The sequence below is a fragment of the Notolepis coatsorum genome (genome assembly GCF_963971535.1).
Source record: "Notolepis coatsorum genome assembly, chromosome: 1".
Classification (NCBI taxonomy): Eukaryota; Metazoa; Chordata; class Actinopteri; order Aulopiformes; family Paralepididae; genus Notolepis; species Notolepis coatsorum.
In genome coordinates, this window is record NC_140165.1 from 34,927,900 (window position 1) to 34,999,988 (window position 72,089).

General features: G+C 44.7%; 3 protein-coding genes across 3 annotated transcripts in view; 1 reads left to right on the top strand and 2 right to left on the bottom strand.

The window, feature by feature from the left end:
- Nucleotides 1–14,349: 14,349 nt before the first annotated feature.
- acadl (acyl-CoA dehydrogenase long chain) lies at nucleotides 14,350–32,989 on the bottom strand. The gene is made up of 11 exons (XM_084324713.1): nucleotides 32,836–32,989; nucleotides 31,077–31,256; nucleotides 28,122–28,259; nucleotides 24,928–25,092; nucleotides 23,843–23,909; nucleotides 23,212–23,376; nucleotides 22,160–22,261; nucleotides 21,594–21,707; nucleotides 18,679–18,806; nucleotides 17,404–17,490; nucleotides 14,350–17,184 (listed from the first exon to the last, which is right to left on the bottom strand). The coding sequence occupies exons 1-11, from the start codon at nucleotides 32,922–32,924 to the stop codon at nucleotides 17,091–17,093; spliced, it is 1,329 nt and encodes a 442-aa protein (XP_084180839.1). The 5' UTR covers nucleotides 32,925–32,989; the 3' UTR covers nucleotides 14,350–17,090.
- Nucleotides 32,990–41,470: 8,481 nt separating this feature from the next.
- On the bottom strand, nucleotides 41,471–46,062 carry mylz3 (myosin, light polypeptide 3, skeletal muscle). Its single transcript, XM_084332369.1, has 6 exons — nucleotides 45,977–46,062; nucleotides 45,183–45,252; nucleotides 43,330–43,473; nucleotides 42,708–42,878; nucleotides 42,493–42,570; nucleotides 41,471–42,064 (listed from the first exon to the last, which is right to left on the bottom strand). The coding sequence occupies exons 1-6, from the start codon at nucleotides 45,977–45,979 to the stop codon at nucleotides 42,036–42,038; spliced, it is 495 nt and encodes a 164-aa protein (XP_084188495.1). The 5' UTR covers nucleotides 45,980–46,062; the 3' UTR covers nucleotides 41,471–42,035.
- A 24,975-nt stretch (nucleotides 46,063–71,037) lies between these two features.
- The window catches only part of LOC311244330 (uncharacterized protein), a 1,473-nt gene continuing 421 nt past the window's right edge, over nucleotides 71,038–72,089 (top strand). Inside the window, exons 1-2 of the mRNA XM_084333791.1 lie at nucleotides 71,038–71,410; nucleotides 71,628–72,089. The exon at nucleotides 71,628–72,089 is cut by the window's right edge and continues 421 nt beyond it. Coding sequence (XP_084189917.1) covers nucleotides 71,149–71,410; nucleotides 71,628–71,989 — 624 coding nt within the window. The 5' untranslated portion in view covers nucleotides 71,038–71,148 and the 3' untranslated portion in view covers nucleotides 71,990–72,089. The remainder of the gene's footprint in view (nucleotides 71,411–71,627) is intronic.

Sequence of the window (72,089 nt, forward strand, 5' to 3'; positions counted from 1 at the left end):
CTCCCCTGTCTTGAACGTTGCTCGCATATGCCCCCCACTGGCCGGTTGTAGGGAGGATAGAAGCCTTGCATCACGTGTCCCCTCCGATAGACGTGGAGGCAGCCTGTCACATCTTTCCACCTGCCAGCGCAGACTCTCATTGGCGAGGTGTAACGTGTGGGAGGCTCACACTACCCCCGCCATTTCCTGTCTCTGCTGTGCAGGCGTCCCCCAACCGACCTGTAGGAGTCGCTGTCCACAACGTCCAGATTACCACCCATCGACTTCCACCCGCTGACTCTGCCAATTGAGCCAGTATGACGGCCGGCCCAAGCCGGAGGCAACGCCGACAGCCGGAGTCGAACCCGGTGTCTCTTGCGTTGGTGACAAGCTATATGATTATATATGATTATATGATTTACTGTGTTTACATCACTGTGATTTGTACCACACCTGTTCCCGAGAGAGAGGGAGAGAGAGAGAGAGAGAGAGAGAGAGAGAGAGAGAGAGAGAGAGAGAGAGAGAGAGAGAGAGAGAGAGAGAGAGAGAGAGAGAGAGAAGAGAGACGGGGAATCACTTCCTGAGTCACATTATGCTTGAGCCAACAAATAGTATACCTTTGAGGTCTATCCGGGTGTGGATATAATATACGAAGAATGTACTGCCATGTAGAACAGTGTCCAAAATACAGTCTCATATTTCCCAGGCCTCAAAACAAGGGTGGAATTCTGGCCTTTCTGAGGGTGTCTGGTTTACTGCAGGCTGCACCTGTTCCAGCCGGGATTGACGTTGCAATTAAGTTGTGCTCGAGCGCACAAACAATACCGTGAAGTGAGTAAAGTAACGGGTACAATTTCCATTTGGCTGAGTCAAAGCTAACGGTGTACTCAACCAAGTGCAGCCCACCCCCTCCCCCCTTTTATCCTCATCAGTGGAGTCTCCTTCTTTTGGCAAACCAATGCAAACCTGCTGCGCGTAAACCGACTGTACTCAAGAAACACAAGAACATTAACCTACGAGGCGAAGAGAGTGTTTTCCTTTCAGCCCAGTGACCATAGCCGGGGTCTTAAGAGATACCGGTCGGAATGTGCAAATCAATGGAGGAATGTCTCTTGTCCGGGGCATTAATTCCTCTTCTCAGCCTTCCCCATCTTTTCAGAAAGGAATGTTTTCACATTCGGACGTGGGAACTCCACAGGCCCTGCCTCTCGTCCAAATAGAAAAGGCTGAGGGGTAAATTGACAAGAAGCCATCTTTCGGAGGGTTACGGGTGGACTCCCTTACCATACCAGTGCAGTGAGGAGGCCTTACATTATAGCTCCCAAAGATGTCATTTCATTTAATTCAACGAGACAAATACAATAATGTATAATTCTCACCACGCCCGGATGAAAGGTAGCCACTAAAATGTTGGGTTTGGAGAATACATTAAACATGAATGATGCTGTTAATATTGCATGGCTTTTTGCAATATGTAGCCTATAAAATATCTTCCTATATAGTCCTTGCAACCTCAGCAATGTTACTTGGGGGATGCGGTGGCAATGTCACCAAGGGCAACTGGTTGTGACAGACAGACAGACAGACAGACAGACAGACAGACAGACAGACAGACAGACAGACAGACAGACAGACAGACAGACAGACAGACAGCCAACCAACCAACCCAATGATCAGATATAGACTACTCCCTGTGTAGATACTAGACAGTGACACATTATATGCGGTCCAGGCATCGATAGGTGAAAACGATCTACATCGAAATCACCGTAAACATTCATCCAGATACGCCACAGAATATTAAGCCTACTAATGGTTCATTTTCATGTACTGCAGTGAAACTGATTTGCTGGGACTGGGAGCCGGTTTCAGCACCGTGCAGGCGTGGACCTGAACAAAGGCACCAGCGCGTCCCATCTTCTCGGGGAAAGAAAAAGAAAAAGCCGACCAATAATAATAAAAAAGCGCATAAACCGCAAGAAGAAAATAATATCCTCCATAGAAGATTGACAAAAGTGATGAGAAATAAATATTGAAAATAAGGTAAAGCGGTTACGTTGTGCGGACTATACTTCTCTTGTGCACATCTGACAAATAAGCAATTATTTCATAAACAAACACTATACATGCGCACACGCAACTAAGGATTAGTGGACAACAGTCCCCACCAACAATATACTTTGAAGGGGCTAGAAGTCTCTGGAAATGCGTTACAAAAACTTTGAACCTACCCACTGCGAAAACTCTAAATCAAACTCTACATAGATCGTATTGCTTGTAAATCATGCATTCGTTATGCGAGAAATAATAAATAATAAACACGAAAGCATCAGTGCTTACCTGGTGCTTGGGTGAACGGCACTAATACCCTACTGACTGTGAAAGAGGCGCTACTGACAATGAAGGAGGCACTGGGGCCTCTGACCCCTCCCACCGCGATTTAGGTACCGTAAAGACACAACTACAGGCGCGTTTTGGATTATAGTCTACTACACTGCTACTACGAGGTTGAAATGGTATGAAAGGCCCTGAATATTGAGTGTATTCACATACACACGCAGGCTACACGAGCGCACAGGCGTGCTGCCTCTTGCTCGCACAGACGCACATATACAGTCGTAATTTTGGTGCAGCAGCACAGAAACAATCAAATGCCCACTCCTCTTTCAAGAGCCTCTAGACTGGGACCCCAGCAGAAACCACACTGTCTGTAGTAAATCATCTACTCTTGAGTGCAACAGCGAAGCAGGGGTGTGGCTGTTGCTGAGGAGAAGGGGGTGATGGTGGGGCTGTGTGGCAGAGGAGAGGGGAGAGGTCTGTGAAGAGAGGCAGGAGGAGGGAGAGCTGAGGGGAGGGCGGGCGAGAGCACGACGCGGGGTTATTGATGGGACTGGAAGCGAGAAAGGGAAGGGGGGTAAACGAGGGATGGAGGGGTGGGAGAGGGATGGGAAGAGAGAGATTGATCGGAGAACAACAGATGCACTTCTCTCCCCCCAGGGGTGTGTGTGTCTGGCTACCCATCCTCTGTGTCTGTAGTGCCCACCTTCTCTGTGCCCAGGGGTGTGTGTGTGTCTGTAGTGCCCACCTTCTCTGTGCCCAGGGGTGTGTGTGTGTCTGTAGTGCCCGCCTTCTCTGTGCCCAGGGGTGTGTGTGTGTCTGTTGTACCCGCCTTCTCTGTGCCCAGGGGTGTGTGTGTGTCTGTAGTGCCCGCCTTCTCTGTGCCCAGGGGTGTGTGTGTGTCTGTAGTACCCGCCTTCTCTGTGCCCAGGGGTGTGTGTGTGTCTGTTGTACCCGCCTTCTCTGTGCCCAGGGGTGTGTGTGTGTCTGTAGTACCCGCCTTCTCTGTGCCCAGGGGTGTGTGTGTGTCTGTAGTGCCCGCCTTCTCTGTGCCCAGGGGTGTGTGTGTGTGTCTGTAGTGCCCGCCTTCTCTGTGCCCAGGGGTGTGTGTGTGTCTGTACTACCTGCCCGGGCCAACGCTGGCACTCTGCCCTCTTTTCTTGATCCTCCAATCACGACTGTTGTCAGAGGGAAGCAACAGCGGTGATTGGAGGATCAAGAAGGCAGAGTTTGAGATAGGTCCATTTGGGAGGGCTCCGAGGAGGGAGGCTGGTATGCCCCGCCCCAAAGAGATATAAAGACTGGGGCCTGTGGGCATCCTAGAGGCCGATTGTGTTGATATTCTGTCCACGTTCAGGGAACGCACGATCTGTTGAAACGCAGACTTCACATTGCCAGATAATGAATGGGCTTCACATCTATCAAGCTCAGAGAGAAGATATACTGTAGGCTACTCTTAAGAACGGGGTGTCAGCAGCCAGTATAGATGCGGGAATACTTGCCTCTTGGAAATGCACTATCCAGCTCTTTTTTATGGACGTGGTCAGCAGCAGTGATAGTCTGTCCACTTCCACTTGGGCTTCATAAATCAGCCGGTGGATTGTGGGACGGCTGGGTCAGATGAGGTAAACTGCACCTATAGTTATGATCTTTGGAACTCCAGCCCTATTTCTCACCGACCAACGATGATGTCGATCGATTAAGAGCCCTTTCTCGCTACAATCCATGCCGTTCCTCCATACTAGCGAACCACAAAGCAATGCAAAGAAAGTCAACGGGGTCAAGCTCCCGGCCTGTGCAAGCCGACCGAAGATCTCAATGAGATCAACCTTGTGTGCACTGTGTGTGTGGAGTACATTTTTGTGAGTCTCTCGTTAAGCTTGTGCAGACAGGCGCTTGACCCCTTGTTGACCTTGACTTTGTGTGGTTTCCGGCTAACTAGCCGAAGCTAGCATGAGGGACAGCATGGATTGTGCTGAGAAAGGACTGTACAGATGGGAGGGCGTGGACCTGTAGGAGAAACAGAAGGCATAAAGCAAGTATGAGCCTCTAGTGAAACTATGTGTGAAAGACGGCATCCCTGAGGCTCTGCAGGAAAAGGCACATACCATACACATCTTGTGACTTTGAGTTCTACTTTTGCTTTGGGGATCATAGAACATATCATAGAACATATCATAGTACACAATAACAACAGACTCCAGGGGATGTCACAAGAAAGTATAAAAAAAAAAAAACTTTTAACCCTTTCACTGCCACACGACAGAAGGTTAACCCTTTACTATCACACAACCGACGGTCGCCGGAAACGGTTAACTGGCTGTCGTGTGGCAGTGAAAGGGTTAACCTTCTGTGAATTGTCGCAGTGAAAGGGTTAACCGTTTTGGTAGTGCGGCAGTGAAAGGGTTAATTGAATTGTCATTTGCCCACTGACTCTCTCTACCCCATCTTTTGACTATATACAAATCAAATTAAATCAAATCAAATGTATTTGTAAGGTCCGACAACACACGTTAATGTCCCCACGGGCCGGACACGTCTTCTATAAACAAGTCAAGAAGAGACATCACAATGAAACAAGAACAAAACAAAAACACCATGCAATCCAAAATAAAATGTAAAATAAATAAATTAATGCAACACTCCCAGACATACCCAACGCGAAGGTAAGGAAAAACTCACAAAAAAACGAGCAATAGGAAAAAAGCACCACAGGCAATGTGGAGGAGAGAAACCTTAGAAGGGCCGTTCAAGGGGGGATCTCCCTTCTTAGATGTCGGTGATAGTAGTGTTGCTGTAAAACAGGCGAAACAGTTGGTAAGTATGTGAGTCATTCCACCAATCCGGTCCGATTTGAGTCCCTTTTATCTAATCAGTTACCAAAATGTGCTTTGAAATGCTATTTATTTCAGTTGCAATGTCCTCTTTAATAAAGTGTAAAAACATTGCATGAATTTTTTTTATTATGCATTATGTTGTTATTTCAGTTGACACCATGTATTTTCACATGTCCCTCGTGGCATTTCATGAAAATGTATTTGGGATATGACCAAGAAAATTTGTAAAAAGTCCATACTTTTTTCCATGAACATACACATCCATCTGTGCTGTTAATGCTGGTAATGATTTATTTCTAAATAAATGAATAATTATTCATTAAAATAACATTATTCAGTCTGTCCCTCAGTAATCCTCAACCCTGTTACACTGAGCATTCTCCCCCCCACAAAAATAATGGTTCAATCCATAGAAGCATGTGAAACAGGAAGTGACAACTTTGAAGTCTTTTGGAAAACACAACACCAGGAACAGGCAAGTAGCTACCTCATTGTACTATGTTTTCAGTCATTTATCATGTAATATTATGGTAGTCAAGCATAATTACTCAACACCGTTACTTGAAAAAAATATAGCAAACTATTACTTGTGAATATGATCTTTGTTATTAATTTTTTTTAGATGCTTTCTTAATATCATGCATGCCATGTGCTCTCCTGGTATTCACCACATGTGGAGTAGCAACCATTTTGTGCAAAAAATCACAACCCTGTTACACTCAACCCCGTTACGTTTGAATGTAACGTTTGAATGTAACGGGGTTGTGAGATTGTAATGGGGTTGTGATTTTAACACTGATTTTGAAGTTATACAATAATAGTTCAATTAATTATTGAGCTTTTTCAACATGCTTCAACATATTAATTGTAATGTGCATGTTGCTGTGTGTGTGTGCTCACACGTTACCCTAGACTCAACCCTGTTACAGCTACATGTTTATTAATTATTTCTTTAAGTTTATGAAAAACAAATTCAACTTTTTAATAATTTTGTCTGAAACGTTTAGAGAAAACATAAGAATATCGATTTTAGTTCAAAATCTGAGGTCAAATCACATTTCTGATTAAAAAGCTTGCGGCCGCTGTCAAAAAAAGGCACATTTCAGGGTTCAGAATAGCAAAACTGTAGGATTTTACGTAATTTTTAGACGAGCAATTCTAGAAATGGTGTGAAGGACATCTAATTATTATAGAAATGTTGACTTTAGCACAAATACATGTTTTAATCTTATTCAGAGAGCTTCCAGACTGTCCGTAACGGGGTTGAAGAATAATGGTGTCCATATCATACAATAATCACCAAAAATAATAGAGATTTCATGCCTGAGATGGGAAATATATTTTTCTGGAAGTTAAATATGTCATTCATCTTGAGGGGTGTTCAGAAAAGTAATACCTCTTGGTAAAAAAAAATCCCAAAGTCCAAATCGGACTGGATTGGTGGAATGACTCATGTACATATACGTGTAATGAGTACATGCATTGCAATAGCAACTGGGGTACATAAGAACATTTTGAAAGATTGAAAATAGAGCTGATGACGGATCATTTGAGGTATGGGGGCGGCATAGAGAGGATCGCATCCTCCCGGCTATCACCACGGGACGTCCAACACTCCAGTCATCACCACAAGACATCCACTCACAGGGAGACAGGGACAGTTTGCGTGTTTGTGATGGGCGGACATAGCAGTGGCGTCATTTCAGTAAAAGGCAAAGTATGGCGAGGAGGGGGGGGGGGTGAAGGAAACCCCCTTGGTGGATTTTTTTTGTCAAATCAGTTGTGCAATAGTCACTTTTGGTGAGTTGTTTCTATACAATTCAGTTATATGACATTTAGGTATATATGACACAGGACTACACAAGCATTTTTAGTATAGAAATGTGTCAACAGACTAAAGCAGGGAACCACAATATTTTGCATACGAATTATGCAGAATGTAATATCATAACTGTCTATTACTTTTCTTGCAATTGAGCCAATTTTCCTTAGGTACGGTTTTGAGGTGTGTGTTCAACAGAATGTAGTATCAAAAACACATTCACAAAAAGTATGGGTTACTGAATGCTGAACTGCACTATTATAATCACTAAGCCAGACCTTACCTGTGTCCCTGTATCACTTGTCTCTGCTGCCCTTTGATTAAAAAACTTCCCTATGTCCATTTTCCTTTTTTTTGGGCATATTTCAGTTAGTCACAGTAAAAGTGAGATAATTGACAATATCAAAACATGCTAGGGCTGTACCGAATAGTTCGAAGCTTCGTTCATAATGTTGACATTCGAATTCTAAATCAACATAAAAAAATTTAATACTTTTTTTCTTTTCTTTTTATTTACATTTTTATTTGCCAAGGTATGGCGAGTGCCATACCTTGCCATACCAAAATGACGCCCCTGGGACATAGCAATAGATACATATAGTAAGCATACATGTGAATAGATAGATACATGTAGTAAGCATATATGTGAATAGAATAGAATAGAAGTACTTAACCCAGCAATGAACTAGAACAGGCATAGTTTAGACATTGTAGGTTGGACAGAAGACGGTATGAAGCTGATCCATGACCTCAATGGTGCACATAACCAATGTGGGGGTAGAACAGTCACTGCAATCTTGGCCATCACCCCGAGACATCCACCACCTTGGTCAACATTACAAGACAACCACTCGGAGAGATGGGGAGATGGGGGCAGGGGTTATAGAGTTCCCATGTTTGTAGTGGGCGGAGTTGGAGCAATACATACATGTAGTGGGTATATATATGCATACTATTTCTATTTTACTCTACTCTTATCTTAGGCAACTTGATTTGATTCGTTTTATTATTCCTATTCGTGACCTGTTCTGTCTAAATGTTTAAATGTTGAGCGATTTGCAGTGTCAAATTTCCCACGGGATAATAAAAGTATTTCTATTCTATTCTATTCTATTCTATTCTATTCTATTCTATTCTATTCTATTCTACATGGTGACAATAGAATCAAAGTATATAAGATAATTGTGAAATTAAGTAATGAGTAGAACTAAGAACTACTGCAAGCATATGTAAACAGGATGAGATACTAGACCAGTGGTTCCCAACCTTTTTCCCCCCAGGGACCCCCAAACATCTCTGATGAAATTCGCGGACCCCCTCCTAATAAGATACCATAAAATACTTTTTTTTTTTCATTTTAATAACAAACTGCTTATACACAGGCATATGCATCACAATTAGACCCACTATGCTTCTTTGACTTGTGCCTTCAATCAACAAATCTCATCTTGCACCATATGCATTTCAAAATGTTTGGCCAATATTCAAATGCTGTATTCATCCTCTCAAATCAGGCCCTAATGGTGAACGGTTTGCATTTATGGAACAAATCAATGCAACAAATTAAACTAAATATGAGACAGGAAATTCCAATCAGTAGCAGAGAGAATCTGTCCTAGCTGGGTTTAATACCTTTTTTTTGTCATTTTAATAACAAACTGCTTATACACAGGCATATGCATCACAATTAGACCCACTATGCTTCTTTAACTTGTGCCTTCAATCAACAAATCTCATCTTGCACCATATGCATTTCAAAATGTTTGGCCAATATTCAAATCCTGTATTCATCCTCTCAAATCAGTCCCTAATGGTGAACGGTTTGCATTTATGGAACAAATCAATGCAACAAATTAAACTAAATATGAGACAGGAAATTCCAATCAGTAGCAGAGAGAATCTGTCCTAGCTGGGTTTAATACCTTTTTTTTGTCATTTTAATAACAAACTGCTTATACACAGGCATATGCATCATAATTAGACCCACTATGCTTCTTTGACTTGTGCCTTCAATCAACAAATCTAATCTTGCACCTTATGTATTTCAAAATTTTGGCCAATATTCAAATCCTGTATTCATCCTCTCAAATCAGGTCCTAATGGTGAACGGTTTGCATTTATGTTGAATGAAGTAAGAATCCACTGCAGTAAAAATATCCTCACCTCGAGTGGTGGTAGTAAGGTTGACTGACATGAGAATGTCCTGCTTCAGATCCTCATTTTCAATATATTGCACATAAACGATGAGCACAGCCTCGTCTGCGACAGTTGTAGTTTCATCAAGTTGTATGGCAAATGGACCCTTTCTAAGCTTTTCTGACAGCTGCTGCTCGCAATCACTTGACATCTTATCAATTCGGTATTTCACTACATTGTTCGAGAGTGGTACTGATTTTAGTTTATCCGCCACCTGTGGGCCGCACAGTTTCTAAACCATTTTGATGCAGGCTGGTTTGATGAGCTGCTCGCCAATATTGTGCGGTTTCTTTGCTTTTGCAATTAAAAGCGAACACTCAAAGGAGGCTTCGGTAGCCTTCTGTAAATCACTGCCACCCCTGCTCCACGCTACTCTAACATCAACAGGCTTGTTCGCCTTGAGAGACTGTTCTTTCCTCCGAAAAAAGTCTGGATCCTTCCCAACGGTTTCTGGGTGCTTAGACGCCTGATGTCTCTTCAGCTTGCTGGGCTTCAGGCTCGAGTTTGCCAACTTTTCTCCACAAATCACACACTCAGGTCGTTTGTCTGGTCCCTCAGTGAAGCCCATGGTGATGTAATTTTCGCGATTGCTGTAGGTCCTAACTTTTTTTGCAGATGAGCTGCCATCATCTCCTTTTCGTTTGTCACACATTTTCGCCTCTGGCGGCTGACTGCAGACGAGCCGAGAAAGTTAACTAGCGTGCTAGGCTAGCTACAGAAAGTGATACAGTCAACTGATTCGCGTTTTAGCGGCTACCCGGTAGCCTACTGTTAACATTCAAAAATCATGTCTAGATGTTTATTTATTTATCTTTATTTTTTATTGTAGTGGAGAGACTATTCATGCTTCTGATGATAAAAAAAAATTAAAAAAAAAAAAAAAAAAATCATCTGTGGTCTGGCGGACCCCCTGCGCCCCCTGGCGGACCCTCAGGGGTCCGCGGACCCCAGGTTGGGAATCACTGTACTAGACGATGGCTCAGGGCCATATGCTCCAGGGGCAGGAGAAACCACTCGAATAGGTCAAGGCAGAGCAGGTATGGTTCAACGCTGCAGGCCAGACAGAAGGCGGTATGAAACTGTTCCATGGGACCGGTGGTGCTCATGTCCAGTATGAGGTAGAAGGTCACTGGAATGTCTATATTGATAAATTCACCCAGAGAGACAGAGACAGGGGTTAAAAAATTTGCAGATAACAGACATCCTAACTAAACTAGACAGATTAAGCCAAGGGTCAGTCCCCGACCAGGTGAGATCCGGGTAGGTTGAAGGAGAGAGAGAAAAGATGGGTCTTAAGCAGGGATTTAAAGGCTTCGAGAGAGCAGGCGCCCCTGACCGATGACGGCAGGTCATTGGTTCCACAGGTAGGGAGCGAGGTAGTCAAAGGCTCTGTAGCCGGCGGATTTCTTTTTAACCCTAGGAATCGATAGAAGCCCCGCATTTTGTGACCGCAGAGCACGAGCTGGCGAGTATCGTGAGATGAGATTGGATAGATAGAGCGGTGCGAGCCAATAAAAAAATTTGTAAGTGAGGAGTAGCACTTTAAAGTCAGATCTGGCTTGAATAGGAAGCCAGTGTATAGGGTGGACAAGACTGGTGTGATGTGATCACATTTTCTAGTTTGTTAGAATCCGTGCAGCCGCATTTTGCACAAGTTGAATATTTTTGATGCTTGAATTAGGTAGGCCTGAAAAAAGTGTGTGCTTTAAATGTGCTTTAACCTCTTCTGCCGACGGACCGCAAATGACATCTGGTCATAAATCAATATTTCAAGACTTTTTCTATAAAAGCAGTGATTTTTATTTCAAACGTATTCAAGTATAAACATCATAACCATGTCACAACAGCATTTAGAACAGGCACGTGCACACATAGAGGCCAAGGGGTGCTTGAGCACCTGCCTTTTTGAGCCTCATCAAAAAAGTGCCCGTTTGAAAAAATTAAAATTAAAAGATTTTTTTTTAACCGTTACGCATACAGACTGCCCTTCCAACTGAAAAATTTCAGGATAGAGTCAAAATATTAGGTAAAGAGAGAGAGATGCCCCATATTCCATTGCAGTTTGCACAGCCTCCTCAGCGTGCCTCTCCGCGGACCTATATATTTTATGCATAGCGTGGGTGGTGATGATGATGATGATGATAGAAACCGCTGTGGCGCATACAGTTGAATGCTGGTATTACACTAATTGAGGGACACGAAGAAGTCAAGTCCGATGGGATTTGGGAATCTCAAATACAAATCGGGATTGGAATAAAAAATGCATTTATATTAAACAATACAGAATATACAGCACTTCTTGGGGTCTGTAGGGTAAGCACTTATTCCCCCCTGAACATTTATGGAGATGTATGGGCCTTTTAAGTCAGTGATAAAAGTGTCTTTCAAGGATAAGTGAGCTCCTGCACTGATTATTATAGTTCAATATTCAATATTTTATCACCAAAACCCCCCAAAAAGCATAAAAAGGGGGCCCCCCGCCTGAAAAGGGCCCTTAAAAATCTTGCTTGCGCGCTACGCGTGCTCGGTTAATATATACACACAAGTGTAGTGCCCTTTTCAGCCTTTGAGCACCTGCCCCTCTAAAGTCCTGTGCACGTCCCTGATTTAGAATATATATTATCATCAATATGTTAGTTTAGGAATAGGTTCAAGTGTTATTAGATAGATTTTCCTCCTCGAAATGTCTGTATATTCCGCGAGAGGCGACCATTTTGTAAAACCTTGAATCATGGGAATTGTAGGTTTTTTGCAGCGGACATCCAGAGCTCTGGATCTGCGTTGGAATCTTTCAAAACTACACTTCCTGTAAGGTTCTATGAGGTTCAAGGTTCATAGTTCTGTATGAATTATTTCAATAACTCTTATTATTCGGGATAATTCTACCACAAAAGGTAACGTTTGACAAATATTGAAACGCAGTTAGTTTCTCTTCCCTATTGTTAGTATGCAGCAACAATTAGATCTGAAATTAGTTTCAAAACGGTTGCACTGTGGTGAAAATAAAAAAGTACAGTAGATTACAGTAGATTTCATTATCTGTTCTTATGCACGCCTGGTGATACCAAATAGAAATTGAACTCAGGCATTTGAAAGATAATATATGTATATATATATATATAAATGTCCGAATTGGCTATAATAAGGTAATTTATAAGCCTGCTATTCTATATTCTATAATATTTCAAATTGCATGGTCCGAATGGGAGAATTCAGTACTGTATCTACAGAACCTTCTGTTTAATCATCTTCCCTTTATTAATTTCCTTAGATTTTTTGTACACGTGATCTCAAGAAGATACTGAACGAGATCAGTGGCAGTTTTTAATGTTTGGTCATTATTAGCATGGTGTTATTCACTGTCAAAGATGCAAAGAAAAATCATAATTCATATTCTCCTTTGTTTCATCACAATTTAAGCAAGCCTAGTAATAGACACAATATTTCTGACACTGGGTGGGAATACATTCACTGAGGTCCATAGATGTCCCTAGATACCAAGAATATGCAAATAGCCTTGTAGAAGTGGAGCAATATTCCATTTACTTAGGTACCGGTATGTATTTTAGGCAGATTTTCAGAAAATAGGCTCCGGGTGGAAGAAGTTAAATGAGAGTGAGGAATAAAATATTACTCAAGGTTTTTTATGGTGGAGCTCTGAGATACATGACAACTTAGTATCAAAGTTGTAGTTGTAGTAATAATGTAGTCTCTGAAGTCTGTACCATGGTGACAGGCCCGCCCACCCCATATGAACTCTGAACTCCATTGCCTATACTGTATAAACTCTGAAGTCTATACTCAGTTTATACACCTAGTGCCTACAACTGTAATCATAACTACCTACCTCAACCTATAGTCTATCCATATAACACTATAGGATATCCATGTACAATAACACTGTATATACCGTATATATATTTATATGGCTTACTATCAGTGTTTATATACATGTATCACTGTACATAATAATTATGTACATACATCAGATAAGCATAATGTTACTCAGTAGCTTTATATTCATTATATATATATATATATCCCATTTAATCACTTGCTTACATTTAATCACACTGTATATTGATAATGCACTTTACTGTTACCTTGCACTCTGGTTAGATGCCAACTTCCCTTTGCTGTACGATGACAAATTGACAATACATATGAATCTATTCTAATAATTTGTTTGTCTTGTGTTCCTCTTGTTTGATGTAGTTTGAACCTGTTTATTATAAATATTATCTTGTTTTGTGTTTGGTTTTGTTCGTTTGTGTTATGTTAAATACAGATTCAGTATGTACTTTATGTATTCTGTAAGCCGAGGACCCCCTTGAAAATGAGATCGTTCATCTCAAGGGGTAATTCCAAATAAAGAATTTCAATATATATATATATAATGCAGAAATACTGTCAAATAGTCAGGAAAGAAAGTGTGGGCCATGCAGCTGGTGACCTCATCGTCGACATAACACGAACAGGGACAGACTTGTTCCTGTATGTACTGCTGAAGAGGCTAACCTGCTGGAAGTCTTGTGGGTATACTTCAAGGCTTTGTTCATTATGCATTCACTGCCACCTACGGGCAAGAATAACACAATACAGTGGACACCCCTCAATTTAGTCTTGGTCTTCTACATTGATTGAAAGGAATGCATTTTGCTGTAAGCATTAAGTCCTACTTAGGCCATCCATAATAGTACATATTGTCAGTGTGTGATTGAAAACTTTATTAACAGATTGCAGAATGGGTACAGTACAGTACAGTACAGCTCAATACATACAATTGTTAAGGGGATGCAGACCAGAGAAAGACTTTCGTCTTGTTTACATCAGGGTCCCCCATTTTCAATTAATCATAACATATATGACACACACGACATACAGATAGACAGTACTGTTACATCTATACATTTATGACATACCAGATTTGCAAATACAGTACTGTTTGTGATACAAAAAGAGTCCAGAAAAGAGAGTATATACATTTGACGTAGAAACTGTACATTGGAGGAGGTTGGGTAGGTGGGGTGGGGGGGACTGTACATTGGAGGTGGTTGGGTAGGAGGGGGACACTGTACAAGCAAAACTGTACATTGGAATATTGACAAAACCATATTCCATGTGTGTGTCTGTGTGCGAGTGTGGAGGTACCACAGAAAGAATCACAGAAGGCATATCGAAATAAATAACAAATGGAATATTTATTTATCCAAGAAGGATTCCAAAGCAACTTTCAAAATGTGTATTAATCAAAGTGGTGGAGTTAATGAGCATGCAACACAATGCACTCAGTTCCGAGTTAATCCTATGCAAAGGTCAGATTAACGGAATCGCTGTAGTGGCGTTTTGTTTGTTCAAATGGACGGTAGTAGTTATGAGTGCATAGGACACCTCAGGGCCGAGTTGTAAACAAAAGGCAAATGGATTTGATCAGTCAGAAAACGTTGATACAAACAATATAAAGATCCCTACAGGGCCTGATTTGAGTGTTACTATACAATAAATACGTTAACTAACCTCATATACACATTAGATACCCTAACAATATTAAGTATGCGTTACAAAAATATACAATCTTGTTCTTATTCCCTAGTCTCGAGAAGTACCGGTATGTCTGTTCCGATTCCATAAGTGATCATACAAGATCAATAATATTGATAATGATAATGTGTTGAGTTTGAACAGGCCTTGGCAAAATACGCTGCAGTTAGGTTGTATATAAAAAATAAAATCACGTCTACCTTTATAAATTCAACCACATCTGATGACAGAGCAGCCTCAAAGTGAGATTTCTCTTTGGTAGAAGCATCTCACGCTCTAGTGGAGATACCGCTGAAAGTGAGAGGACTGTATGAGTGGTTGATCATCAATAGTTTAAGATGATGATGATGATCATGAATACTGCAGTTTGGGCTTCAGTACCTTGCAAAAAAGGCACCTCGGCAGTGATAGTGGGAACTGTAGATATAATACCAATGCAATACCTTCCAGTCACCAGAGCCAGGTCACCCTCCTGTTGGTGCTGGGGGATCAAACCAGCAACCTTTCCGTTACTGGCCAGCCTCTCTCTACCTCCCAACTCTGGGAACCCATTATTAAAAACCTCTTGCTTCATATTCACGTTGAAAACCCATTCCTACAAATTCCACATCTACCACCAAGGCAGACCCTGGAAATGTAGTGTAATTCTGTTTCCAATGGTTGATACTTTGCAAGAAGTACTTTTTTGTAATGATATCGATGATGCAGGTGGCTGTGGCAGACCTCTGGGACAGCAAACATTGGAGCTTGATGCCCCTAAACCCCTGCTATGGGTGTGCATGTCAAAAAGTGACAAATATTCAACCAAAGTGATAACACCACTTTAAAAAGATCATATTAGGTTATGTTGGACCACTAATTCAATTATGTTCACAATTTCATGACAGATTTCAGGGCCAGAACCTTGAGCAATGTCACATGCTGCTGCTGCTACACTGTCTGATGAAGGGACCCATGCATGCCCTTTGACCTACTGCCCTCATCACATGGGAGAGCCTACACGCGACCGCCACCCCGTCCAGGGTCAGCCCACCTGGTGCGTCTGCCAGAGATGCAGGGAGATGCACCCCCAAACACCTGTATTTCTACATTACCACACTTGGGGACTCTACATTCTGGAGGAAGGGGTCCTCAGACTGGCCAGGAGGGTCTAGGAGGATCTGGAAGGATCTCAGGGCTGCGCATGACCTTCCGAACCCTGGGGAGAGCCACCGGCAGTTCCTCTACACATCCTACAGACAGTTTGTTTGTGTATGGAAGATCCCAGAGCATCACCCAGAACCCCAGGACCAGTACGTAGGCTTCATTCCTAGCAGTGCGTAGGCACTTTTACTGTATTACCGTTCGTGTTTTCTACTTGTTGTTTTTTCAGATTCGGTTTGTTTGAAGAATCAGAAACACTTGATAATTCCATAGAAGGCTGATGAGGATCAATGAGGACCCTGACATGCTAGAACTTAGGTCAGAAATTGAATTGATAGAATAGCCATTCCCATCTAATCAACATTCCTTTGTCGTTTTATTTCGTCTGACACACCATAAGATAGCCATAGAATGTTTGTTGGCGTCGCCATGGCAATCCCGTGTTGGTTTGGCGCACGAGACCCAGAAAGGTGATCCTTTATCCTGGCAAAGGCATCGTTTGGATGAACATTCCAAGAGGCAGGTGTGACACACATTCCATCCGTCTGCATCTCATGCGCCCGTCCACAACCAGAACTATTCATTACCAATGGCTCTGGTCCGCACATGAATCTATGTTAATTTCCATGATAACATCATAAGAATATTATGGCAGCAGATACCAAAAGGAGATTACCACGATACTATAGGAAGGGCCCATTCTATCCATTAAATAGACCTCTTAAGTGTTGTCGTCATTTTGGGGGAAAGGAAAATGGGATGCTCCGCTTAGTTTATGATAAATGAATTTCCTTTTTACTTTATTCATTTAGAATTTTATGAACTGTTATTTCTTTGTTTTTAAATCCACTTTTTCCTCCTTTTTCTGTTTTTCTCCCATCCCAATTTAGTAGTGCCAATTTCGGGGGGGGGGGACACACCCGTGTTGCAATTCTAAGCTAGTTTAGGCTTGCAATTTTACTTTATTGATAAATTAAGAATTCCCTGCCCTATCAGAGCGAGAAATTGATAGAAATCGATAAATCGAAGACCTCATTCAAGGTCTTTACCTTTATCCTGTGTGAACCACAGACGAAGCTAGTTATTTTACACATTAATTTTCCCATGGCTGTGGTAGATGAACCTTCCTCCCCTTATTTGGGCAGAAGAATGACGACACACATAAGGGGTCCATTTCTATGACTTCAATATGTAAGGCACGTGCACCCCCCCCCCCCCACCAGAGGTACAACCTCTCATTTCTGACTGACAATGGTGCGAGCTATCAGCTCCTTCATGATCTCATTGGTGCCGCCGTAGATGGGCTGTATCCTGGAGTCGACAAACGCCCTGGGAGGGAGAGGGAGAGAGAGAGAGCGAAGGAGAGAGAGAGAGCGATAAGAGGGAGGGAGGGAGAGAGAGACAGGGATTAGTTTTACTGTTTACTGGACCGGTAAAGTAACACCAAGTCAAAACCAGTTTACCATAATATTAACATCGTCATATTATAATGATCACATTAAGTCACCCAATCCCTTGAGCTTGTGTCCCTGGACGTGTGTCACCTACTTGGCGATGGGGAACTCCCACATGTAGCCCCAGCCTCCGTGCATCTGCAGGCACTCAGTGGCCACCTTGTTCTGGAGGTCCGACGCCCTGGGAACCACAGAGTCACGAGTGGATAAAGATGAGACAGACTGCCGATTAGGGCTGACTTCGACTAATTGATCGAAAGGAGCCGTAGTCGACGACTACAGTCTCAGTCGAATGCGAAAAGAAGAAAAAAATATTATATATATATATATATTCTAGGGCTGACCCCTATTAGTCTATTAGTCGAAAGGAGCCGTAGTCGACTGCCAACCTCTTAATCGAATAAAAGAAAATAATTTTTTTTATCATTCTTTCCAAAAGAAAAGAGGCCTAGAAGCGTGGCTAACGCTAATGACACGCATACCAGAGGCTAACTGCCTACGAAAACAGGCACAGAAAGAGGATTTCACCCATCTAATGAACACACTAGACTAGACATATCAAGATGTATCCATCAGTGGACCAATTGCATGCTTTTGCAGAGGACAAGAAGCCTTCAGTCGACTCCTTCAGACATTAAGCACCCCCACAGCCCAAAATGAATTAGGCTTAGGGAACAGCCGCACTGTTAGCCTAGCTTAGCGTCATTCACTGGAAGTAGGTGTGACAGTGTTTTTCAAAAAACAGGGCTTTTGAGGTGATGAAATCACTGCGCCCAGGCAGAGTATATTTCTGCTTAGAAAATTAAAATGTCCAATTATTTTTTATTATTTCTCCACGTGGTAAATACACAGGTCACAACATGTTAACAGGAAAGTTTTGGAGTTGTATTTGGCGACTGGGAACTAGGCTACACTGGCACACCTACTTCCAGTGAATGGCGCTAAGCTAGGCTAACAGTGCGGCTGTTCCCTAAGCCTAATGCATGCACAGAGAAGAAAAGGGTATGTATCTGCTTGTCTAACTCCAGGGTAGATGGCAAATAAGCTGAATTTCCCCAAAAAGTTGGCGTGTTCCTTTAAAAGGTAAGGGGTGGGTTTACACATGATATACCTGGCTTTTAGGGAATCCATTTTGATCATCAGCTCTGAAAACTGTTCATATGAAAAACAAAACAAAAAAACAGACCTGACTCTACGCTCCCTCGTCTGTAAAGCTGTGTGCTGATTGATTGAAAATGTATTGAAAACTTTATTAACAGATTGCAGAATGGGTACAATACAGTACGGCTCAATACAAACAACTGCTAAGAGGATGCAGACCAGAAAAATACTTTGGTCTTGTTTACACCAGGGTCATCCACATGCTCACCAGTACTTGGCCATGGACGCCGTGGAGGAGTCCAGGCGTTTCTCTGCGTGGAGCTGAAGGCAGCTGTCTACGAAGGCCCGGCCCACGCAGATGTTGGTCTTCAGCTCCGCCAGCTTGTGCTGCACCGTCTGTGAGAGACGAGACAAGAGTGGTGAGATGAGACGGTACGTGCATCGCCTCGCTAAACCGGGTAAGAGTGGGATTAAATCAGAGATGTTATGCGATCAGTGGCGACTTAAAATATATATATATACACACACACACACATCAGGGTTCCCACAGACATTGCAAAATGAAATTCAAGGACTTAAGTACTTTTCTAAGCACTATTTTCCATTTTAAAAAGGGCATTTAAAAAGGATACAATTCACTTTTAAAATGCAGTTTTAAAATCGGATCCAATATTTATGGCTTAAAACTAGGGATGTCCGATATTATCGGCCGATATTGGCATAAAAAAGTGATATCGGAAAATATCGGTATCGGTTTTCAATTTTCTTTATTTTTTTTTACATTTATTTAACCTTTATTTACCCAGGCAAGCAAGTAAGAACAAATTATTATTTTATTTATTGTCAAAGTATGCATAATGTTGTGTTAATTACACGACAAGAGATATGTAATGTTAATTACCTGAAATTATTCCGGTTTTTTGGGGGGGGAAACCCTGCATATATCGGTATCGGTTGATATCGGTATCGGAAATTAAGAGTTGGACAATATCTGTATAGGTAAAAAAGCCAATATCGAGCATCCCTACTTAAAACCAATTTCCAACAATTAGTTACACTTTAGAATTAAAAAAAATTATTTTAAGGACTTTTTAAGCACCTTGTTAAAACAAATGGGCTGTTTAAGGAATTCCAGGCCAAGGAATTTTAAGCACCTTGTTAACACTTTCTCTGCCAAGGACGCCTAAACTCATCATTCCCCGCCATGCTAATTCTGCCAATGACGCCGTAACAATTCATTGAGATCAATATTTCAAAAATCTGTGATCGCAATCATATTTCTCCCCCGGAGACTTGAGATCTACTGTTGATCCCCGCTCAACTCTCCAACGGTTCAAGAGCGGCATCTGGTGGCCGATCGGCGGATCGCCCAAACCGGAAACCGGAAACGGAAGCTGGTGCTCATTCCAATTCGGTCCGATCACTCGCTAATAGTCCCGGGACTCGAGCTAGACACAATGGATAGCAATCAGTTACCAATAACTCGATAAACAACATGATTTGGACGTATATACTATTATACAACCTGGAGATGGATCGCATATTTCAACATCCCATAATAGGAATATTTTTGCTCCACGCTCATCGCCCAACGCTACGAGGAAGCTACGGTGAGTTTCAGCGGTTTTTTTAACGTGTTCGATATAAACTGCTCTAATGATCATATCACCCACACTAGATGAATCATCTAACGTTGGCCACGGAATTATAAACGACCCCCCCCCCCCCCCCCCCATCCGGTCAACATCAGATGATAAGTAGTAACTTCTAGAAGCACGTCCATTTGAATTTTTTTATCTCGCGCAGATCGCTATCAAACTGTATTTGATCATCAATATAATGCATTTAGGGCTATAAATCATGTTCTGGAGAAAGCTGCAGAAAACGATAAAAACATATTTATACTTTAGACCGTATTTTAGTATGAATATGTGAATGAAAAAGTATAACGTTCCCATGTCCTGAACGATAGATAATTGACGTTGAATGGGCCATAGTAATGTCAATTTAGCAATACAATTTAAAAAGTTATAGCCCTGCAAAGAAGGGGAACTTCTCCATAGACAAATAGAGCTGGCAGAGAGGGGTATAATGATGTACATAAGCCTGGCGAAGAAAGTGTTAAAACAAATGGGCTGTTTTCAAGGAATTCCAGGCCTTGAATTTTTTTTGACAAAAATAAAGCACTTAAGCACTTCAAGGACCTTGTGCGAACCCTGATTTATATTATAATCTGGACAAACCGTATTAATAGCTCCATTATCAATACTCCCTGATTAAAGTTCCTACAGGGAACACTTTCACAACATTTGGGAAATTAGCTCATCGTCTTCTCCAGAGAGAGACAAGATGATAAGAGACCAGTTCTAATTTCCCAAAATGTTGGAGTGTTCCTTTATCCATGAACATTAGGTTCCCAGGAGCTAATAATTAACTAAAAGGGATAGTTCTATATTACAAAGACAAACCCAGTGAGGAAGACTCACTGAATTAACCAGCAACTAATATATTGACTAATGATGTGTCGGTCCTTGTCAACGCGTCAAGTGGGAAATGCGTGATCAAATGGGTGCATTAGAGGTGATGGCGTTCTGGTCGCCGATTACTGTAGGTCCTAAAGTCAGGATCAATCAGATGCGAGGCGGCAGATTCAGACATTAGATTATTCAACCTTACCTTCTTGAAATGCAGGCGGTTTGAGAGTTTTTTTTAGGAATCCCAGCGTATCAACATCACATCTCCGACGACGCTCCGTGTTCATTATAAGCAGGAGTATATTGACTCCACAAAAGGTGAAGGGTTGGGTGAAAGTCACGGCTTGTGAACTCGACTTTAAAAAACTCAAGAGAAATGTGTGACTTTACGAGTTGAGGAGGACCGACCGAACGCACGATAACGGCCGGTGTGCCACGCAGACCTGTAGGTGAGCCCTAACGGCTGGTGTGCCACGCAGACCTGTAGGTGAGCCCTAACGGCCGGTGTGCCACGCAGACCTGTAGGTGAGCCCTAACGGCTGGTGTGCCACGCAGACCTGTAGGTGAGCCCTAACGGCTGGTGTGCCACGCAGACCTGTAGGTGAGCCCTAACGGCCGGTGTGCCACGCAGACCTGTATGTGAGCCCTAACGGCTGGTGTGCCACGCAGACCTGTAGGTGAGCCCTAACGGCCGGGGTGCCACGCAGACCTGTAGGTGAGCGATGGTCTTGCCGAAAGCCTTCCTCTGCGTCACGTAACCCCTGGTCTCTTCAAACATGAACTCACAGCTGGCTATAGCCATGTCAGCAATCAGCAGGCGTTCCTGTGCAATTGGCAACAGATAAGATAAATGACATTAAAAGATGCACTATGTAGTTTTGAGAAACATTCATTGTTTACATTTACAGAGCCGGCTACTATCATTTAATTCTTAGACGTCTAGAGTCTCAAATTTTATCATAGATTCTAATAAATAATATTGAAGCCCTGTAAATCAAACATAATGCCAAACAGATGCGTATTTGAATAGTAAATATATGTGTAAATAAAACATCTGGCCCTGCAGTAAATGGTATCTTTTCAGGACCCGGCTTTCCCCTGAGCATACTTGTAATGTACATTTCCATATACCATAGCATTTTTCCACAACTCTTTGAGTTGAAAACATATCCCCCAAAACGACATACTGCACCTTTAAAATGTTGTTTTATTATTATTTTCTTTTACATTTATAGCCATATAAGTCATTCTGTAATTTCTCTGCGTCACTCCTACCTGAGGCAGCTCGTTCATCAGGTAGTAGAAGCCCTTGTTGGCCTGCCCCAGGAGGGCGGAGGCCGGGAGACGCACGTCTTCAAAGAACAGCTCTGCGGTGTCCTGGCGGGAAAGAGGAACGCAGTGACATCATAGTGTAGTGGGATAGTAAAGGGTTAACCTTCTGTAGTGTGGTAGTGAAGGGGTCAACCCTTTGCCGTGTGGCAGTGAAAGGGTTATTAACCTTCTGTATTGTCGCAGTGAAAGGGTTAACCATTTGGTAGCGCGGCAGTGAAAGGGTTAAACTACTGTATCTATGATTTACGTCGACTATTGGTTAAACCATCTTTCTCAAGACAAACGAGGTATGACACATTGGACAAATAAACATATAAAAGAGACACTGACCAACAGGTAGAGAATAATTCATATACATAATTATGAAATAAATTATTATGGTGGGCGGCTGGGTGGCACAGTGGACTAAGCGCTCGTCACCAACGCGAGAGACACTGGTATCGAATCCGGCTGTCTGCGTTGCCTCCGGCTTGGCCGGCCGTCATACTGGCTCAATTGGCAGAGTCAGCGGGAGGGAAGCCGGTGGGTGGTAATCTGGTCGTTGTAAACAGCGACTCCTACAGGTCGGTCAGGGCGCCTGCACAGCGAGGGAGGGAGATGGTGAGGGTAGTGTGACCTCCCACACGTTACACCTCACCAATGAGAGTCCGCGCTGGCAGGTGAAAAGATGCTGCGGTCGAGAAGCACAGAGTTAAAGGAACACACCAACATTTGGGGAAATTAGCTTACAGTCTTCTCCAGAGAGACAAGAAGATAGATACCAGTTTCCTCTCTGTGCGTTCAGTAGAAAGCTATCTGGCTGCATGTTAGCCTAGCTTAGCACAATGAATGTGCTGGTGCCAGTTAGCCTAGGCATTGTCCAACTAACACCTCTCCTGAAGGCTAACCGGCACTGTCTGCTTCCATTCATTGTGCTAAGCTAGGCTAACATGCAGCCAGATGGCTTTCTACTGAACGCAAAATGTTGCCGTGTTCCTGTAAGAGCTCAGCAGTACCTGTGCCTTCAGACCGATCTTCTCCAGCTTGCGTCCCTTCTGGAAGCCTTTCGTCCCATTCTCCACCAGGAAGAGACTGATGCCGTGGGCCGCCGTCTTCGCTTCACGGTTGGTCACCGTCACCACCACCACCATGTCACACATCCAACCGTTTGTGATGAACACCTGAGGGAGAAGGGGGAGAGAGAGAGAGAGAGAGAGATGTGTTCAGGTGTCGATTGACTGCAGAGTACAGAGGTTGATACCAAGTTATCGGTGTCGGGGGAATTATCCCCATTACTAAAATATTATTCCAAGAGCCACGTGAACTCCGGCAGGTTTGTAAAGAACAAAAGCAGTGTGCGCACTCAAGGGCTGCACGATTCTTGCTAAAATGTGAACACAATTCTTATTTTTCGTCATCATTTAAAAAAGTTAAGTAAAGTAAAAAAATATATTGAAAAGATAGTCATCATTTAGAAATGAGATCGCATAGGTCTATGAATCGAGATCGAAATTTTTCTCCGATTAATCGTGCAGCCCTAGCGCACTGGCACGCTAGTTGAGCTGGTTGGATTCTCCATCCACTGGTGGATTCTCTCTTTAAGAAGCGGTACTGGTGTCCTGACACCCTTTCTACTTCTTAACACACCTTGTTGCCATTGAGGATCCAGTCGCTGCCGTCCTTCTTGGCGTACGTCCTCACACCTTGGAGATCACTGCAAAAGAAGGAGAATACTTGGTAGATTTCAAAGGCCTTCACTGCCTAGTGTCTAGATCTAAAAAAGGGATATAACCTTGGGGGCCAGTAATTTTTTTTAATGAAAAACACCTTGCCCTGTTTATTTGCCTTTACAAATACCTTGGCTTCAAGGAGAGGAGCTACTGAGGCAGCGTTGCGTATATATTAGGAGTGTAAAGGTATGCGTATCCGTACCAAACCGAACAGCTTCAGTGTGTACCGTACCGAACGGCTGTGTAGTGTACCGAACGAATACAACGGTATGTTAACCACTAACGACCGCCCACCGGGGGCTGTTTTTTTCACAATCTAATATAATTATTATTATTATTTTGAATTTTTTACAAGTCGATTATTAATTTCAATATAGAATATTCGTTGACAGTCCTACAAGTACAATTAGTTACTGCACACTACATCACCCCTGAGTGGAACATGGAAAGCACCGATAACCCGTACCGAATCGTAACTTCAAAACCGAGGTACGTACCGAACCGTGGTTTTTGTGTACCGTTACACCCCTAGTATATATATATATATAGATGAATTATTTATTTGGTGTAGGAATAAAGAACAAAAGCAAGCAAGGTCAAGTGAGGCACATACTGGAGATTTTCCCGCTCTTCAACAGAGACAAGATCACCCCCCCCCCCCCGGGCCAAGGACCGCCACGGAGCTGCTCACCTGCCCGCCTCCCATCAGTTCAAAATGACCCACGTCCACCCCCACCCCCTCAGTTCAAAACGACCCTGCGTCTCTATGAGACAGCCACGGAGCGCCTCACCTGCCCGCCTCCCCTCAGTTCAAAATGACCCACGTCCACCCTCCCAGTTCAAAACGACCCTATGAGACAGCCACAGCGCGCCTCTCACCTGCCCCCCCCTGAGTTCAAAACGACCCTGCGTCTCTATGAGACAGCCACGGAGCTCGCCCCCACCCCCCTCAGTTCAAAACGACCCTGCGTCTCTATGAGACAGCCACAGCGCGCCTCTCACCTGCCCGCCCCCGGCTCCGTCATGGCGATGGCCCCGATGCACTTGCCGGCGGTCATGTCGGGGATGAAGCGCTCGATCTGTTCCTTGGAGCCGTAGTTGCCGATGTAGGGCATGACGATCTCAGAGTGCAGGGCGAAGCCGGGTCCTGAGCAGTTAGAGTACATCCTGAAGACACAAGAGGGCACTGTTGAGCTGCTGTACGCTGGAAATGCATCCCCCCCACAAATTAGATCACCCATCAGTTAACGGAGGGTAACTCCAGACTCTACCCTAAACTCTCTGTCTCCAACCACCGCCGCCGCCGGGAGTCGAAAGAATCTCAACTCCCAGGGGTCAAAGTGGGCACATACAGTATTGGCCATTTTGGTCACAAATCTACAATTGACTTGACCGTTTATGTGTTCAGATTGGGCTGCTACTTGTTCTTGCGACATCCAGCCTCACTGGGAACAATTACTTACGCCGGCGTCAGCCGTGTTTGAATTGAAGAGCCACCAGCCAGGAGTCAACCTCGACTCTTTTGAAAGATTTTTTTTTTTGCAGCATTTTTCAGATTTATTGCAGATAGGACAGTCAGAGGAAATCGGGAGAAGAGATGCAACACAAGTCCTGGGCCGGATTCGAACACAGGGACGATTGCGATTACGCTGCGAGCACAGCTACGTGGTGCGTCACCGCGGTGCCCCCAACCTCGACTCTTAAAACTACACAGCTGTTCCCAATTCAGTGATGTGAGATCAGCGATGAGGCGATGGGAACGCGCTCTATGAGGAGTGGATGTAAACGGGGCCGTTGTGCAGGAGAACAGGCACCATGGAGAGAACGGGGAGGTTGCGTAACACACGCCTATTTTTTTTATCTCCTTTTATTTGTATCCGTCCTCTCATGACAAGGCAGAAGCATTATTGTCCTCAACAGAACATCTGACAAAATGACCACAAGTACAGGCTGTTTACTGTATACACCAGCCCTTGCACTTTCCCTAATAGGCACTTTATTTATATGTACAGTATGCAGATGATACTAGTTTTAGTTTATTTATTAAGCAATTTTTTTTTAGACAGACACTATAGCGAAAACGAAAACATGGAAGATTGACACGAGTCAATAAGAACAATTTTATTTTTATTTTTTTAAGTACAAGAAGGCAAAGGAGAGGAGAATAACATATGAACAGTATATAATGAAGAAAAAGAACAAGCAGCCATACAGTAGATGTAATACTGCCTAAGTTACATTTAAATTAAGACCTTTTTAATACCACTTAAAGAGTGAAATTTAATACCAATTTCATGACCATACTAGCAAAAAAAAGAAAAACATAGCGACACTGAACTGGCAGCTACACTAGTTATTTCATCTTCCAACAGCCAGGCTGGCTGCCCCTGTGCAAAATTTTATTCAAGACTTTTTAATACCTTTTAAGGCCTTACATTGAGAACATCTCAAATCAACATCTCCACACATCTACAGAGACAGAACACTAAATAAGTATGGAACACATCTACAGAGACAGAACACTAAATAAGTATGGAACACATCTACAGAGACAGAACACTAAATAAGTATGGAACACATCTACAGAGACAGAACACTAAATAAGTATGGAACACATCTACAGAGACATCGACCTATTCCTTCCTGGTTACCTAGGATGTCCAGCTGGCCCATCATAACTAGGGATGGGTACCGAATTCGGTACTTTTGAGGTACCGAACCGAAACACGTCGGTACTACCGACTGAGTATCGAATCAAGTGAGATACCCAAAAAAAAAAAAAAAAAAAAAAAAATTACTTTTTTCTTTTCATGTCAACGTTCACACGCACAATATATGCTTACCTAGGATTTGACTTGATTCAACAACAAAGCAGTCGGAGCAATGGCAAGCCGAAAACTGTCGAAATTGTAGTTATTTGAAGTTTGGATTATTTTTTTTCACGACTGAGGTAGGTAAATTAAATTTCTTGAGACTAAAGTACCGAAATTCACAGGTACCGGTTCAAATGTGAAAGGTACCCATCCCTAATCATAACTACTGCTCTTATTGATTTTTTGTTTCGTTGTTTCTCTCTTTGCACCCAATTGGTTGCAGGGTGACCGTGTGAGGTATATGTATGAATTTGTCTATTGGTGAATTTTTTTTGTGACCTTGTGATGTGCCTGGTGCTGCAAACCAATTTCCACATGGGGACAAATAAAGTTTCTATAAATTATTTGTTTGACCTTGCAATTAAAAATCGCAGTCATTGCAGCTATGTCCCAACAGTTAGCTTTGTTAAGACAGTTAGCTAACAAGCTAATGTTCTTAGCGACTCGGCTCAGATGCAGCTCAGCTGACAAGAGACACAGGAGTTGGAGGGAGAGTGAGGGAGAGCGAGAGAGACTCACTTGTCGCTAAACCTTCAACCGATTTTGCTCATAGCTGCCTATTTTGGCTGCGTTACAAATGGCGAGCTTTGTGTCTTCTTCACTCACGGTGAAGAACTTCCACGGTGACGACATGTTGTGTGTGTTTAGCGGTGAAGCCACTGCCTGCGCCGCTGGGGGCGCGACGTGAACCATCGCCGACCGCTCGACCGGATTCCGGTCACTGGCACAATGGATCAGTGCATCTCTAGCCGACAGGGATTTGAAGCATTAGGCTGATAAGAGTATTTAACCTCGTTATACCTTCTCCCTTAGCCACCATTCAAATTGGAGCCAGGGGAAATGATCCGATACTTGGCCTGGTCTGAGAAACAATAGCGGGGTAATACAATTCCCCATCAGTGATAATTGATGAGTCGATTTGACTGAAATTGACTGAGATTGTTTATTGACAATATGTACAGCGTCATCAGGATGAACACAATCAAGCCCAAGAGCTTATTCCCACTGCAAGTCATTTAGAGTGTAGGTACATGGACATTAAAGGTGTTCTAGAATCTAGATAACATTCAGTCACTAGATGTTGCACTAGAGCACCAGCATGTCATTTATCCAATCAGGTGCATTCCACGTGAGGAAATGGGAACATTCATTTTGGACCCCCAACATTTCTCATTTAATTAATGAATTTCATTCCACACATTTCTACAATCTCTGAGTGTATTATTATTTTGATACTTTTTTTAATGATTATTCTACATACAAATGTAATCTATAGCACCTTTAAACAAAACAAAAAAAAAAGACATTGAGAAAACAACTCACTGCTCCTCCCAGACCACAGCAGCAGATAGCAGGTCCCCTCCGATGCCACCGTGCTCCTCTGGCGTCAGCACTCCCAGCAGGCCCTGCTCCCCGGCCTTCTCCCACAACTCCCTGCTCACCTGGCCCGCCTTCTCCCACCTGAGACCACACAAGAAGGTTGAGAAAAGAGACACACAAAAAAGAAACTCACCTAATCCAGAGCAGGGTTCTGGGATTCAATTTCACCTTCAATTCAAAAGAAGTGGAGGAATTCAAATATTTAAAAATAAATAATAACTTGGCGTGAAAAGGTTGTACTATCCACTCAATTGACAAGTAAATGAGAATATATGTTCCATCACCCGCAGCGATTTCCGTTTATATTTTTTTAATCGATTGATATGAGTGAATTTAATTTTTTTACTGCCACCCCAACAGGGTATTTGAGGTAGCAGGGTTGGTTGTAGTCAAATAACTTTTATGAAATAAAATAAGTGTCAATGATAACGACAGATTATCAGTTGGTATGGCTACAATAACCACACCCGAGTTTTAATACATTTCACAGTTATCTGACAGAGTGAATCTGTCCTCTTGAAATATCCCTCAAGCTTTCTCTTAAACATGTGCTATAGATAACATTCAGCCACTAGATGTCACACTAGATACAGGCATGTAATTTATACGGTTATCGATTCAATTTCCCACTCCTCCCGGGCAGCGTGTTGAAGTGTCCTTGAGCAAGACACTTAAACCCCTCATTTCTCCAGATGAGCAGGTTGGCACCTTGCATGGTTGCCTCCGCCATCGGTGTGTGAATGTGCAAGTGAATGGGTAAAACGTGAGGAACAAATTGTAAAGCGCTTTGGATAAAAGCGCTATATAAATGCACCATTTATTTATTTATCCAATCAGGTGCATTCCATGGGGGAAATGGGAAATAGGGATACATGTCACGCATGTACATGTAAACAACAACATTCATTTTGGACCCACTAAAAAATGTAAGATGATAAATGTATTAATTAATCAATATATATATTATGCATATATTTTTTTAATGATTAATCTACATGCAAATGTTATCTATAGCACATTTCAAGTGAAAAATCCACCCTAAAATATAATTCATGTTATTTCTATAATACTGTACAGCTCCGTTTCAATTTGTGAGTCTCTCTCTCTCCATTGACAAACACAAAAGAGACAAGACTCTCGATCCAAATCCTGGAGCTGCTCCATAGACACCTAGTAGGGCTGTCTTAAATACTTCGAAGCTTCGTTCGATGGGCATGGGATTCGAATATGAAAATAAAATTCGATTATAAAAAAAATAATAATAATAATGTTTCTTTTATTTTTTTTGGTGCAAAATCAACTCTGCCTCTCTTTGTTAACTACAACAAGCAATGCTGTTTGTTATTTAAGATGAGGTCGGACTCGGCACTGACAGATTTGTGTTCATTATTTAAGCATTACATCACACGCAGGAGTGGTTTGTGACCAATAAACCATGCCTAGGGGTGGTTGTTAGGCCCGAGGCGCAGCCGAGGGTCGTTAGACCCCCCTAGGCATGGTTTATTGGTCACAAATCACGACTGCACGTGGTGTAAAGCTTTTATACAACTGCCAGATTCATCCAACCTTATTTCTATACAATAAACACACATTAATCGAAGATTTATTGAAAAAACCATCCGCCAGAAAAAGTAGTTCCCACAACTCCATGTGGAAGCAGCTTGAAGTGCATCCAACCAAACTAACACATCCAACTGTGTATTATTGGAATGATTGAGAGAAGTTGCCTCATGTGGAAGCAGCTTGAAGTGCATCCAACCAACTAACACATCCAACTGTGTATTATTGGAATGATTGATTGAAAATTGTATTACCAGATGCAGAATGGGTACAATACAATACGGCTCAATACACACAATTGTTTTCTTCGCCCTATTTTTTTATTTATTTCTTTTAGCCTAAACTTAACCAGTTGGAAACCAGGGGTACAGTAATAAAATTAGCAATCAACCAATCAATCAATTCAATAGACCATGCTCACTTAAAACAGCGCTGCTTCTCTCTCAGTCTGACTCCCCCGCTGTTGCAGACAGGAGTGTGTGTGTGTGTGTGTGCGTGTGTGTGTGTGTGTGTGTGTGTGTGTGTCACAGTGTGTGTGTGCGTGTGTGTGTGTATGTGTGTGTGTGTGTGTGTGTGTGTGTATGTGTGTGTGTGTGTTTGTGGGTACGCCAGCGTCGGACAGTGTGAGAGAGAACGCTGCATTCAGTAGAAAGTAGGAAGGAAGAAATTTAAATCAATCAATTAATCTATCAATCAATCCGCGATTTTTCTTTTGTTCTAGATTGAGTCAAGACCCATCAATTACATCATCCAACATTGTTTAAAATACTAACACATTCCCCTTGACAGAATCGCTTCATATTTAGTCGTTATGGTGCTTTCAACATAACCATTTGTTGTCCGCGATCCTGTTTTCTCCCGGAGTGAGCCGGGGAGGGTTATGTGATTTGGTTGTGGGCGGGTCCTGAGCCCAGGACCGTGGATTGTTGCCAATAAAGACGTGTGAATGGCCAATCAGAATCGAGAAATTTGCATGCCGTTGTATAAGCTGCTTTTATAAAGCCTCAAATGACAGGCTTACAATATTTCATGAAAGCAAAGTGTTTTGTTTGTCTAAGATTTAAGAAGGTTTAAACTTTACAGCACTGACAAAGTTGAACAAAGTGCTGTACAAGTCCCACAACATAAAAATTTAATTTTTTCAATAAAAAAAAAAAATTATATATATATATATTTTTTTATCTCAAAGCTTTGAATTAAAATCGAATCTATTCTCTGCCCCAAAGCTTCGAATTCCAAAAAAAGTATCGAAGGTCAGTCCTAATAGACAGTGGGGAAAAAAAGCAACTCCCATGGTGATTTTACTGGGATTATGGATTATGATTATAGACGACATACTCTTTGTGGTGGGGCACCACCTCTTCTTGGAAGAAGCGCCGGACGCTCTGCCTGAAGAGGTCGTGGTCCTCGGTGAAGATCCGCCGCGTGCCGATGTCCATCAAGGTCTTGGCGCTGGACGTCTCTGGACGCGTGGAGTGGCCTTGCTCCCCATCTTGCTGGGCCTGGCTGTGCTGGAGTCTGTGTAATGGAGGAGGTACACGCTTTCAACATCAAACTCCCCATTAAAAAAAGGTGCACTGTGCAGTTGCAGGGAGCGGGATTTGCAGAATCTACAATTAATTTACAAAACATATTTAGTGTATACGTGTAATTCTTACATCTATTCTATCTTACGTCATAAATTAAAACAAAGTCATTTTGAGATACTGTGAACCAAACATACCTGCCTGCCTGTGTGGTATTACCCTTCAGGCCGCTTCTAGCTTCCTGGCGGCAAGCAAATCTCATTTGTTTCTCAAATCATATCTTTAACTGTTAGAACTGTTTATTTACAAGTTATTGGTGTGTCCACTAGGCATCACCAACCTACCTGCATGGGTTGCTGTGGGGGACCCTGATGTAAACAAGACAAAAGTCTTTCTCTGAAACTTGGTCTGCATCCCCTTAACAATTGTATGTATTGAGCTGTACTGTACCCATTCTGCAATCGGTTAATAAACTTTTCAAATCAATCAATAACGACGTTAGCTACCGTTAAAGCAGTGCTTCTCAAACTTTTTCTGTCAGGCCCCCTTTTGGCGGACCAAAATATTTTGCCCCCCCCCCCCCCCCCCCCCCTCGCCCCAACAAAATAGTCATGAAATGTGCCATGTTTAAATGTATTGAAATAACACCAATATCGTGACCTTTCAAATTGGCCCTATATTTTGTTTTCAGAGCTGTCATGGATGAAAAGCCAGCATGTGGTGCTGAGAGTTCTTCCAAGAGTTTGGATGGAGATGTGTCAGGAAGCTTTGTCTCAATGTTGTCTATAAAGTTTTTTTTTTATCCAGAGTAACTTGGTGATCCTTTTCTGTTTTATTAAATAATGATTTTCAGATTTTGAGAAATGGTATTTTCATGGAGAACAGTGCAGCTGCAACAGATAGCACTTTAGTGATACTTTTCTGTAATCCAATTTTTTTTTTTTTTTTATCAATCTCAAGGCCCCCCCTGTCATGCCTCTGCGCCCCCCACTTTGAGAAACACTGAGTTAAAGACAGTAGACACCCATATAAGGATAGCCAAGGAAACCATAAAAGAAAGGAAGAGTCATCACGTCACTGTGTATCGGTGCCAAGTGTGTAAAAGTTCAGTTCGGCCGACACTTCCTTCTTTTATAGTTTCCTTGACGATACGATAGCCCACTGTTAAATCAATGCTAAACGCTTTATGCGAATATAGAAGAAATAAAAAGTAAACGGCCTATAACCCGTTCACACCGTAATGATATTCCCGTCACTGTTATGACTATGAGGGAAACACATGACATGAACCTAGTCAGAGGCAATACACTGCTAAGTGTTAAGTGTGTCAAAGGTTGCAGTGACACACATTTTGAGGGCATACATTATTACATACGCGCACTTTGATTATTTTCACAAGTATACTATTATACCCTTGGTGGCCTTGGTCCCAAACAATCAAAACACACAGAATGCGACATAATTATTATAACAAGACAATTATGATTGTCTTTATTAATACGCCTTATTGGTATTCCCACAACATCCTGGTCAGAAAGAAAACAATTATTATTACACTTCCGTGCACGCACCTTGAAACTGCTGCGGAGAGCACCTGCCCGCTGCGAGATACATTTCTCAGCTCAGATAAACAGGCTTTGACAGTTTTCTGAACAAACATCTTTATCGGCGACGTCTATACTGTTTACTGTACTGTAGGCTACTCACTGCTGCAAAACAAACCAAAGCGCAATCCTCTTCTTCTGTGGATGACTTCTCCCGGGTTTGCTGCCACCTATAGGCAATCATAGGCAGTATGAGTACAGCTGCAATTAATCCCCCAAATTAAGAGAATGTTAAAAGGCTATAATATATCAAGCCAGAGCAGACAATATTGCTTGATTCCTGCTGAGACAAGATGCAACAGCAGAATTCATTACTGGTGTTGCACACAAGATTAGATTCCTCTGAAAAGCGCAACAACACATAGTTTCCATTGCCAATGAATGAGATAGAGAGAGTAAGATAGACAGAGAAAGCAGGGGTGGGGGCATAGGTCATCAATACCATCTGTGTTTTTTGATGACTGTAGCTGGTGGCCTCCTGATGACATCTGACAGGTGTATTGTTCACAGATTTTATAATAGGTAAAAATAATGCCTCCTTGAAGGAGGTAGAACTGATTTTACAACAGGTTAAAACATAGCCTCCTTGGTGGAACTGATTTGTATAACAGGTTACTTGATGTATAGGTATTTACGGAAATGTCTATTTGGTGTTAACTACATTCCCTTGTGCTGCTGCATGTAATACAATTTATAGGGGGATCATTAAAGGTATATATTATCTTATACACTGTAACTATTTACACCTGCGTGTGTCACAGCCAGTACATGAGAACCCAGGCGCAGAACAGAGGGTACGTTTAGTTTTTTTCCCCGATTGCTTAAGCACGATTTTGAAAACAGGGCCCGCTTTTTCAAAACACTACACACAATTAGCAGAACACCTCAGATCCTTTGCTAAATTAAACAAAAAATATAGACAAATTTATATAAAAGAAAATACATATTTTGTCACCATTATGAAAATTCCATGACTTAATTCCGTTTGAACCAGTTAACACACTGCTGTGCTTAACCTAAAACACTTTTAGCAATTCTACTTCTCAGTGATTAGAATAGCAATTCTACTTCTGTGTTAGAATACTGTAAGTGAAGTACCGATAATGTGTGAATATACTATAAATTCACCAAACACTACACAAGACTGCAGACTGATGAACATTTTATTAAATTATCTCCATATAACCAAATCAGTCAACATGGAGAATCACAACAAAAACAAAACATGTCCATTTGTCATGCTACTACACAGTAGTGTGTCCATAACACTGTAAGCTCAAACAAACATACAATACTGTATCCAGTACAGGTTACAATTACAGTAAAATAATCAAATAAAATACAGTACAGAAAATACTAGACATTATCTTTCGCCTAGTTGGATCTGGCCAGATAATTTCATAAACATCACAGACGATATCCTCATTGGCAAGACAACGTGGGAAGAATGGCTGTTTTTACGCTTCTCGTCGGAGAATAACGTTGAAAATGGATTGGACGGTTCCCTTCTCTCAGTCTCTCTTCTCTACTGACTGAAATAATGCCCTGTTTCTATCCTAACCTCCATCTCGAAAGTCATGGAACATTTTTTATACGAACAGGTCGAAAAATACCTTGCGGAAAAAAATCGAATCTACGAATTCCAATCTGGCTTCAGAACATCTCAATCCACTGACACATGCCTTCTCTATTTAAACGACCACATCAAACAAGAGGTGGACGTGGGCAAATACTGCGGCATGGTCATGCTGGACCTACAAAAGGCCTTCGACACTGTCAATCACACCATTCTGATTGACAAGCTAAAAGCAATTGGTTTTGATAGTCTATCAGTGAGCTGGATGCAATCCTACCTGGAGGGGAGAGAACAGATGGTGGAGGTAAACGGTACCCTATCCCCCCCCTCACAGTGAGCTGTGGTGTTCCACAAGGAAGCATACTAGGTCCGATACTGTTCCTAATTTATGCAAATGACATGTCGTCAGCTTGTGACTGCAACTTGTTCCTGTTTGCGGACGACTCAGCCCTGCTGGTCTCTGACAAGAACAAGTTACAGGTTGAAAAAACCCTCAGCTCAGAACTAGGCAAAATCTGCATATGGCTCGCTGATAACAAACTATCATTACACATGGGCAAAACAGAGTCCATTCTCTTCGGTTCAAATAACAAACTCAGCAAGACCGACGGCTTCTCAGTTACAGTGGGTGACAATATTGTCACAAGGAAAGAAGATATTACCTACCTGGGTTCCATCCTAGAGGCAAATCTTTCCTGTGACAAAATGGCATCCAATGTAATAAAAAAAAGTCAACCAACGAACACGATTCTTGTACCGGATCTCCTCACTGGTAAACAAGAATACCCTGAAGACTCTGGCAGGAGCACTCATTCAAGGGTACTACGACTATGCTTGCACCTCATGGTACCAAAGCACCTCAAAGGCGCTAAAAACAAAATTACAAACATCTCAAAACAAACTGGTCAGACTACTGCTTGACCTTACTCCTAGAACCCACCTCACCCCTGCCCACTTTGACAACCTAGGATGGCTTAGAGCAGTAGACGACAGAGTACAGCAACTTGCAATGGGCCTGGTCTACAAGATACACTACATGACCAAGGTACCCATGTACATGTCAAAATACTTCCCAAAGGTCAGTGAATACCACGATCACAACACCAGAGGGAGCTCCACAAATCATGTTAAACCCAGATTCGGCTCAAACAAGGGACTAAACACGTTTAGCAATTATGTCACATCAATGTGGAACGCCCTACCCAAAGCTGTAAAGGAATGTGAATCACTACCCACTTTCAAAAACACTCTCAAAAAACACCTACGGGAGACTGCAATTCTAAACTGGCCCCTGTAAATGTCCTAACACAACCCCCCCCCCCCCCCCAATGTACAGTAGATGACCAAGTATGGTCTTGTCAATATTCCAATGTACAGTTTTGCTTGTTCAGTTGTACAGTGTCCCCCCCACCCACCCCTCCTACCCAACCTCCCCCCCACCCACCCACCCAACCACCTCCAATCTACAGCCCCCCCACCTACCCAACGTCCTCCAATGTACAGTTTCTATGTCAAATGTATATACTCTCTTTTCTGGACTCTTTTCGTATCACAAACAGTACTGTATTTGCAAATCTGGTATGTCATAAATGTATAGATGTAGCAGTACTGTCTATCTGTATGTCATGTATGTCATATATGTTATGATGAATTGAAAATGGGGGACCCTGATGTAAACAAGACGAAAGTTTTTCTCTGGTCTGCATCCCCTTAACAATTGTATGTATTGAGCTGTACTGTACTGTACCCATTCTGCAATCTGTTAATAAAGTTTTCAATCAATCAATCAAATGCAGCGTTGAGATTGGAAGGCTGTGGCTGGGAAATCCTGAGGAGGTCAGGGGCCGGGCTCTGCCTCCACCTGCTGGCTGCATGGCAAAATGTGTCACTACCAAAACACAATACTATTAAAAATAAGACTGTTCAATATTGACTTACTAATATTTTGTTTACACCTTGTAATATTATTTAATCTGGAATTTCAGTAAACGTTTTCCCAGTTAAATCAATGATAATTGCAACAAAGATATGATAATTTCTTTTTCTTTTCATCTTTCTTTATGAAGGGCCACATACAGTACGCTTGATCATTCCGATTTCAAAGTTAAGGATTCATTAGTCTTAATATACATTGAACCAAACACAATCATAACATCTTAGTTGATATCTCAATCTACATTATATTTGACAAAACATCCCATGTTTGGGTCGTGGCTACACATTTTTGGAAGTGACGATAATGTTTCAGTTGTGACCACACTATTTTGTTTGCCATAGCTGAATCAGACTGTCAACATTTTATGTTACTAAAAACGAATAACTTATAAATGTTGCACATATGAAGCCAACATATATAGCAGACACACAAATATCTGACATGAAAAGAGGTATGCACATACATTGTTAATTTACACAGGGAGGTAGAAAAATCATACACAATTAACATACTGACCCATTTTAAGATTCCGATTGTATTGCCTCATCTTCCATTACTGTTACAGCGTAGAGGAGTGACATTATTTTGTTCTTGGCTCCTCTGCCTAGCAGCAGCGTCAACATAAAGTAGGACAAAAAAAGGAAAACAATAGAAATTGTGTAAAAATAGATAGCACTAGATTACCACAGTCACAGGCAGGTAGCCGGCCGTTAGCATTATTTGTTCATGAGTCTGACTGCCTGGGAGGGAAAAACTGTTCTGGAGTCTGCTGGTCTGAGCCTGACAGCTGTTTGTGGTTGGGGTGGCTGGGGTCCTTAATAATAATAATAATAATCCTGCTGACACACTGTCTGTTGTATCCTGGATGGAGGTGAGCTCACATCCACTAATGTTCCAGGCTGTTCGCACGACCCTCTGTAGCGCTTTGCGGTTGAGGGCAGAGCAGTTCCCATACCAGACAGTGCATCTGTAGAAAACCCATAGGATCTGGGGCCCCATACTGAATCCTTTCAGCTGCTTTGGGTGAAAGAGGCAATGTTGTGCTTTCTTCACCACTATGCATGCTGGTCTCTCCTGGCTCACAGTTGAAAAAAGGTTATTGTCTAACTCACTTGTATTGTGTAAATCAGCTAAACAGTAAGACTCCATATTTTGTGTTTGAGCAACTTGTTTACAGAAGCTCTATACAGGACCATAATACGAGAGGGGCCACAAATGGTCAGTTTTTACTCCCTCGTCCTAGAACCAATGCTTTAAAGCGGTCTTTTATTTATAGATGCATAACACTCTGGAGCAACCCATCTATCTCTACACTTTTAGTAAATCGATTTTTAAAAAGAAACTCAAATCACACTTTCAGCTGTTGCCTTAATGTGTGTATTGCATTTGTGTATGGGTTTTTGACTATTAGCCTACAAGTTTTCTCATTTTGTATCTTTAAAAATTGGTATTTATTGTATGTTTTAGTTAATTGCTTTTTTTTTCTCTTTTCTATCTATAGCATCTGTGAAAGTAGCTTACTTGCTGTATACTAACTCCTTGTTTTTATCTTTTGTATCGATCTATGCATTCATTGTTTTCTGTATTATGTTGTGTGGACCCCAGGAAGACTAGCTGGGAGCCACGGCACCAGCTAATGGGGATCCTTAAATAAACAATTTAAAAAAACTGACTGGTGTACAGTGTACACGTCCCAGATGAGGTCCTCTGTGATGTGAACACAGAGGAACCTGAAGCTGCTAACTCTCTCCACAGCAGACCAGTTGATGTTGATGGGGTCCAGTCTTTCTCCCCCTCTCCTGTAGCCCACAACCAGCTCCTCGGTCTTGTCGACGTTGAGAGAGAAAGGCTGTTCACCCGGCACCATTGTGCCATGTTATCAACCTCTTGCCCGTAGGACGTTTTGCCGTTGGTGATTAGGCCTGTTGTGTCATCATCAGCAATCCCTGTTGGATTGGTCAGTACAGAGAGACTCAGAAGGAGCTTCTATCCCCAGGCCATCAGGATGCTCAATGACTCTATGTAACAACCCATCATCTACACTCATTGCACACACATCCACATGCACACACTCACTTTTAAACAAACACTCACCTCAACACTCACTTTAGACACTTTAACACTACATTATATTTATCTATTATTAAAGAGATTTGCACTACATTCATACATTTGCATTTGCACCTTACCTTAAAGTTTTGTACCTAATTTTCTGCATTGTACCTCATTGTTTACTCATTAGGTTGTACTTTAGATTGTATATTGTATTGTATATTGTATATATATATATATTGTATATTCCTCTTTACTTACGTTTTTACTGTATGAAGCACACTATCAGGGGCTCATAAAGGAACCAAGCATTTCACCGTAAAGTATGTGTATTTTATTGTGACAATTAATAAACAAACTTGAAACTTGAACTTGAAACGTGAAACTTGCATTGGCGGTGTCCATCCACACAATCGTGGGGTGGGCGGGGAGTAGAGGAGGGGGCTCTCGTGTTGAGGGTCAGAGGGGCTGAGGTGTTGGGTCCCATCTTCACCACCTGGTGACGGTCCGGCAGAAAGTCTAGAATTGGGCTGCACGGGTTGGGGTTGAGTCCGGCAGGGACTATGCTGTTGAATGCTGAACAATATCCAACCAACAGCCTTTTTTTCACACGTTATTTCCCTCCAGGTGGTTGAGGGCGCTGTGGAGTGAGGCAGTGGATCTGTTTTGCCTGTAGGCAAATTGTTGGGGGTCTTTTCCGAAGTGTATAGTCTAGTTTTAAAAGGAACACGCCAACATTTTGGGAAATTAGCTTACCGTCTTCTCCAGCGAGAGACAATGAGATAGATACCAGTTTTCTCTCTGTGCATTCAGTAGAAAGCTATCTGGCTGCATGTTAGCCTAGCTTAGCACAATGAATGGAAGTGGACATTGCCGGTTAGCCTTCGGGAGAGGTGTTAGTTGGACAATGCCGGCCAACGTGCAGCCAGATAGCTTTCTACTGAATGCACAGAGAGAAATCTGGTATCTATCTTCTACAATAAGCTAATTTCCCAAAATGTTGGCATGTTCTTTTAAGACTGACTACACCTTCTCAAACCCTTTTTATTTTTTTATGTAGTGACAATGCTGTCTAATTTCAAATAGTTTTTATTTTTTCACCCATCTGTATTGTCTGGCCAAACACTATCTCCAACAATGACCTTGTCAGAATCACTCAGCGAGACAACACACATAACATTACAGGCTACGCCGGTGGACTTGGATTGGACATGTGCCCAAAATGGAAACAACAGCAATTCCCAAAGTTGCATTACATTGGACGCCACACCACAGAGAATAAATGAACGAGAGGGAGACCCAAAATAATGTGGCACAGAACCATTGAGAGAGAGAGAGCTACACCAACACCAACAAAGCTGGGGAACCATGGAGAAGACCAGAGACAGACAGAAGTGGCACAACTTTGTCACTGTCCAATATGGGCCAGCCGGCGTAATGGGAAATTACTGACTGACTGTCTTTACTATCTGCAGTAATGTAACATGCTGACTTAAAGGTGCAGTCCACGATTGTAATCGAATACACTTTTTTTTAATACACTTTTTCTCCTGTTTTTCTCTGATTTTCTCCCATCCCAATTTCGTCATTATGCCAATTCCCCCCTCCCCTTCCTGGTCGTTGCTCGCATGTGCCCCCCACTGGTCGGTCTAGGGAGTCCTGAAGTCTAACAGATGCTTCCTCCGTCACATAGGAGACAGCCAGCGAGCTCTTTTCACCTGCCAGCACGGACTCTCATTGGTGAAGTGTAACGCGTGGGAGGTCACACTACCTTCAACATATCCCTTATTTGCTGTCCAGGCGCCCTGACCGACCTGTAGGAGTCACTGTTTACAACAACCAGAATACCACCCCACCGGCTTCCCTCCCGCTGACTCTGCCAATTGAGCCAGTATGACGGCCGGCCAAGCCAGAGGCAACGCTGACAGCCGGATTTGATACCGGTGTCTCTTGCGTGTGGGTGCACAAAAAGGTTTTCATACAGTCCAGGCTCTGTAAATGGGAAACAAAGTGGACCAAACCATACACCATTCCAGCCAATCAACACGTTGCCTCAGTAGCACAAAAGGGAGGGGTGTCCTCCCTTCAATTTGATTGGGTGAATACATTTGCAGACTCACAGGTTTTTTGCCTGGGCTTTTAAATCGTAAATGAGCTGTATTTTATAGCAACACTATAGGTTCTCGATCAACCAAATAACCAACCAACCGACCAAATAATCAACCATTAACCCTTTTAACTACATAATTCCTGTACTGACTAGCTAATAAAAGTGAACGCATCGATTATCTGGTGTCTACGCTGTTTTAGGACAGAAGTTGACGCTCTATTTCTGGGTATTACACTTTCTACTTCTGTGACGCCTGACAAGATGTGTGTGTGTGTGTGTGTGTGTGTGTGTGTGTTTGTGTGTGTGTTTGTCTGTGTGTGTGTGTGTGTGTGTGTGTGTGTGTGTGTGTGTGTGTGTGTGTGTGTGTGTGTGTGTGTGTGTGTGTGTGTGTGTGTGTGTGTGTGTGTGTGTGTGTGTGTGTGTGTGTGTGTATTGGCAGTGGGTAGGTGGATGTGCAGAGCGACTAATTATAGAAAGGCAAACATATGGTCCCCTGTAAGACTTAAGACTAAATGACAGTATATCCAGTATCCAATGTATCCAATAACAACACTCTGGTAAGTTCTTGTTGGCTGACGGTTTCCACATATAGCTTGTGAAATGTGAGAGTAGTTGTGAATGAAAAACCGACCTAACATTCAATACACCAACTCAGCAAACGCTAAATTGTGGAATGCCAACGGTGGCAGTAGAAGTTGGCTGATGCCCCCCAACCCCCCTCCCCCCCAGCAACGGAAGCATAGAAAATGAGGAGCATCTGTGGACTCAATCAAAGTAGACGTCTATACTCTGCTCTCGACTTGCCTGGTTAAGTAAAAGCTTAAAGTGGACCATTACCTCATGTGTTTAATCCTCACTAATTCCTTTGCATTATCACATCTATAAATACACTTTCACAAGGACAATGAAAGGCCAAGAATCAAACCCGTGGGGATTTTGGAAAAGTTTATTCTGAAATGAACAGAGTGAAAATAAATAAAAACTTTGCAGGGGAAAGGGGTGGTGGTGGTGGTGTGTGGGAGGGAGGGGGGGGGGGGGGGTAGAACGTTTCGGCGGCCAATCCACGACCGTCCTCCAGCACCTTTGGCATTGCTGGTCCAGTGATGGCGTGACTGAATGAGGTGGCCGGTGGGGGGGAGGGATCTACCCTCACTTGATGAGCGGTCATCCCTCCTCCCCCCTTTCCTCACCCCATGTGGCGGGTGGAGACACGCCCCCCGGGGGGTGGTGGGGGGGGGGGGTGACAGACCAGGTGTGGGAGGGAGTGGCTCTACAACGGAGCGGTGTCATCTGCGATGTCCGGAGCGAGAGATTGATGGGAGGACGAAAAACTTAAAAACAAAATTATAAAATAAAAAATAAAAAACAGTGTGGCTTTGGCTTCAACGTTCTGTTTACATTGTCCTTGTCTTTCTTTGAGTTGGTCTTAGAAACGGTGCAGATGTTAAAGACACCGCCGGCTCCAGCTTCCTCAACTTCCACTGCTAGCCTTTTTAGACGGACAGGATGTACTTGACGAAAGCTGGGGGTAAAGAAAGAAGAGTGAGATCATCTGTACCAGGCTGGATATTTCATTTAAAAATGTCATCTAAAACTGTAATAGGGACTATATGTACGAGTGTGTCAATATGTATGAATGCATGCATGTATGTAGATACATGTGTATGCATGTATGTATGTATGTATGAATTTGAATCTATGTATATATGTCTGTGTATGTACTATATTTAAGCACAGATATCACTATTGTCAGACCAAATCACTGCTGTGTATCCAAAATAGGGTTTTCAGGAATTAATATAAAACATTATTATTGGTTTAATTTGTCCCTGGGTGATGACACTTACTATTACTATCTATTTGCAGTGATAAAGTAGATCTAAAATCACAGTTGCAGCATGCAGTATACACAATGCACACATGTTCTCCTCAGAGGCGGTGAGAGCGTACCCTCGAAGTGCACATTGCCGTTCTCGTCTTCCTGGCCGGCCATGAGTGCGTCGATCTCATCAGCGGTCATCTTCTCGCCTGTGGACACATGGGGATGGATCCGTGTAAGGAACAAATTCTCCCATTTCACTGAAAGACGTGCACTCGCGCGCTGCGCAGGCTATATCTGTGCGTCTATCTTTAGCTCCCTTGTGTCGTGGAGACCCGACACTCACCCAGGGTGGCCAGAACGATGCGCAGCTCAGCGCCCATGACTGTGCCGTTGCCCTCCTTGTCGAAGACGCGGAGACCCTCAACGTAGTCGTCGTAAGTTCCCTTCTGGATGGCGTTGACTGTCGTGAGCATGGGCAGGAAGGCGTCGAAAGCGAGCCTCTTGCTGGCCATGTCTATGGATAGGAAAACAAATACATAAATACATGCATTTGTGGGAAGCGTGGAATCTTGCTCGGCTGAGGGCACAGTGTGTTTACATGTGCAAAATACCTGTATAACATCACCGGATTGAAAATACCTAATCTTGGTGTCAACATCTCAAAGGATATGGGATTTCTTTCCCAGCTGGATTAAAATAATTAATAAAAGTGATTATATTACTATATGCACATTACACAGATATCCACATGTCTACCCTAGACGTAATTTGCAGTAGACCTAATCCACTGTATGTTCTCACCTATGTTCCTTTAAGTGTGCCTGGGTGTTTACATTTACAGGACCCCAAACTTAGATATATACGAATCTTGCAAGTGCTGAACATGATGAAATTAAAGTTGAAAGCTGATTTTTCCTGTGTGTTTCAGTGTGTGTGTGTGTGTGTGTGTTGGGCAGAGGTCTCACCGTCGGCAGATGGGTCACCCAGGATCTTGTTCACGTCCTTGTTGGTGGGGTTCTGGCCCAGGGCGCGCATAATGTCGGCCACCTGGTTGAAGGCCACCATGCTGTCACCAACTCTGTCGAAGAGTCCGAAGGCCTCCTTGAAGTCTGTGCAGAAGAGGGGGGGGGGGGGGGTGAGGAAGGCAGACAGGTAAGTTCCTCTTGAGTGACAAAGTATAGACACAAAAAGGGGCATTGTGTACACTACTACTAGCCTAGATGTTATGTTCAAGCAGGGAGGGAAGTGAAGAAATATGACTGTCTTGGGGATTCATGCTTTTTGATGATTTGTAGATTCTAGTGAAAAATAAAACTGATGTATTATTTTACGCGGGGCCCACTGTGTTCTCCATACGCGGCCCTACTGTGCCTACTGTGCCTACCATGCCCCCCGCGGCTCTTCTTAAAAAGTGCCTTAGTTGCCCACGGCAGGTTATCTAGTGTCATAATTGTGATAGGAGGATCAGAGACTGGGCCCACTGTCCGCTGGGGTAATTGGTGGCGACAGCTGTGCAAACACTCTATGAGCGGGCAGAAAGGTATGGGTCAGCTATTTCTATGAAGTCCGCCAGGAAGCCCGCTGAAAGTGATCTGTTGACAGATTAATGCTCTTATGTGATTTCCGAAACGGCGGCAACAGCTGTGCCGCCCTCTGTACCCCCTGCCTGCCGAGTGTATTTGGGGGGCATTTAGCGCAACACCCGACAACCGATACACCCCGAGTAAGTAAGCCAGGCCATTTACGGGCACTTGCCCCCCGTGGCCTGGGGGGGGGGGGGCAGAGTTAAACATAAGAACGCTGACTGTGGGGTAATCAACACCCCTCTCCTTTCACCAGCACCTGCAGTAGCTTTACCACTCAGAGCGTGCCGATGCAGCAGGTTTTCTTCTAAAACAGTTTTGCAGAAGGGGTGGACTAAAATTGGTCATCCTGGGGGGGAGGGGGGGGGGGGGTCAAGATGGGATGTAATTCTGAGTTTTAGCCTATTGCTCTCGGATGTTCGCACTTGGTACACAAGTATCGCCGACAACCACTATATCCTGCATGCAGGCATAAGTTTGGCAGGGAGAAGGGGGGAAAAAAAGATCACAGATTGATCCTGTATCGCGATATTATAGGACGGTTCCGGAGCTCCTTGGGAGGAGCTTGGTGAAGGACATTTGTTTTCAGCTATAGGAACAAAAGGGGTGGGGGGTTAGATTCCTCCTGTAAGAGGACGCCACATGCCCTGCATCTTAAACGTTGGGACGAGGATCAACACCTTGGTATTTGCAAGGACCACTATAGGTTCAGCAAGACAAGGCAGGACTGGCTTAGAATAGACACAAGACTCAAATCCCCCCTCAACAGCTGAACAAGTGTCCTCGGAAATGACAGCCTCAGTCTAATACGGTGTCCAACTGGACCCGTTTCAGCTTAATCCGACCCCTTTAAACAACTGGCTTATTCTCTAAATCAAAGTTGTATTCTAAGAGACCATTATTTAGGGGCATCTTGGTTTGAGTGATTTTGAAGATCCCCGACTACAAGTGACCTAGTAAAGAGAGCTATGGCTCTCGGAGGACACATTTTCTGGCATGACTATGACAAGTTAACACTTTAGTGTGACAATGAGAGAGTATGTTTTATTTTTATAGCATGTTTCTGCCTTTTCTTTAAGTGTGCATTACTTCTACAACTATAAGTGGACTTGAAAGACTGTTGGGAGAAAACTAGGGAGGGATGAAGGCCGAGAGAGAGAGACGGAGAGAGAGAGAGAGACAGAGAGAGAGACAGAGAGAGAGAGAGAGAGAGGGGGGGGGGGTTCTTCTCTTACCCTCAAGCTGGTCCGCGGAAAAGTCGGACGCAGCGGGTGCTGGGACAGCCTCAGCGGGTGGTGCAGCAGCCTCCTCAGCCTCAAACGTGCACGCATACATACACACACGATCACGCACAGACACAACGAGTATACACACACACAGAGAGAGGTACAGACGCACACAGACACACGAGCGCGTGCACGAGCACGCACAAAAAAACACGTAACACAAGTATGGAATGAGTATTTGCATGTATACAAACGTACTATCATTGTAAAAGTACAACAATATTATATCCTGGACGTCCTATAATATTCCTGGACAATGTTGTTCCTATTATAGGCCACCCCCCTAAAGTCGTAGGTCTTATAGTGGGATGCGGATGAGATGATGAATATTTGGAATTAATCAAATCCATATGCGTTCAGATGTGTTGAACATATATAGCTAGAAATGTGGATATATTCCAAGGCGGTGGTCTTGAGCCCCAAAGACACCTAATAATCGTCAGATAAGCGTGCTTAGACAAACAAACACAAATAAATTTAAAAAAAGCGTTCTAAAGATGCGATAAAAACGCCACACTTGATATATCCACCGATTAGTTCGATCACATTGACGCCCCATGGATTTCTTTTTTTCATGTATTATTATTAGAATTTTTTTTCTCTGTGGAGGAGGATATCCAAACCATTGCCACAAAAGTACAAATCATCAATCTCAAGAGTATCTCCACTGGAAGGAGCCCACACTCAAAAAAAAATTATTAAATAAAAAGTCCCACAGACAGAAGAAGAAGCGCAGTACACACCATTTTGCAGATCAGACGATGGACGGGGCGGAAAGAAGGAGAAGAAAGACTGGAGTCCCAACAGAGAATGGTCCTGAGCCTTGGTCCAAGTCCCCCTCTTATTTATCCCAGGGTCGCTACGTCACATATGCTAATGACGCGTCTCGGATGACGCGCGGGGGCTTCTTTAACTTTCTTAGGGCAAACGGCAAACGGGAAAGCGAGCTGTGGTCCCACCGACAAGTGGGAGTAGGCCTTTAGAAGGGGACATGCCTATTTTTAGACGAGCGACCAGCGAACCGTTTCAAGACTTTTGCCCTGCCTCTGACATTACTTAGTTAATGATGTCAATTTAACAAATTGTCAGTGGCATTTTAATGGTGTGCGGGGGAGACGCACGTTATTACACAGTGCTGAACCTGAAGCCCGAATCGGATGGAGACGCACGCATCCCACTGCGTCTCTGCAGAATGCTCCTATACATGGTGGTATTTTTAACGCTCCACCTCTTATGGTTATTATGGGGGTCTTGTTAAAACTAATTTAAACGCGTGTTCCCGTCCGGCTGCAGGGTTTGACTAAATCCATTTTCAACTTGGAGGTATAGGTATGAATGAAATAGTTGGCAGTACATTTCTAAAAATGCAATATCTTTATCCGAAACAAAATACATGGGTGAAGTCATTTGAATAGACTGAATGTTCTGGAATGCTCGCGAAGCGTGATGAGCTCTCTACGGCATTTGGTGCATATTATGCCACTGGAAGGAAACAACATTTGAAATCAATGTCAGACCACGTCAACCATCATACAAATGGAGATTTCTCCAGAAATGTGAAAGGGTCTGCATTCATAATTTGGTGTCCCGCATCAGTGACCAACCATTCTGATTGGAAATATTCACCAGGTGGTAAGGTTGCATGATAAGAGACGCACAGTGGAGCTATCCAGTGCTGATCATGTCAGCGGGCAAACTTTACAGATTATTTATAAAAAAAAAATTATAAAAAAAAATAACCTTCCAATGAATGAACCCAATCCAATTGGCAAAATATACACTATATACACATTATAAATGCATTAGGCTACAGTACATCATGGCCCATAATGCCCCCCAAACAGCATTGCCAACTTGCTATTGCTACATACTCCACATGGCCAGTGAGAGTCAACATACTGTATCTCCAGGGTTATAAAGTGGGCACCTCCCTTCAATTAGTTTTTTTTACCCAGGGACAGTGCACATTAATCAACATATTCAGTTTCCACATCAATGTAAATGTGCCAGAATTAGCTAATGAGTTTGTTTTAATCTGTAGTCCCTGCCTACCATGCATGTCTTTATGGTGTTTCATTAACATTGGTTATTTCATAACCCTAGTTATATGATTAATGGAAAAGTGTCTCACTCCGCCTATTGGACTACTCTCGTGCCACTCAGTGTCACTGAAATAACTTTTCATTATGCACCCATCACTGACCATGCCACGCCCACTTCCTACAGTAACCATGGGTGCAGTGGCCGTGTTCTCCCTTCCCAAATTTCATGTGGAAACAGGGCAAGGGTCATCAGGACGATAAAAGCAAGACTAGAAGACTAAAAGCATATAACTAGGGTTATGAAATAACCATTGTTATATTTCATACTCGTCTTGCTTCGCCTATTGGACCGCCCTGATCAGTGTACCCCCCGATGTCCCTTCTCAGAACACCGAAAGCGAGGAGCGCCCTAAACACAAACTTCTCCTAATGAAAAGCTAAATAATAGGACACCGGCACCGTGTGGAAACGGAGCCAATACCTAAAACGCACATTATAATGGTGAATAGACCGCACGTAAAAGCCACAGTCTAACACCACACATCCCAACTATTAAAACAAACAGCGGGATCCTTCGGATGAGACGCCAAACCGAGGTCCTGACTGAAATCTCGGTCGCTAAAGAACCCAGGACGCCTAACGCAAAGAGTAGGGGGTTAACCGACGTTCCTGGCCAAATTCTCAATCAGGTCTCTGACATCAAGGCCACCTAATCATCCCTTCCCCTTATTGGCTGATATCAATCCCTGTCTCCTGAGCCGCTCAGCCATTGTGTGGTGTGATGTGTGCCTGGTTTGAGTGATTGATTGATTGAAAACTTTATTAACAGATTGCAGAATGGGTACAATACAGTACAGCTCAATACACACAATTGTTAAGGAGATGCAGAGAAAGACTTTCGTCTTGTTTACATCAGGGTCCCCCATTTTCAATGAATCATAACATATGACATACAGATAGACAGTACTGCTACATCTATACATTTATGACATACCAGATTTACAAATACAGTACTGTTTGTGATACAAAAAGAGTCTAGAAAAGAGAGTATATACATTTGACGTAGAAACTGTACATTGGAGGAGGTTGGGTAGGTGGGGTGGGGGAGGGTTGGGGGGGGGGGACTGTACATTGGAGGTGGTTGGGTGGATGGGGTGGGGGGGGTTGGGTAGGCGGGGTGGGGGAAACTGTACAAGTAAAACTGAATGAATGTGGATGAGAGCCGTGATGTAAGTGGTTGCAGCTACGTCTGTGGGGGTGCTAGAGACATGATCCAATAGACTTGTATGCGCCTGAATCTCCTGAACACGGCGCAACCCATTCCTAATCGATCAGAACTAAATCGGCCGAGATCAAGTCCCTTTTCCAGCACCTACTCCCCATACGCATGCGCAGATTGTCAACGGAGTCTGGACGACGCGAGATGACGCACGAATGAATGTGGACTGTTCCATCAGAGGGGGGAGCTTCGGTGGTAGTGTGAGTGGCTACAGACCACTGCACTTAAATATAAACATTAGTCTACCTGGAGACTCAATGAGGTAGTTGTAGATGTCGCCATAAGACGCGTCTGGCCATTTAGTGGGATCATTGTTTCATTATCCTGTTCGGCTGAAAGGACACTGGCCACCGAAGCTCCCCCCTCTGATGGAACAGTCCACATTCATTCGTGCGTCATCTCGCGTCGTCCAGACTGATGGCGAAGGAGGCAATTTCCACCCTACATTGTGGGGATTGATTGGTTGATTGAAAACTTTATTAACAGATTGCAGAATGGGTCCCTGGAGCGATAAGAGCTCAGATTGTTCTTGGGCACAAAGGCAGGATTGGGCCCCGGAGCAGCACTACTGTTATTCTCCTGAATAGACAGGCTCTCTGGTTGAACCCACAGAGTGCACAGCTCACTACTGTTATTCTCCTGAATAGACAGGCTCTCTGGTTGAACCCACAGAGTGCACAGCTCACTACTGTTATTCTCCTGAATAGACAGGCTCTCTGGTTGAACCCACAGAGTGCACAGCTCACTACTGTTATTCTCATGAATAGACAGGCTCTCTGGTTGAACCCACAGAGTGCACAGCTCACTACTGTTATTCTCCTGAATAGACAGGCTCTCTGGTTGAACCCACAGAGTGCACAGCTCACTACTGTTATTCTCCTGAATAGACAGGCTCTCTGGTTGAACCCACAGAGTGCACAGCTCACTACTGTTATTCTCCTGAATAGACAGGCTCTCTGGTTGAACCCACAGAGTGCACAGCTCACTACTGTTATTCTCCTGAATAGACAGGCTCTCTGGTTGAACCCACAGAGTGCACAGCTCACTACTGTTATTCTCCTGAATAGACAGGCTCTCTGGTTGAACCCACAGAGTGCACAGCTCACTTATGTGCTTTGTATAAACTATGGCCAGGAGGAAACAAGTCTTAAAAGACAACTGACTCAAGGGCGCACACTCAAGCGGTTTGCTTAAAGGAACACACCAACATTTGGGGACTAGCTAGCTTACCGTCTTCTCCAGAGAGAGACAAGAAGATCGATACCAGTTTCCTCTCTGTGCGTTCAGTAGAGAGCTATCTGGCTGCACGTTAGCCTAGCTTAGCACAATGAATGGAAGCGGACATGACCGGTTAGCCTTCGGGGGAGAGGTGTTAGTTGGACAATGCCTAGGCTAACCGGCCATGTCTGCTTCCATTGTAAGCTAATTTCCCAAAATGTTGCTGTGTTCTTTTAACATGAGGGTACATGAGGGTGGCTGAACGGGGGCTTGGCCTCAAAGCCTCCATGACAGGAGGGAAGAGCCGCAGGAAAAACCTTCACGTCGAGGCTAAGAGCCTATTCAGGATAGACCGAATGAAGGATAGAACCGATTCCAAAGGACGTGAAATTGGGTCGCCCAGTTTACCTGGGCACCAAGAAATATCTGGAATAGACTCCCTTCATCACGTCCTCGCATGGGAGAGTGATGAGGACCTCCTTAGCCAACAAAGCTTGAATCTCGTCGGCCAGGGCTGTCACTGCCGCGGGGTCCGATAACAGAATAGGGCTCAAACCCGTGAACGGAGGATGAGGATGAGCAAATTGCATTGTGCGGCCAAATCTCAGCGTTCTCTCTAACGGAAAGGAGAGCATGGCCACTGCACCTGGTTATATAGTAGGAGGTGGGTGTGGCCTAGTCAGTGATAGGTGCACAATGAAAAGTTCTTTCACCGAGCGCCCAGTGGCGTGAGAGCAGTCCAACAGGCAAAGTGAGACACGTAGCCCATATGAAATATAACAGCATGGCACCTCGGGAAGTTCTACAGCTAGCTCCAGTTTCCCAGAACCCACCCCCCCCCCATACTAGCTCTCACTGTCCCAGAACCAGCCCCTCCATACTAGCTCTCACTGTCCCAGAACCAGCCCCTCCATACTAGCTCTCACTGTCCCAGAACCAGCCCCTCCATACTAGCTCTCACTGTCCCAGAACCAGCCCCTCCATACTAGCTCACTGTCCCAGAACCAGCCCCTCCATACTAGCTCTCACTGTCCCAGAACCACCCCCTTTATACTAGCTCTCACTGTCCCAGAACCAGCCCCTCCATACTAGCTCACTGTCCCAGAACCAGCCCCTCCATACTAGCTCTCACTGTCCCAGAACCAGCCCCTCCATACTAGCTCTCACTGTCCCAGAACCAGCCCCCCCATACTAGCTAACTGTCACAGAACCAGCCCCTCCATACTAGCTCACTGTCCCAGAACCACCCCTTTATACTAGCTCTCTGTCCCAGAACCAGAACCACCCCCTTTATACTAGCTCACTGTCCCAGAACCAGAACCACCCCCTTTATACTAGCTCACTGTCCCAGAACCAGAACCACCCCCTTTATACTAGCTCACTGTCCCAGAACCACCCCCTTTATACTAGCTCTCACTGTCCCAGGACCAGAACCATCCCCTTTATACTAGCTCTCACTGTCCCAGAACCAGAACCACCCCCCAAGTGTCGTCCAATATGGAGTAGTGATCCAGTACAGTTTGGGGTCAGTGATATTTCACAGTTAAGAGATGCTGATTTAGACCCATTAAGTGGTGAAAAGATGGGTTTCCATAAATGTTTGGGGAATACCCATCATATAAAGTGCAATATATACTGATGAAACATCAATTAACCATTAAAAAATAAACTGCATACGGTTAACCCTTTGTCATGTGGCAGTGAAAGGGTTAACCTTCTGTATTGCTGCAGTGAAAGGGTTAACCCTTTGGTGGTGAAAGGATTAAAAAAAAACTCTGGAACTGCACTTTCTTAACCATATGTGATTTTATTACGATGTCACTGCTTCATTGAATAACGTGGACGTGGAGTTATATTTACATTCATTAACTTGACCTCTCTCCAGCAACCTCTCGCAAAACCTCACCTTCCCCTCTCTTTCTTAGCCTGCCTGTTTACCCAATCCCATTCAGTCTCGTCCGCTCAAACTCAAATTCTAATGACCTTTTATGTCCTTGTGTTTTTAGAAAAAAATGTATGCTGTCATATTGGCCACATCTTGCTTGAAAAAAAGGTAATTGATCTCAAAACTACCTGGTAAAATAAAGGTTAAATATAAAAAAGAAAAAAGGAACGTTCTTACTGTCTTTGACTATGATCTACTTTACTATGATGTATGCTACTATGTCTATACTACTACCTACTATGCTAATACAGTATGTCTCTATACTACTAGGCACTCAAGTTTGACACTGCTAGACGAACAACACCAGTTGTACCCTTCCTGCTGACCTGTTGCATAGAACTAGTAAGTTGCTTTGGACAAAACCGTCAGCTAAATGAAATTTAAATGTTGCACATCACACAACATATATATATTTCTTTGGAACTACATAGCCATTTTGTTATTTAAATTTGTATAATATCTACATCCTGTTATCTGCACTGCACTTATTACAACTGTATATAGTCATCTTTATTTTAGTCATATTTTATCTTATTTTATTATTATTCTATGCTAATTGTATTGTATTTATAGGATTGGAAGCTGCTATGGTCGAGGGACCACAACAAATTGAATTTCACTCTTTCTTTGCTGTAAGGTACTGAAAATACGTGACAATAAAGGAATCTGAATGTTGTGTTTATTTGCACATTTAAAAAAAACGCCAAACAGAGGGAAATCAACAAATAAACAAATAGAATACACGTGCAGGTGAAATAGAAACCTAAAAATGTGTCATGTGGACAAATATCTTTACTGACTGTTCCCCCTCAATCTCTCCCTTCCTACTGCCAGCTGAGGGAGACGCCGGCCAGATCACACTTGCCCTACATCACGTCTGTCAGCCGCCGTGGGTCATTAGGAGGCAAGACGACTGCGATAACAATGCACGGCATGTCTAAATAAAGGACTTCGGACGAATCTTCTCAGCAGATGCCAAGTGTGACTTATTGATTCACGTGTCTCAAGGTGGAAAAAAGGTGAAGCAGGGCCAGTCTGTGTGCTTCACAGGGGAACAGGAGACGGTGGTTCGTTGATCATCTCTCCTCGCTGTAAGCGTGAACGGTTGTGGTGTGTGTGAGCAGGGAGGAGGGAGGGAGAGAGGTCACTAGAACTCTCAAGTCGTTGTCGCCGGGTCTTTACACATTAGCTTATATGCCGCCGGCCCGATTGCTACGGCGGGGGGGGGATGGGACTTGGGGACGACTTGACGTGTCTATGAGTGAGAGTGAAAACGGAGAGGGAGTTTGAGAGAGGGAGGCCTTGGAGGACATGCCTGGGAGACCGCGCCCCTGGACAGATGAGCTCTATTTTTACTCCCCTTGGCTTGTCGGGAGGTGTTCAGTTTCTTCTCAACTGGGTTAGGAGGCAGCGGAGGTGGGGAGGGTGGATGGGGGCATGGATGAGCAAGAGGCAGCAGCAGCTCTACCTCAAGGTTCTGCAACCCCCCACCCACACACACAGACACACACACCTTCCCATGGCCTCCTGCCCCCTCCTTTACCAGCCCTCTTCGAGAACCGTTGACCAAGTGCACCACACGCTCGTAAAATAAGTAAGAGAGCATGGGGGGGCTTAAAAAAGATGTGGCATTGTGTTGGTTTGCCAGTTCTCCAGGGATGTTACGTGAGCCTTATTTGGAATAGAGAGAGAGTGTGGGGCCAAGAGTTCCATAGAGATGGTTTAGGGGGTTGACAGGGGGGGGTGTGTTGTGGCTTCACTGGCCAAGTAATGTCCTGGGAACTACGAATACATCTGGTTGTCACTTTCTAATCCTGTCGTAGGCTCCTGGTGATGGGTGAACAAAGCAGACTATGAAAGGTCCAACCTTGTGTGTTTACTTGGAAGTTGGAACGTTTAAATATTGACGATTAGACAGTTATTCATTTCCAAGTTGGATTTCATCCATTGTCAGTTAGGGAACATTATGGGAAATGTGCTCACCGTCTTCTCCAGAGTCAGACAAGAAGATAGATACCAATTTCCTCTGTGTGTTCAGTGGAATGCTATCCGGCTGCATGCTAGCCTAGGTCAGCACAAATTAATGGAAGCAGACAAGGACCACTAGCCTAGGTTGATTGATTTATTGATTTTATTGTGGATTAGAGACATCATCCAAGGGATAGAAACATGATAAAATGCAAGCACTTATTTCCATCAATGGTCCCTGGTATTAAAAAACAGGACATACATCAACATAAAACATCATCATAAAACATTAAGATACAATATGCATATACAGTTGAAGATGAAATAATAAATATGCTCTTTCCATAAAACTCAGGGCTTCCATTAATTTGTGATAGGCTAGCTTGCAGCCGGATAGCTTTCTACTGACTGCACAGAGAGGAAATTGGTATCCATCTTCTTGTCTGACTCTGGAGACGACCGTAAGTGCATTTCCCATAATGTTCATGTGGTCCTTTATGCTATTACTGTCTACTCATTAGTCGTTAGGGTCTTGGTAGACTAGATTAGCCTTTTTTTGTTTATTCATCACATACATACACATTGAAAAAGTACAAAGACAGTGAAATGCTTCTTCTGCAAGCCTCCCCTGTATATACAATTAACAATAAAACCCAATAATCAGTAAAGCAAACAAACTCTTAATAAACAAGATGAAAAACATGCAATGTCTCTACTATAAACAGTTTAGAATGTTCAGGCTGAATGAGTTGTTGTCCACTACTAGTTTCTGGAAAATCTGTGGTATCACATTATGGGGCGACAGGAGGTAGAGCAGTCGTCTAGTAATCTGGAGGTTCCCGGTTTTATTCCCACTCCTCCCAGGCAGTGTGTCCTTAAGCAAGACACTTAACCCCTAACTGCTCCCGATGAGCAGGTTGGCACCTTGCATGGTTGCCTCTGCTGTCGGTGTGTGAGTGAATGGGTATAAATGTGAGGAACAAATTGTAAAGTGCTTTGGATAAAAGAGCTATATAAATGCACCATTTACCATTTTACATTAATGTCCACAAATATGCTTAGTGTTAAATAAGCACTAAATTTAAGGTCCTTCTGCATAGATGCATTCATTTGAAGGAGGACAATGATGTGGGAAACACAACTTTACATATTTGTCAATAAAATTCTATGACCATTAGCTAGTCAAATAAGAATTTAGTCACAGATAATTGATAATCTCATAAACAACCAAAAACTATTTTGCACACGTTCATTTAGTTATTGAGTAAATTATTTGGCCACCAGTGATCTCATCTGGGACATTGAATCCTTCTGTTGTGTTAATTACAGCTCAATGAAATTATAAGACAAAAATACCCTACGGTAAGACAAGTTCTCTCCTTTTTCATCAACTTCATTTCATGGTGCTGTAATTAACAACACGATAATCCAATGTCTTCCAATTCATTCAAACCTTTATTTATTCTCGAAAAGACAATTGAGGTCACCCTCATTTTCAATGTCGTCAAGACTTTACAGACATTTCAATGCACACATTTCTACAATATAACAATAATAAATATGAATAACTATCTATAGTACTATTCACACATGGACAATGACATCATTGGTGGCAATATTCAAACTAATTTACTCGCAGTAACTGTCAAACTAAATTCATGTGTGCAAAAATGTTTCACGTTTTCGGGTGTGAGATTATGTGCAAAATAAATCAGAATATTATTTTTGCTGAAGTGCCCCTTTAAGAAACATGGATCATTCTTGAAGAAGCAAACTCTCCACTGCCCCTCGGTGGTTGTTCAGTATCAGTACATATTCACATCAGAAAAGGAATAGGACTACACAGCTGCTTTGAATATATCAACACAATACCGGGAATGGCTTTACGTGCAAACACAAATGACCTAATTATTCAGACCGGACTTTGCCAGCCAGGTCGTAATCCGTGTAATGAATGACCAACTGAGCCCATGTAAAATACACTGTCCAAAATAATTCACACAGCGAACGAGTGGGCATGTTGATGACGTTTCTATCATGCGACTGGCTCGAAACCGGAATACATAAAGCCTGAGTTGGCAGGCGTACGCCGTACGGTAATTATCGCATCAATATGATACTTTGCTCATTTTGTGACACTTGGTATTAGTAGTATAGCTTACTTCTGCATCCATGTGGGGGCGAAGTAAAGAACACCAGTGTTAAACAGAAAGTCGAGGACATGGGGAGAGGCGAAGAGTCGGGCAGTCGTTGTTGGAACAGCCAAAAAGTAAGCATCGCCAACAAACGCCCATTTGTTTTCATGGTTGTGACTCACGCACGATAATTTGGCCTAAAACACGATAGTTTTAAGCCTCTGGTACGACACTTTTACAGTTCCCATCTGGGAGTAATGTAGCGGAGGTCCTCTGTGAATATTTCTATCGAAAGGTTTTCCCATTTGGATACACAAAGACACTAACGAACGAAAATGTCTAACAGTAACTGGAGAGACAACGAGATCCGGGAACTTCTGTACGTACGGGCCGACACCGAAATCGACAAACAAATTCAAGGAACAGCAAGAGATTGTTGTTTACGACCAAATTACGAACCTGCTGCGCGATCGCGGTGTAATCCGTACGAAGGCGCAGGTTATCAGCAAACTGAAGGCACTCAAAAAGCAGTACCATGAACACAACGGCCGGGGTGGTAGCGACAACAAAACATGGCCGTATTTTAGTTTGTCCGAGGTCATATGGGGTGCAAGTCGGTTGACGATCCCCGTGGCGCTGGTCGGGAGCATTGATACCGAAGGTTATCCTATAACCCTAGTTATATGATTGGCGTAGCTTTCCTGCTTCGCCTATGGGATACACTCAACTGAAAACTTCTCACATGCACCTTCCATCTGCCCGACCACGCCCACCTCCGGCCAGCATATAACCCAGGTGTGGTTAATCAGCTCCCCCTTCCGAGTCTGAATTTCAAAAATCAGGGCTGCGATTAAAGCAGAAAAGCTACGCCAATCATATAACTAGGGTTATAGGATAACCTTCGTTATATTTCATTGGCTACGCTTTTCTGCTTCGCCTATGGGACAACGGGCGAAGCAGAGCGCCTAGCCCCGACAAATGCACCCCCTGAGGTCCCCTTCACGACCATCAGAAAAACATGGGGTGGGGTCCGGCCCCCTCGCGCCTCCTAACGAGGAGCGGAGGGAAGGATGCCAATCATGCGCAGTGGGGGTAAGTTACCCCAAAACGCACAATGTGAGTAGATCATGCGAAAAACCGCAGTCTACCTCACCATGCACCCGCCAGCCGCCCGGCAGCAGGATGCAGAAGGGGTTCCAGCTCCAAGAGCCGCACTTCTCCTTTACAGAGGGGGGCCCCCGGCCATGGCCACAAGACAGAACCGCCCTGAAGGTTCCGACGAGGACCAAAAGTCCTCACCCGGATCTACGACAGTGCCCTACCCCCCCCCCCCCCCCCAGGGCCACCGTGCTTCCTATCGAGCCGAGCGCCGAGAGAGGGAGTGAGCACGTGCTTGACCGATGAGTCACAGAGGGTGCCACAGGGGCCAGCTGTCCAAAACAGCTCCGCTGTGGCCCACCCCCGGGTGGACCCCCCCCCTGTGACGGCAAGCCTGCCCCACACATCCCCACACCGGAAGCTCCGAGCCAGGCCTGCCGAGGCAGCTGCCAGTGAGCCTCCTGGAATGCTGGGGCCTACAGGTGACCAGTACAGCAGAGCATGGCCGACACCTGGTGGACACTAGGTCAAGACCGACCCCGCCCGGCCAGGAGGAGTCCTGTGTCCCCTAACGCAGCCGCGCCCCATAAAACAGACAGGGGGTGTGTGTTCCGGCCGTAAGTCACAGAGGTGCTAGAGGGACTGACCGCCCGAGAGCAGCATTCCACTGGCCCACCCATAGGTAGAGGCCCCCCCCTGTGACCACAGGCCTGCCCCGTCATCCTCTCTTGGGGGTCTCTGGCTGCGTCTAACCAGATGAGCCCTCTCACCGAGCCCCCCAGGGGTTACAGGGACCTACAGGCTGACCAGTACCTTAGTCTGTCAGCCCGGGCGAGGGAAACCTACATAAAAAACCCTCCTTCCCATCTGTACACATAGAAAACGCTGTTTCTATGCTGTTCCGACAGATCCGGGAACGTGCCCGGTTCCTAACGGCAGTGTTGAAAAACACCCGAAACCCGGAAGCACTGACCTCTAATTACCAATACGCCAGGCCGTAGGGAGGCAGAATAGGCCCACTACCTCCCCACCGTATTATGCCGGCACCCCACGTTAGGGGGAGTCGGTGAAGTCCGCCATGTGAGTTTGCTGCAGATATTAAATGACCTGAGCCCTCTCAGGAAGAACAGTCTGCTCTGTCCCTTCCTGTAGAGGGCCTCGATGTTGTTCGTCCAGTCCAGTTTACTATCACTTGACCCACTTGATGGGTTGTTCCCAGCCTAGTGCGACTCAAGGTTCTTTGGTAGACTATTGCATTGGTCCATTCATTGAAGATGAACGCAATGCAACATCCTTTACTAGGCTCACCCACCAACAGTGCAGGTGCTGAACTGCTGATCCGAATGTATAGGTAAAAACCATATTATGCGTTTTCATCAATAAATAAATGGCCTAAAGCTTTTTTCTCCTCGATTGACCAACTTATAAGTTCATTCCTGTGGGGTAACAAAAGAGCATGTATTAAGAGGACAGTCATGCAACTTCCCAAATCAGAAGGGGGTTTGGCTTTGCCTAATCTTCGCTATTACTACTGGGCATGTAATATAAACAAACTCCTTTACTGGAGGACCAAAAGGGAGGAAGAAGAATGACCCCTATGGGCTCAGATGGAAATCTCCTCTTCAAAATACTCACTCTGGTCTGTGGCAACATCCCAACTGCCCATTTCAATCCCTATTAAACAAGTGGCTCAGAACCAAATCGTAACTAATACTTTGAAAATCTGGAATCAGTTTAGGAAACAATTTGGCCTACACACTCCGTCGGGGCTAGCTCCAATCTCTCGTAATCACCTATTCCTACCATCCTGCTCCGATCCTGTATTCAGAATCTGAGCAAACAAAGGATTGCTAACTATTAATGACCTCTACTCCGGAGGTATGTTCTCCTCATTTGCAGAATTATCAAAAGAATTTGGTCTTCCAAACTCCCACCTTTTCCGCTTCTTTCAGATCAGGCATTTTGTTCAGAACCAATTCCCACAATTCCCTGGCCGTCCTCCAGACTCGAGGATTGACCCCCTCCTATCGCTCAGCACTGGGCGAAAAGGGCTCGTCTCAATTATATATGATAAAATATTTTGGATAGACCCAACTTGCTTAGACTCCCTAAAAGCCAAATGGGACGAAGACCTGGGAATTACCATCACAGATGAACAATGGGATCATATATTAGACCTTGTACACACCTCCTCTATATGTGCAAGACAAAGCTTGCTGCAGTGTAGGATCCTGCACAGGGTTCATTACACCAATGCGAGGTTAGCAAAGATATACCCGGATAGAACGGATGCATCCAATAGATGTAAACAATCTTCAGCCGATTATATGCACATGTTTTGGACGTGCCCTAAACTCACAGAGTTTTGGACTGCAATATTTGATACACTGAGTAAGGTCCTGGGTGGGACGTTAGACCCAGATCTACTCACTGCCCTTTTTGGAATTCCGAATACCCCTACAATCACATCTAGGGCTGCAAAACGAGTAGTGGCGTTCACTACCCTCCTCGCTAGGAGACTCATTATCTTTAAATGGATACACCCTTCCCCACCCACTCACAACAGATGGATACATGAGATACTACATTGCATTAGGCTTGAACGAATCAGATTCTCCCTAAAGGGCTCCCTTGAAACATTCCATGCGACCTGGCAACCATTCCTGCAACACATCGATACCCTGACTATCAATGAAGAGACTGAGAAAAAATAGAGCATTACACCTCTAACTACATTTTCATATATTTTATTATTATTTTATTTCTATTGTTTACTGCCCCCCCCCCCCCCCCCTTCCCTGTCCTGGTATGTATGGGTGCGAATGAGATCGCGGGAGGGTGGGTGGGTAATTGGGCGAGGGAGGGAGGAACAGGGGACATAACTGCAGAAGATCGAAATATTCAAGAATTAGAATTAACAGGAATTATACTACAGGAAGGGGCAGGGATAAGAAGTGAAATGATTTTTTTTCTTTTATTGTTTCTCTTCTCCAGCCGCATCTATGCTAAATAATTTGTCTACATATCTATTTAAATGTAATGCAGATATGTTTGTTGTCAACCTCCATGTGTGGGAAGGGGTGGGAATGATGGAGGGGAAAGAAGGGAAAAAAGATGGAAAATTTATAATATGTAAAACTGAAATGTTCAACTGATGTTTCTTCCTGACGCGCTCTCGCATGGATTGGGGGCCCACAAATACATTCTTTCATGGGGCCCAGAATCTACAGTTACGCCCCTGGATGGATGGTTCATGGTTATGAGCCAGTTCCAACACTAGACCCCATGGCTGTTGTAATGGAGATTGCAGCAACCGGTGGTGCAGCTGCAAGAAGAATGGTATCAAGTGTATCTCAGCATGTGGAAATTGTAAAGGCATTACTGTACATGCAATAATTGTATTCCTGGTGGTGTAGTCTGGAGAAGACTCAGACCTTGACTCATGAAGCATTTGACATTGTGGATAAGTATTGTTTTCTAACTTAATATTCGAGATATTGAAATAAACAAATAAAGCTACTTTTTAATTTACATGTAAAAGTGGGCGTGGTCGTTTTTCCACCAAGGACTGGTTTCAGTACAAAATAAATGTTTGCAATCAATTCAGAATCATGAAAAAACCCTAGTTTGACACCTCACAAAAATAAACATTTTTCACAGATAAGGTTCCGGGTACTCCAACTTTCAGCATCTGTCACATGTTTTTCTATGGGAGTTGAATTTAAATATTTGTATATGTATTATTTAACGGTTCTCAACAGGGGTGCCTAGGCACACTAGGGTGCCTCAGAGAGCTGCCAGGGGTGCCTTGAGATTTCTCAAAAGAAATATAAATATATTTTTAAATATGATTAAAGAAAATGATCACTAAAGTGCTATGTGTTGCAACTGCACTGTTTTCCATGAAAATACCACATTTGGATAAGTTTGACCATTTCTCAAAAACTGAAAATCATAATTTAGTTTTATATGTTTTGGTAGCTTTTTCATTTGTTTATTGGACAAGTCCGGCAGAGAGGAAGGATGGGAGAGAGATATGGGGGAAGACATTCGGCAAAGGTCGCCGGGTCCGGGAGTCGAACCCGGGACGGCCGTGCACAGAAAAGGATCACCAAGTTACTCTGGATAAAGAACCCCTTTACAGACAACATTGAGACAAAGCTTCCTGACACATCTCCATCCAAACTCTTGGAAGAACTCATTGAAATCTCATCTGATACCACCTGGAGAGCTTGTTTCAGTGAAGTGCCCCTGGAAACATGTTGGTCTGAGTGTGGTGCTGAGTACCAAGTATCTCATGATGCAGCAGTTAAGGTGTTGATACCATTCAGCACCACATATCTGTGTGAAGCTGGCTTTTCATCCATGACAGCTCTGAAAACAAAATATAGGGCCAAGTTGAGCCTTGAGGATGACATGCGTGTTGCCTTGTCAAAGATCTCCCCACGTATTGACCGTATTATTATTAGCCAGCAGCAGCAGACCTCGCATTGAGCTAGAAATGTCCACTGAGTGAACGCGTGCTTATCTTCTGTATTTATTTATATTTTTTGAGAAATGGTAACTTGGTGGTCCTTTTCTGTATTTAAAAGAAATACATGATTTTCTGTTTTTGAGAAATGGTCACACTTATGCAATTAGCAACTTATGCAATTTTAATAGAAAACAGTGCAGCTGCAACAGATAGCACTTTAGTGATAATTTTCTGTCATTTTATTTTAAAAAATATGCTATTTGATTTACTACTACAAGCAGTGTAATGTCAACAGTACTAAGCCATTTAGACCTGAAACACCATTTAGACCTTATTTTGAAAGCAAGCACTTTTGTCATCATTGTAGCAAAAAAGACAGGACCGGAAAAGTCTTTATAGGTGTGCCCTGGAATATTTTATTGGACACAGGGGTGCCTTGGCAGCAGAAAGGTTGAGAACCCACCTTTACAAACACATTGGTGAAGAAATTTCTTGGTAAGGAATTTATTCCAATTCTTTTTATATTGCCCTTCCTGATGACTTGTCGTACATAACTTGTAAGTCGCTTTGGATAAAAGCGTCAACTAAATGACTAAATGTAAATGTATTTGACCTTTTATTGCTCGTATTTATTCATGTAGCCTAGCCTACTTGCATGACAAGTACTACACAAGTAATGACTAGCGGTGCTAACTGGCTTTGTAACTACTGTTAAACTAATGGCTCCGTTGTTGTTATTCTTGTTGTTGTTTGTTGTTCCCCAACCGTACCCCCGCCTAGGGTGCTTTCACACTAGAGGACCCGGGGCCGTTTCCGAGCAGGATTGCCCCAAAAGTTGTGTAGTGTGAAGTGAACGCTGCGTTCTGTGGCCGGTGTTGTGCCGAAAAAGGACTGTCTTCCGAAAAAGGACTGCACCCCACGTGAACGCGCAAATATATATTTCTTTAGGTCCGCTAGGGGGAAATGTTGGTCTGTCAGTCACTGAGTAGTTATAAAGTGCACCAATATTACGTATTATTGTGATTGTGTACCAGTTTCATTTATTTACAGTTTCATATTAATGTACTTATATACAGGTATTTATATACAGGTAAGGTACATAAAGTGGACGAGTTCGGAGAGTGTTTTAATGGATGTAATGATCATATTGTGTATAATAAACTGTATTCGTCAAGGGACTTTTGCGTCACTGGTGCTTTATTTATACTCAAAGATCATTGAGGGCATGCCCTCATTTGCAACAATGTCGATGTAGGCTACATAGTTTCCTTCAATATTGTTGACGCATTTCCACCTTTCTGTTTTATTCTCAGGGATTAAAGCACTCCGTCCTACGATGGATTTCCAGAGTCGCAACGGATTTTCTGTGTACCTGTGTACAAAAGGCTGGGAAATAATTTTACGGACTATCCCTTTAAGATGCCTGTTATCGATAGGTTATGTATATAACCTAGTTATATGAGTACTTGCTGAGCGTCTTGCTCTTTCGCCATCGAGATATACCTCATCTCCAGTACCTACTGTACTTCATTAACGAAAACAAATGCACCCATGCACCTGACCAGGCCCCGCCCCAGTGTCCTCCTATAAGGGCACCAGGCGTGGTCACACTCGCCCTTCCTCTGGAAAAGTTTCCATCAGAAACCCCCCCCCAAGGGACCTCAGGGCGCGCTAAGAGCAAGACGCTCAGCCAGTACTCATATAACTAGGTTATATACATAACCTATCGTTATATAGTCGTACTGGCGTCTTGCTCTTTCGCCATCGAGATATGGGGACAGAGCAGACGCGAGGACCGACAAATGCACCCCCTGAGGACCCGTAAGCCCACATCAGGGGGGAGGGGAGTCCCGTCACCCCCCCTTCCTAGTGAAGAGGGGGCGGCAGTCAACTCCACCCAAGTGCGAAAAAGAGGGAACTAGAAACCTCTAAACGCACAGCACAGGCAGGACCACGTGTGACACAACACCTTGTGGTCCACACCCACACATCCCTGCTAACCCACCGAAGGTGGGAAGCAGGGGAGGTTCCAGACCTCAGAACCGCCTGGGAGACAGAACCCCCGGTCATGTCCATGAGGTAAAACAGGCGAGCCAACGTGTAGCAAAGGGCAATGCCCTCGCACAACCAATGGGACAGGCGCTGTTTCGACAGTGCCTTACCAGCGCGAGAGCCACCGCAACAGACAAAAAGTTGATCGGTAGCCCTGAGGCCCTGAGTACGGCTGAGGTAAATCCCCAAAGCCCGGACCGGACATGACAGGTGAAGGCTCGCCTCTAACTCACTAGCGTGAGGAGGTGGATGAAACGCCTGAACCATAATATCCCTGGAGCAAAAGAGCTTCGGATATTTTTTGGCACGAAGACTGGGTTAGGCCTCAGAGTGGCACCGCTATCGAAACTAATAGACAGACACTCAGGCCGCACCGAGAGAGCACAGAGCTCACCCACACGCTTAGCGGAGGTGATGGCCAGCAGGAATGTAGTCTTGAACGACAGCTGTTCCAAAGGCGCTTGCTCAAGAGGCTCAAACGGGGCCTCGGACAACCGACCGAGGACCAATTGAAGATCCCAACTCGGAGCCAGAGAACGTTTCACCGGCTTAAGGCGCAGAGTGCCAAGCAGGAAACGCTTCACAAGAGGGTGGCCTTACACCACTCTTGGAAAATACGCCACCTACCCGCGTAAACCGCGATAGTGGAGGGAGCATGCGCGTTCCGGATGGTGTCAACCACAGAAGGATCCATCCTCTCCAGACTCACCCTCTCACCAGCCAAACCATCAGCGGCTGGCCCAGCACAGAGAACTAACACAGAGACCCGTGCGCTTGAGAGAGGGCCCGCGATGACCAAGGGACAGGCCACGACGGGGCTACCAAGAGCTGGATTAGGACCGGAAACCACACAGCTGCGCCCCGGTCCGGCGCAATCAGGATCAAGGTCCTGCGCTCCTCAACGTACCCGCCCCAACAACTGACCTAACAGATGTATGGGGGGAAAGAATCCCAGGCCGCCACGGCATCGGTCCCAGACCTGCCTGACTATGGCCGGACGTAATCCCCACTCGTCAGGGTGAGGACCGCCCGCGGCATCACACCTGTACCCACATTCACCCTGCTGGGGATGTGGAGAGCCCTCAGGCTGCGCAGATGGAGAACGCCCATAGCCAGCCGCCCGCCGCAGACGGGGGAGCGTACTCCTCCCTGTCTGTCGATATACGACACTGACGTCGTATTGTCCGTCCTGATCAAACACTGTTTGAGGACCAGAAGGACCGCCTTCAATACCAACACATTGAACGTAGCGCAGACCGGGCAGCATGGCTTGCCAGCTGCCCCCTACTGCGTTGGCCCGACGCGTCTCCAGCGAGGGAGGCGTCGGTGAAAAACGTGACGTGTGACAGCCTACTGCCCATGGGGACCCCCCTGGTGAGGACCCCAGGCCCTCCCCAGGGGCGAGGTCCCCCAGTACTGACACAGGAACCTTAGCCGCTTCCACTTGCCTCTCACCGGGTCTATTTCCATACTGGAAAAAAACCACCTCCGTAACCTCCTCCTGGGGTGAAGAGGAGGCCAAGAGGGACCACGGAATGAGCAGATGCCATCATACCGAGCAGGCGTATCACGGACAGCGCCGTAACCGTCCTAGGACGGAACCTCCCGAGCGTGCCGATAACACGCTCTGAGAGGGATGCCCATAGCACTCCACCCGTTGACTGGGAAGAGGAGTACTCTACTTTCAGTCTACAGCAAACCCCAGGCTGGTAGGAATTCCACCACCTGCCTGGTATGAGACCTGACGATCCACCTTGACCGCCAAGGACCAGAACGTCGTCAGGGCAGAATACACTTCGTAACCCCTGACAACGCAGAGGCCCCAGTGCGGCATCCACGCACTTGGTGAAGATGCGGGGAGCCAGAGAAAAGCCGAACTCATACGCTAAACCCTGCAAAGGAAGCGTAGGTAAGCCCTAGGATGGAAGATCGGGCATGCGAATCCTACCTCCATAGGTCTATGGAGGAGAACCAGGCCCCCACCTGACAGTGTTCAACAGGTATGCGTTCTCGGCTAACGAATTCATGACATTTTTTACCAAGAAAATTGACCTCATTAGAGATGAAATTGTTGCTTTACTCAACAATCAGAGTCCCTCCCAACCTTTGACGGGCATTCCCCCTGACTTTGATTCCAGTCATACGCTATGCTGCCTTGAAAACGTCTCACTTAGTGCCCTCTCTAAACTGGTTGGGGCGGCTAAACCTTCAACCTGTCTGTTTGACCCTCTCCCAGCAACTCTCATCAAAAAACTCTTCCCAACTCTAGGCCCTGCCCTACTCAATATCTTCAACACCTCTTTGTCTACTGGCGTGGTGCCCCTGGCCTTTAAATCAGCCGTCATTAAACCACTACTTAAAAAACCGACATGGTACTACATGGCACTACAGGGTACTACATGTCTGCTCCTTTGCAGCACCACAAACATGGGAACTCTCTAACTCCCCCCCCCCCTCCCTCCCTCCCCCTTCTCTCTGAGTGCCCGTCTCCTGGCGCTGACTAAGGTGATGGATGCCTCGGGGTCTTGGCCAAGATTGTAGTGACTGCTCTACATGCACCTCCGAGGCCTTGGATCAGTTATTCACCGCCGTCTGTCCGTGGTCCTGTCAACTGATTAACAGTTTTAACAGACTGTTAACAGATTAACAGTCAACGCGGTTTCATTGCTGGGTTAAGTACTTCTATTCTATTCACATAATACGCTTACTTCATATATCTACTCCATTCACATATATGCCTACCACTTGTATCTATTGCTATGTCCGCCTACTACAATCTCATGAGCTGTCTAACGCCTGTCCCGTCTCCCTATGACTTGCTGTCCTGGAGTGTTGACCGGAGTGTTGGACGTCCCGTGACGAAGGCCGGGAGATTGCGACCCCCTCTGCGTGCCCCCCTGTCTCCGGAGGTCTCGTAGTGGTGACCGGAGTGCCGGATGTCCCGCGATGATGTCGGGGAGTTCGCGACCCTCTCTGCGCCACCCCCTATCTCCCTGTCTCCGGCTGTCCCTGAGCAACGACCGGAGTGTTGAATGTCCCGTGACTAAGATGGGGAGGACGTGACCCTCTTTGCGCCGCCCCTGTGCCTCAAATAGATCCGCTATCAACTCTATCTTTAATCTTTCAAAATGTTCAGTTGCTATCGCTATTAGCTCTATCTTTAATTTTTCAAAATGTACAGTTGCTATTGCATGCACTCATCTGTGTTTCACCACACACATGAGTGCATGCTTACCAACTGTCCGTCTGCAACACTACTATCACCAACATCTAAGAAGGGAGATCCCCCCTTGAATGGCCCTTCTAAGGTTTCTCTCCTCCACACTGCCTGTGGAGCTTTTTTCCCTATTGTTAGGTTTTAGTGAGTTTTTCCTTACCTTCGCGTGGGGTATGTCTGGGAGTGCTTGCATTCTTTCATTTATTTGCATTCATCTAAAAATGTTTGGACCTTATGGTGTTCTTGTTCTGTTCTTGACTTATTGTTATGTTGTCTTCTTGACTTGTTTAAAGAAGACCTGTACGGCCCATGGGGACATTAACGTGTGTTGTCGGGCCCTATAAATAAATTTGATTTGATTTGATTAGGTAGGAGATGATCCAAAAAATGCTGAACTTTCCCATGGGACAGGTCCAGCATGGGTCTGACACCCCCCCCCCCCTTCCGATTTCTCGGGCACCAGAAAATACCGGGAGGAAAACACCACGACGATGGCTTGCTTCGTCCACAGAGATTGGATCTCGTTGACCAGAGCTGTCACTGCTGGTGACCCTGACAATAGGGTCTGTACCAAACCCGAAAACGGGTGGGGTTGTGTAAATACAAGTCTCCGCCTCAGCGTTCTCTCCATCCACCTCGACATATGGTACTGCTGTAGCCATATGTGATGATACTCCCAGCGCACCCGCCGCCATTTGGCGCAGGTCCGCTAGGAACTGTAGATAGGCGGCCCGGTCCCACCCGCTGTGCGTAGCCAACCCTGGACCCGTGCGAGCAGAGCGTTCCGTGGAGTCGGGACATCGGACCCTGACACTACCCACGAGGCAATCGCACCCAAGGGGGGACCCCCGACAGAAAGGGCCGGTTTGATACGGGGGAAGCTGACATCAGTCTAGGTGACAAAAGCTCCCCCACTGAACACCCCTCCAGAACATGCTGAGGAGTTGTTCTGCAGCTGGACATGCAAGGTGTGAGGCCCCCATGGGTTCCTACACACCGTAGCCCTGCAGTGATATTATTACAACCCAAATCACGCGTGCCCGCGAGACCACTGCCAATCTTTCAGGAGTGGGAGGCACCAACATGATACCCGGCCTGGCGAAGGCGAGGTCGGGGAAGCCCGCACTGTGTGCCTCAAAAAGGTCTCGAGCCCCCCTGCTGACAACACTTGTAGTTGACAGACGTAACACCAGGCTCAACCAAACAGCTTATGGTGTGGGAGCCGCTTGACAGCACAACATTCTCACGGACAGACCCAGGCTCAGCCATCAACTGGGTGTCAGCCCCTGTCCCCATGAGAAGCGAAACATGGGGCTGCTTCAACGAAGGCTCGCAGCCCGCAGCCAAAGGAAACGAATCAGAGCCCCTTTTCCGCTGGTGTTGGGGGAGGGAGTGATCGGAGAGCGGGCTGCTCGCGGCAGGACGGCGACGGTTTCTCAGGCCGTGCTCATCCAACATGGCCGATCCCTCGGCCGCCAAGGCTGTCGGCCTTGTGGACACCTGTTGACTGTTGACTCAACGCCCAGGATACCTCTGGCAGGGGAAACATGGCCGCCTGTCGAGGGCCTCGCCATAGTCGCTGACGAGGCCGTGCTCTCACCTCTGGCTGCGCGGCGTGAGGCGGTGTGGGGCCTAGGGCAAATACCGCCCGCGCTCCAGCGGAAGACCAAGATCCTCTGCGGAGAGGGGAGCCCTGAGGAGGGAACCTCCCTGCGGTTATAGCTTGCGGCTAGGTCAAAGCTAATAACGTCAACAACCTTGCGCGATGTTCCGACGTCGGCTGGCCCTCATGGCCCCGCCACCAGACACCATTTTTGACAGAAAAAATAGCAATTTGAACAAAGTTACTAATCGCTGCCAATTCCATACCGTGGCGGTACAGGCTTTAACAGCCCACCAGCCACTCGCCGGGCCGACCCACCTCATGGCGTCGGCCGGGCGGGGCACTGTTTCAACATGTCAGCGGCAAAGGACTGATGCTAAACACGGAGCACCAGTGGTGGTTGCAACCAGTAACCTCCACTGTGGTGTGCACCATGAAGGGGTTAATGAATAAATGAACTAAAACACCACCAATATACTGTAGAATGGGCTAGCCCATACACACAACGTTAAGGGGATGCGGACCAGAGAACCAGTCCCGCATATCATTCATAATATTCACAAACAGCACACCAGCCCTAGACCTCAGCCCATTCACCCATGAGAAGGTAAACAAAGCCCCCCCGCAATACTCCCACAGTAGACACCGATTGACCGTCAGCATGAATAGTTAAGAGAAGGGAAGACTGTAGACAGACATCCCTCAGCGGGGAGACAAACATAAACAGTAGCCCAGCATAGCATAGCGTTAACCGCGCGCTCCAGGGTAACAGGGAAAACAACAGCGTTTACCCAGACATCCTGCCCCTGGTGCCAATACACAACTCGGTTGTCTCCCGGGACAACTCAAGCAACATCACCAATGCCAGCATTGTTATGCCTAGTGACATCCCACAGTGGGGAACATTAGAACAGTGACCCAGCATTATAGCATTAGTATTAGCAGCGCGCTCCAGGGCAGCCTGGAAAACGTCCAACTCAGAGGGACGTTCACCCAGACATCGTGCCCCTTGCGCCGATACACAACTCGGTAGTCCAACAGAACAACAAGCAGCATTACTAACACCAGCGTTAATGCCTGATGGCACAGAGCCTACCTGTGTGCGAGTTAGCTCGATAGCTAAACATCGCACGCTGTCCCTCGAACCGCTGCCAAGAGACGAGGAACACCAGGACTGTCATAATCACAGCACGGGCATACTTCACTCCCCCTCCTTTTCCCCTCACGTTCTCCACACGCTCCTCTTCATCCCCCTCTCCACCCACTACACACTCCTCCTCATCCTCTCCTTCTCCATCCACCCCTCCCTTTACCCTCATACGCCCAGCTGCACTCTATCCCCCTAATTCACACGCGGTCAGGCACCTCACTCTTCACAGCTGCACTCAATCCTCCCCTGATGGAATGCCTACTTCTACTCCTCAACGCTGACCAGAAGCTGTCGTGGTATTAATTACCACTATCCAGGACCGCCGTCCCTGCCTGGATGTCTCCTGTCCCCGAAGAGGAACACTTGCTCACCCGTTGCAGCCCAGCAGCTCCCAAGACAAGCACAAGGACCGCTTGCTCGCTCGCTGCCGCCACGGCAGCCACAAGACAGAACATAACCCTGTTCTATTCCCCCCAATTCCTGTGTTGCTCATTTCATTAAACACCCTTGAAACTGCTCCTATCTCCTCTCCTGTGTATTCAGCAATTGGGCTGTGCTCCAGACCCCAGTCTCACAGACTACCACGACCACGATGACAGCACCAGCTGTACACAAGACCGAGGAATGGAAGAAGTTTCAGAAGCAGTCTGTGAGTATCATCAACGGCCAGACCGCCCGGGTCAACCAACTCGCTCACTCCCTAGACGCCGTCACGGCGCAGCTGGCCGCTCTCGCCCTCGACTCCGCTGAGCGAGAAACACAGTATCTCCGTATCGAGGCACACTTGGCACAGCAGGGCCTACCAGCCGCTTCCCCCGCTGCACCAAGTCCCCCGCATAGAGAACCCCCTGTCCCCCCCCCTACACCACTGGGATACCCATGTACATGTCGAAATACTTCCCAAAGGCCAGTGAATACCACGACCACAACACCAGAGGGAGCTCCACAAATCATGTGAAACCCAGATTCGGCTCAAACAAGGAACTAAACACACTTCGCAATTATGCCACAACAATGTGGAGCGCCCTACCCACACCCGTAAAATAATGTGAATCCCTACCACCTTCAAAACTGCTCTCAAAGAGCACCTACGGGAGGCTGCAATTCGAAACTGGCCCTGGTAAATGTCCAGTGGACATTGTCCACCCCCCCCCCCCCCCCAAATGTAGTTTCTTCCCCCTCAAGCCTCAAATGTATATTTTCTCTTTTAGAAACTGTCTGTAAAGAAACAGTACTGTATATTTGTATATCTTGTATGTCATAAATGTCTGGATGTAACAGACAGTACTGTATATCTATGTCATACGTTATGTTATGATTAATTGAAAATGGGGGACCCTGATGTAAACAAGACGAAAGTCTTTCTCTGGTCTGCATCCCCTTAACAATTGTGTGTATTTAGCCGTACTGTATTGTACCCATTCTGCAATCTGTTAATAAAATCAATCAATCAAAAGGTGGTCTGGGGAACGATTCAGGCGTCCCCGGGCACGGAACGATTTGAGTGTGAACACAACTTGACCAAATCACGGAAGAGGCTTGCTGTAACAACGTGACGACGACACGACGTCATAACTGTTCGACTGTCCATCCGTCCTGTTCGAAACATCAGCGACAATGACCGCGAAAGGAACACACTGGTCTTCTGGAGAAATCAAATGCTTGATTGAAATCTGGGCAGACAAAAACATACAACTGGACAACACCCACAAAAACGCCAAAATTTTTGGACTAATGCGAGAGTATTTGCACGGCCGTGGGTACAACAGAACCACCGAACAATGTCGCGCTAAAGTAAAGAAACTGAGGCATCAATACCTAAAAGCACGGGATGCGGTGCGAAAATGTGGCAGCTCAGCTAAGGAGAAGGACAGATTTGTGTGGTACGATGCGGTGGACCGGATACTCGGCCCACAACCAAAAACAACCGATCTGCCCAGGTTGCGAGGACATGCCGCCACCCAGACCCCTGTCGAACCCATATCATGCTCCCGAGGTAGAATAGAAAGTACATTATATTAAATATTTTATTTATGTAGTAAGTTAAGTATGCGCTAGGCGCAGTATTATCTAGTTGGATTAATACAAATACAGTAGCTCACCTTAATGAGTAGCATTTTACCATAACAAAGGCATTTCTTGATGCCGCCTGTCTCATATATATATATATATATAACTAACGACGGCGTTGTTGTTGTATTTTGTTGTTAAAGAAGAGTCGCCGTGTCGTGCCCCACCTGCCCCCCCGCCCAGGAAGAGGAGGGCGGGGACACACTCGGACAGTAACCTCTTCGCGGAGATGAGGGACATGTTCAGTGAGATGGACAGGGACTTCAACGAGCGCGAGCGGCTGCGGCTGTTGGAGCAGCGGGAGTACGACGAGCGCGTGCGCAGAGAGGCGCGCGAGGAGAAGCAGAAGGACGTGGCCGCGCTGCACGACGTGCTGAGACAACTGGTCCAGCAGCAACAGATGCTGCCCGCCAGGGGGCAGCCTTCATGCCCCCACTCTGCACACACCTCCCAAGAGGACATGTCGTGTGAGGCCTGTTTTGATATATTTGTAACAAAATCATAAGGATTTTTTTTTGTGGTTGCAGTAGGGTATGATGATGTGGCCTTTCAGAATGGCTGATATATCATATTGCATGTATTCCATATTCAGCCCATGGCACAGA

Excerpts from the sequence above, each read along its gene's own strand:
- acadl (XM_084324713.1), bottom strand. The coding sequence starts at position 32,924 with ATGTTTGTTCAGAAAACTGTCAAAGCCTGTTTATCTGAGCTGAGAAAT. Across the intron at positions 31,257-32,835 it reads CTCTCCGCAGCAGTTTCAAG|ACTCCAGCACAGCCAGGCCC; the intron begins GTGCGTGCACGG and ends TCCATTACACAG. Across the intron at positions 17,185-17,403 it reads TGGGAGTTCCCCATCGCCAA|GGCGTTTGTCGACTCCAGGA; the intron begins GTAGGTGACACA and ends TCTCCCTCCCAG.
- mylz3 (XM_084332369.1), bottom strand. Across the intron at positions 43,474-45,182 it reads TTCCGCGGACCAGCTTGAGG|ACTTCAAGGAGGCCTTCGGA; the intron begins GTAAGAGAAGAA and ends TCTTCTGCACAG. Across the intron at positions 42,571-42,707 it reads CATCGTTCTGGCCACCCTGG|GCGAGAAGATGACCGCTGAT; the intron begins GTGAGTGTCGGG and ends ATGTGTCCACAG.